The sequence below is a fragment of the Saccostrea echinata genome, unplaced genomic scaffold (genome assembly GCF_033153115.1).
Source record: "Saccostrea echinata isolate AGI-Se365-2 ecotype Australia unplaced genomic scaffold, CSIRO_AGI_Sech_v1 ptg000009l, whole genome shotgun sequence".
In the NCBI taxonomy this organism is placed as follows: Eukaryota; Metazoa; Mollusca; class Bivalvia; order Ostreida; family Ostreidae; genus Saccostrea; species Saccostrea echinata.
This window is the reverse complement of record NW_026889758.1, coordinates 41,494,822-41,566,910: the sequence shown is the minus strand read 5'-3', so window position 1 is coordinate 41,566,910 and position 72,089 is coordinate 41,494,822. Positions and strand designations below refer to the sequence as shown.

Below are 72,089 nucleotides of genomic sequence, written 5' to 3'. Positions count from 1 at the left end.
AATAGTCGTCCTATTATGGGCGCCCATGATATATTAGACAGGATGTTTAATTAAAATATAATTCAGATATCGACATCCAAGAGAACAACACATTCTTTTTTTCAGTGGCGAATAAAGGAATCTAGAAAAGGGGGCCCGACCAGTTTTGGGTCGGGGTAGGGGCCCAAAGCCACATAAAAATTGATTTATTAAATCTTGTGTATATTTTGGATACAAAAAGGGGGCTTGCAGGCCCCCTGAACCTCTTCTAAATCTGCCAGTGTTTTTTTTTTTTTTAATATATTCGATCAGTGCATATTATCTATTCAAGATATATTACTAAAGTCAGGTACTCTTCACACAATTGCTCCGAAGAAAATAGTTCCATTCATGATCAGCAGATACAACATTACACCAAATGTTAAGAATAATGATGTATATTTAATACCTTAAAGTAAACAAAATTAACGTAAAAAGATTTTAAGAAAATCACTTTTTCCCCAGAAAAGCAAATAAAAAGTTTTCATATTCCTACGCTCGCTGCCTCCTCAGTCTTTTTCACGAAAATATATAGGTCATACTTCGATTGATAATGATAACTCTTTTCACCAATTATATTACTGTCATGATTATAGTTCGTTAATTGCCGTATATTTCTTTTGAGTGAGAATGTTAATCATTAACTCTGTTTTTTTTTCTCTTTTTTTTAAATAACGGAATGGTTATTTTGGTTAAACACCTGCAATCGTAACTTCTCTGAACAGCAACGTGATATTCCGAACTCGTCGGAAAGGATCTTCGCACGTGTGTAGACCTAGGCTATTTGGTCTTGCAAGCACAGGTGAGTGCACCGTTCGCTAGTGACGCTAAGATCATATAGATTTTCTACAGACATGAAGAAGTTTAGAACTATACACCAGTTTCATAAAAAGTGCAATTTTTTTTACTCAAGCCCTAGACTGGGCTAGAGGGGCTGAGTTATCTATTTAAACGATGCTAGGTCATCGATCTACTCACTATAAAAAACCGAAATATACTATTTTTGTAAATAAAAACATTTCTAGAAACAAAAATTAAGTTTATCTTCAAAACAGCTGCATATTCAAAATCTAATGTCGGATTCTATTCTATGACGAAGGAATATTCAGTGATGCTCCACAGCCGCAACCGACCTCGCGCTTTCCTTTGCGTTTATAACAAAGGCAGTTCACTGATTACTTTAAAAGGTGACAGGTTGTCCCATCTTTAACATCTGCCTTTACTTTGAGTGATTGTACTTTAATAGCACAAAATTAAAAAATAAATTAAATTTATACTTGATAGATCTATAGTTTTGCTATTTAAAAAATTGGGCTATCTTTGATAATCCATAACGGCTTGGACTTGTTTACAGAAAACTCTATAATTGGAAATTTAGATGGTACATACACATGTAGCACAGGCCCATAGTCTGCGGGATTTTTTCGGAGCCCACCCCCCCACCCCCCCCCTTCACTTTGAAAACGTTGCTACAGGCCTGTAACATGCTGTTTGGATTAAATATTCCTGAAAATGAGTGAAGTGTTAATTAAATAAGTTTTTTGATTTATACTATTAATTATATTTAGTCTATGTTCTATGTGAAATTAAAACTATTTTTTAGGCATGTGCAACTTTGTGATAAAGTCACTACATGCATGTAACGTTATATGTACATGCAGTTTGTTTCCTAGTACATGCATATTTTTATTCAACAAAAGATGTTGAAACTCAGTAGCCTAAATATTATGTCACTTTAGGATATTTATGGCACTTTTATAGTTGACTTTCTACAGCTTGAGTATCAATTTGTCAGTAAATACTTGTTTTTTATTAGAAATCATCTGAGCACAATGAAAATTCGAATAAATTAAAAGTCGAATATCTTGGATATGGGGTAACCCATATCTATTCTTGTTCATTAGTCAGCCCGCGGGCTGACTAGTTACGGTGGAATAAAACTGCAAGTACGCTTGCATAATTTGGAATTCTAAGAAAAAGATGTACACGACTTGTTCTAAAGAAACTCGTGCTATTTGCTCCAACCAAAGGGCGTGATTCTTCACAAACACCTCTAAACAAGAATAGATATGGGTTACCCCATATCCAAGATATTCGGCTTTTAATTTATTCGAATTTTCATTGTGCTCAGATGATTTCTAATTAAAAAAAACTATTTACTGATAAAACGTCAGAGATACTCAAGCTGTAGAAAGTCTACTATACAATGGCCATAAATATCCTAAAATGACATAATATTTAGGCTACTGAGTTTCAACATCTTTTGTTGAATAAAATATGCATGTACTAAGGAAACTGCATGTACATATATAACGTTACATGCGTGTAGTGACTTTTATTATCACAACGTTGCAGATGCCTAAAAAAAATAGTTTTAATTTCACATAGAACATAGACTAAATATAATTAACCGTATAATTTTAAAGATGTATTTAACAGCTCACTCATTTTCAGGAATATTTAATCCAAATAGCATGTTACAGGCCTGTAGCAACGTTTTCAAAGTGAAGGGGTGGGGGGGGGGAGCTCCAAAAAAATCCCGCGTACTATGGGCCTGTGCTACATGTGTACCACCATCTAACTTTACAATGATAGAATCTTCTGTAAAAATTCGAAACAAGTCCAAGCAAAGATCAAAGATAGCCCATTTTTTTAAATAGCAACACTATAGATCTATCAAGGATAGATTTTAATTTATTTTTTAATTTTGTGCTATTAAAGTACTATATCTCAAAGTATAGGCATATGTTAAAGATGGGTCAACAAGAGTAATCAATGAACTCGTCTAGAGATGCATTGACGGCCCTTGTTAAACGCAAAGGAAAGCGCAAGATCGGTTGGGGCTGTGAACATTCCTTCGTCATGGAATAAAATCCGACATTTAACACTTTATATAGATTTTGAATATAGAGACGTTTTGAAGATAAACTTCATTTTGTTTCTAGAAATGTTTTTAATTACAAAAATAGTATATTTTCGTGTTTTTAAACTGAGTAGATCAATGACCTAGCATCGTTTTAGATAACTCAGTCCCTCTAGCCCAGTCTAGGGCTTGAGTAAAAAACCTGCACTTGTTATGAAACTGGTGTATAGCTCCTCTTGATGTCCGTAGCAAATACTGATACCCAGTCTACATGATCTAAGCGTCACTAGCGAACGGTGCACATACCTGTGCTTGCAAGATCAAATAGACTAGGTTTACACACGTGCGAAGATCCTTTCCGACGAGCTCGGCAAATCACGTTGCTTTGCCGAGAAGTTACGATTGCAGGTGTTTAACCATAATAACCATTCCATTATTTAAAAAAAGAGAAGAAAAAAACACACACAGTTAATGATTAACATTCTCACTCAAAAGAAAATATACGGCAATTAACGAACAATAATCATGACAGTTATATAATTGGTGAAAAGATTTATCACTATCAATCGAAGGATGACCTATATATTTTCGTGAAAAAGACTGAGGAGGCAGAGAGCGTAGGAATATGAAAACTTTTTATTTCCTTTTCTGGGGAAAAGTGATTTTCTTAAAATCTTTTTACGTTAATTTTATTTTCTTTAACGTATTAAATATACATCATTATTCTTAACATTTGTTGTAATGTTGTATCTACTGATCATGAATGGAACTATTTTCTTCGGAGCAATTGTGTGAAGAGTACCTGACTTTAGTAATATATCTTGAATAGATAATATGCACTGATCGAATATATTAACAAAGACGCGACCTCGATCTATTTATAGACTGCATTGTTCTTCGTCGTTCTCGACGAAAAATTAAAGAAGAGATCGTTCTGAGTGGGAAATATGATACTATGAAAATATTTCAGTGCTTCTTATAGAAGATGAGAAGTTTATATGCAGAGCACATTTAACACTTGATATATACCCTCAATCGCCGTTGCAAGTTCAAGGATTTGTGTGTATTCCTCTGAATGCCTGATGCAAGACTCCCTCGATCAATACCTTGCATAAGACAGGTACGGGTCGGAATTCACACAATAATCCACTTGCACAAAGGTCCCAAGACAGTGAAAAAAAAAAGAATCTCTTTACTTTAATGATGAAAGTTATGAAAACGTCAGAATATCACTTAAGATGTGTAAATTCTTATAATTTACACGATGATAGACATGTACATGTAAGTGCCGCTTGTGCACGTGAACCGCGCCCACAGGTGAGAAACTGACCACAGTAGAACTGCGATAGTTGAGAGAAACTGCGCGGATTTATAGACAGCCCCCCCCCCCCAATTAGAGAGAGTGTGCGAGATGGAATCCAGTATCATTTTAGGGTATACGTACTGTATGTATAAAATATTTTGAATCTCCAGTTTATTACTTTATTTTGGAAGCAATTCTTTTCTTTCCTAATAACACTAAAATGGATGCTTAAATTTAGAAATTGAATTAAATATACATACAGTATGCACCCTCCCCCTTCCCCTATCATGCATTGCCTCGAACCTGCACGATTAAAAAACTTTTATCTAATAATAATTAACACAATCTAACCCAAGGTCTACCTTCCTTTTCAGCATCATAATCTATATCATTTATAGAATTTAACAGTAAAAATGAAAATGTATACATTCTTACACGTTCAATGATTGGGATCATAGTGGCTTTGTTCATTTCTGAGACGAACTTTATCTGATGTCCGCGCCTAAGAGAAATTAATTGGAGGTCATCATAATGATCATGCACGATGTAGTTTAACTAAAATTTATTCTATGCTTTATTATTTATTATGTACAGAATTATGTTACAAATAAGAAAACGACTGGGCGAATTTTAACTTAGACGACAATGACTTTTAATGAACACAACATGATGGATAAAACAAATCATATACCGTCACAAACCAAGAAAGAAACTTTCTGTATTCCAGTGGCTGACTCTCAGCTTTTTTTAAAAAAGCTAATCTTGTTATAAAGACTTGCAGAATAAGCGAAATACTCCAGATATTTAATAAAAATCTCGAAGCCGATCTAAAACGCGTTGACAAATTTTTGTCAAACCAGACGGTTTTAGTTTTTAGGGCATTTTTACAGTGATATGAGAAAAGTCTGATAATTGCTGTTAATTTTAAGAAATAAAGTTCGTCATTTTTCAACCTCGTTCGGTATAATATAATTTACTGATAATTTTTTCCGTTAAGGAGGAACACATGGGCGAAGGATAAAAAAGAGGTATTCTGCATGTACATGTACACAACATTGTTATTATGTACTCGGATTAAACCGAAAATCCTTCGTTACCTTGTATTTGGGTATAATTTTCACATGTTCTCAGGCGAATATTCATTTATTTTTATCTGTCTAAAGACAATAATTTCAGTTGATAGAGAAATGTTTTTATTTCATCATTTTCCCCCATCCTTTTGATTTACACGTTTGCTTTGTACACAAAAGCGTGTGTTCATATACCGCTGTTTCTACGCGCTATCGATATGATCAGGGAGAACATGATATTCTCCAGCAATTTATTTTTATGAAAACACTCAATGAAAACATATTAGGTGAAAATATATATACCGATAGTATCTTTATATCTTATTAGTATATACCTGTTTAATTGCAATGTAACCAAGCGTAACGATCGCTGGCCAGGACTTTTTTGAATATAATTTATAACCGTTATTAAAACAACTCGTCAGCTGAGCGGACCTATGATTTAAACAGTAAAATAGGGAAATTCCAGAGTTCGAAGTGTATTTATTTTGGACGCTCTTCCACATAAACAAATAAGACCGCATTTACGCGTACTTAAATGCATGTACCAGTAATTCGTATCATGGGAAAATTCAGTTTATTAGATGAAATAAAACAAATGCATAAGGTTAATCTTCCTAAACAACACGTTTTTAAAACAATCTCTAATATAACTGACGGTATAAAATAACAAAGAAATAACGGGATTGTGTAAACTTGTATTTAATTTGGAATGAGAACAAATCTTAACCTGTCAAATCATTTATAAAACATATTTCGTTTTCCAGACACTAATTGTCGTGCGTAATCTTCACATGCACTGACCAAGAGGTCACAAGTTTGAAATGTATGGCTTCTCATTGCGTGAGTTTTGTCAACACATGTCGGAGTAGACTATCTAAGCCAATTGCTTCCCAAAGAAAACTGCATAGGAAGGTTTTTTTGTACACTTTTTAACGGGTAAAATTCATTCGACGCTCGATAGAATTTTCAAATACAAGTGAAATATTTAGGTTACTTGCGTCCGACCTAGTATTTTGTATGCAATAATATTGTAAGTTAGGAAGAAAATAATACAAACTCAAAAGTAGTTAATTTTATTTTCGATTTTCCTGACAATTAAAAATGTGACCTCTACGTACAATTATCGTGATAATTATATACATGCTGTTTAATGTTCATGAAAGAAATAGCAACTCGTTAAATAATAACATTAGAGAGATAAATAAACTGTTTCTTTAATACGCAAACAAAGTGGTCTTTTCGGCATTCAAAATGCATTGAATTTGAAGTCAGTTAAGACTAGTTGATTAAAACGAGCGAGTGATAAACAGTAAGACGAAATAATATGAAAGATTCTGAATGATTTTAAAGTAATTTTTCACAAAGCGCAATTATCTCGATATCGAGAAATACAATGTTTATAAAAATATAATTAATATGCAACTTTCTTGTAATTCAGCGAATAAAATATAAATTGAAATGTACTAGCGACTTAATCAAAGATATTATAAAATAATCTAAAAGATTCAACATATTTATCCACTCATCACTTAGTTTACAAAATGTATTTGGAAAGGCCATTCTATGGTTTGTTTTGTGTATGACCTTAGGTCGCTGGATCACACGCCGATTGATCCCCGGTGACCTCCTTTGCCACGCGCTATCGAGGGAGGGGTTACATAATTATAAACACACAAGGTGAATGTAAAGGCGTGTACTTAATGGCTGCGAATGGTCTATGTTTAAAGTTTTGTTTTATTTTCTAACTTTATTGTTTGTTTTTATATGATAAGAAGAAAAGGTTATCTTTTTTCCCTGTTAAGTAGACTGGTTTATCCAAATTTGAAAACAAACGAAATAAAAGGGAAAGTTATCAGTAAATAATTTAGAAATAAAGCTCAGAACACTTCAAGAACCCGATTCTAAAGAATATTAGCATCTAATGTAGCTAGGTTTATTATTTATTATAGTAAGTTTATTTTAATTACACGCATGAAGAGCTCTTGTTTACTTGCTGAATGAAAACGCTTACCTGTATATGTGTTATGCTTCTAGCTCATTTAGAACACAAGACTCAAACAAAATAACGTTTTCTTGAGATCAGTAAGATGTTAACTAACAACTTTAATTACGGCAGCTTTTTCGAAATATTTCGATGTAAATGTATTGTTGCGTGAACAGACAAAAACAGCGATTAAAATTCAAAATGATTTTTATGCACCAGTGTTTGGAATTAAGATTATAAAAGATCGGTAAAGTAATCTTACTGATTCGATGTAATTAAAAACATAACTTTCCATTAATTAATAGCTCTTTGTACAAAATTGACATTATACGCGATCACAAATACTAGCTTTGTTTATGGCCACAGGTGGCTAGTACACTGGTGACCTCGATCAAAGGCGTGGGATTCGCGCGTTGGGTTACATAACTAAACATCGAGCTGAACATGGAGACCGTAATATGCATACAGCTAATGATCGTGAATTATTCAATGCATACAGTTTAAAATCACTTACAAAGTTTGTTGTAATGATAAACGTAGAAAGATAGATTTAATATTCTCCGCTTTTGAACACTATTAATCTAATTTAAAACAGAAGAAAAGAAAGACTAGTTGTAATAAATAATTTAATAGTGAACCATAAACCACGTTTTAAACCTTATTAAAAAGAAAATTAACATTAAATACCGCAGGGTATATTATTGATAGCAAGTCTGTTTAAGTTATACACATGAAGAGGTCTGATTTCCTTGCCGAATGAAAAACGTTACCTTTTTACCTGGTCAGCTTTCTAATACGTATTACGCAATACCCATGGTATACTCGAACAAAACAACATTTTCATTAGATCAAAAAGGTGTAAAAGAACAATTTTGTTCCCAAGATCCAGATCGAAATATTTACCGTTTTTGAGTTATAAAGCAAAAACTTTTAAGGGCCCAAGATCCCTAATCATAGGGGCTAGCCCCTTTTAAATAGTATAATATGAAAGCCCTTGCAATTATGCACAACTTTTGTTCTACATGTCTTCACAAAATATTTCTAGTTTTCAAGATTTAAAGGAAAATATGTCAAATTTTTTGCTGTTTTCCGCGTTCTAACTTTTGACCCCTCTCTAGCGCCATTTTTAATGCAAAAATCAAAAAACAAAAACCGATGTGCACAACTTCAATGCTTCCTCTTTTCAATTTCAAAGGGTTTTGTGCTCCAATTATAACCATTTCTGAGCCTTTGTCTGGAAATCGGAGGCATGCAAAATTCAATCAAAGGGGAATAACTCGTGAACAGAAGGTAATTTCCGAATTGTATTACGGTATTCTGACAGTGTTTTGTAAAGTCTAAAAGATCTGAAAATTTGAACAAAATCTGTTTAAAAATGAGGAAGATATGAAGCGTCAAAGTTGGCGTCTAGGAAAAAAAAAAAAAGAATAATCTTAATCATCACAATCAGTAGAAGGTCTTCCGTTGGAAACGGAAGACCTTAAATATATTTTATCTTCTAAATATACATTTAAGCTAGTTTTTGGCATAAATAGGGAATAATTCCAGATAAAATGCGAATTTCAAATACTTTCATCAGTTTTAATTATGAAGTATTGGACTATAAATATTGCACAATTTCATTACCACTTGATGTTGCCAACACTTTATGAATTTTTGTGTTCTACGGTTTTAATTTTAAATTTTACTGCAGTCAGGAGTGCAACAAAACTGCTTTATAATTATCAATGCTTTTTAACTATCTTTACTAAAAAATAAGTTGAAAAAAAATGTTTGATACTATTTGATGTTCAAAACACTATGTCTTTCAACAAATTACAGAAATTTTCTTGTCAATACAGGGAATAGTTTTCATCATTTCACATATAGTTTTATATACAATTTATATATATTACACTTTGCAAATAATCATGTGTTAAGGTCTTCAAAATATGAAAAACCTGCCGTAAACGATCAAAAATATCAAAACGACAAATTAATTTACAAAGTAAGAGTAGGTTATTGTGTGTTATAATTTTTAAAACAATGTTAAATAAAATACATATCAGATGTCAGGAGTGCAACACAATAATGTAACATAGGGTCACTTCAAAATCTAGTATCTTTTGTAAGAGAACTCGTATATAAAAATTCTTTTTTGGCTTAGATTTAAAGAATTGGCTTGAACAGAAAAAAAGTGAAATTTGGGGAATTTTATTGCTTCATATTTTTTTCATATTAAAACTTTTCAAACCAGAATTGAAAAAATAATGTAAAATAACAATCAGAAAGCCAATTTTTTTTCACATATACAAGAGAAGATACTCAATCAAGGTCTAGATTTAATCATTTATACCCCTTTTACCATTTTGAAGCATATAAAACTATAATTTCTTGTGATTATGTATTTTAGAAAGCTTTTAAGGTGTAATGATACTTTCTTTTTCAAAAGAAATTTTAATAATAAAAATTCTGATATTTTTCAATCCAATTGTCTATTCTATTGCCACTTCAGGATTTTAAACTAGAATGCATGTGCAATATGATGATATAAGTGAAAAATATGTTACAAGTAGTTGAATTTTTCCAAAAAATTTCAGTTTGGTGGTCATTTTTTTTTAATTCACCCACAGAGGAAAAAGAAAGAATTTACTCTAATTCAGAGAATTTCTAAACTTTTCGCAGGTGAACAAAGTTTTCTGGTAGGTCCTGTTAGAGAAATTTGGAAATGTTTGGATCTTGCAGTAGGTACATCAGATGATATTGAAATTCGACGGGATATCTACGATCTGTACCCCAAGATGAAATTCGTTTGGACACAATTTCATGAATATATTTCTGGAAGTCTAAGCGATGTAAAATGTGCTTTATGAATAAAAATTAATTTCATTACAACGTGTATTGGTAACGATCCTCTAGTAAAACTAATGTCCAAATAACTGTATCTCACTTCCATTCTCAATGACCGTGTAGTGTAGGACAGCGCCGCGAGAATTCCATCGGCATCGAAAGCAAGTTTTTTAACTTGCCTAGATGGCCAAGCGGTCTAGCGCGCTGTTCCTGTACTGCTAGGAGACAGATTCCGTAGGTCGAGAGTTCAACCCCGGGCTGGGGCGGAAGTGGGTATCCTTATAAAAGTGAATTTCTTTGTGCTTTCTGTATTAATATTTCTTCACTTAGGGCAGTTATGTTAGTTTAAGAGTTGTTGTAAAATGTGCTTATATATATATATATATATATATATATATATATATATATATATATATATATATATATATATATATATATATATATATAAGCTTTTGCATACGCGGATTGCATATAACATGGCGTATGAACCTTTTTGGTCTCTATTATTTGTTTATTCATTCATGATGATTTTTTTTGTTGAATAATAATTTGCTTATTTGTGTAGTCAATTTAACAAAACTATTGTCTACTCACTGTCGTTATGTACAGTTTTCTGTGATGAAGCTTTTTTTTTGTTATAATAAATGTCCAAAATAATACTTTTCTTGTTCTTTTTACTGAGATTGTGAAAGGCCAGAAAAAGATCCTATTTCAGCTCAACATTTTTAAAGTAGTATCTAATACTGTAATTTACATCATAGATCCCCCTTCCAATATCCCTTTCTGAATATATAGGATAAATTTGACCAATTCTGTTGAAATTCAATCAAAGCTTAAGACTTTTTAATAATTTTATTGCATTTTAAAATTTTAATGCTAGAGTAATGACATTTGGGAGTAAGTAACCATTAAATATTTGGTTACGCAAAGTAAATTAAAAAATTATAATGTCATAATTTTTAATGTCCATTCTAGATAGAGGAAAACTGTATTTGTTACCATGATTTATTTGATTAAAAAAAATGGAGTTAATACCTCTTTAAAGCTAATTATCTGTTAGATGCAATTACAGTGCAAAAGGTCAGTTTAAATGCATCGTAGCGTCAAAAGAAGAATATTAACACACAGTTTTTTTTTAAAATGAAGCTGTTTTTGAAGACACTAAAAAATATATTTTACAAAAAAAAAAAAAAGATTGTATGTTGTTTTACGTCCCGTTCGAGAATTTTTCACTCATATAGAGACGTCACCAGGTACCGGTTAAGGGCTTCAAATTTTGACCTCGGCACTTAGGGCCATTGAGCAGTGAGGGTTCTAAATCGTGCCAACGCCTACCGTGACATGGGGCCGAAAGACCCGCAACTTTCACTTCAAAATGACGAGTGCTTGGCAAAGGAACAGATGCTGCCTATTTTTCAACAGGTCAGTCGCGGCCGTGATTTGAACACACGACCTTCCGATCACGGAGCGAGCGCTAAATCCACAGAGCTACAGTGACGGTAAATTGAGAACTAAACAGTCTTTTATCTTAACAAACCTATAGGATAGTATTTCTTTTAAAAAATGATTTTTAGTATTTTTTCGAAATTAAATGATATGTTTTACATTGTAAACATAATAGGGTAAAATATAATGCATTTTAAAAATACAATGTATATATATATATATATATATATATATATATACATTTTTTTGTATATCACTTGTTTAATTGATCAACTGAAAATTTAAAATGATTTAATATTTTATGTGATTAACCATGTCCTGCTTTTGAGAAATTTAAGATGTTTTATCTGCTGTTGAAAAAAAAGTAGAGGAGTAGTAATGTACTTAATTTCATTCTTATTAAATTTTGTCTCCCTTGTATAACAAGTTGACAAAATTGAACAGTCCAAAAAAAACAACGTAAAATTATTCATCTGTCATCTAGACGTGGTAATCAGCAGTAATGAAGTATGTACATATAAAATATTAGTTCCTCAAGTTTATTATTCTATTGTAAATGTAGTTTTCGTTAAAAAGACAGAAGTATAATGATTTTTCGGTCACCTGAGTCACACATGTGAACTATTGCTATCTGTTTTTGTCCGTCGTCGTGCGTCGTCTGTCGTGTGCTTGAACATTTTCACTAGTATGAGTGAATGGGATCAAAATTTCATGATCTCCGGCCCATCCATACCCCTGGGGGCCTGAGGGGTGGGGCTAAAACCAACAAAATTATATAAATACAATCTTTAAAAAATCTTCGTCTTTAGACAACAAGCATGTAAATCATATACGGTACCAATTTTGATGCACCAGATGCGCATTTCGACAAATTATGTCTCTTCAGTGATGCTCAAGCCAAAAGGTTGGGAATCCAAAATATTTAAATAAAAAGAATTGGAAGAGCTGAAAAAAGGTGCCAAAGACTGGGGCCAAATACGTCAAAGGATTAAAGCTATGCATGAGGGAGATAATCCTTAATTTTGAAATTAATTTCTAAATATTATCACAGCGATTAAATATATATCCGTATTTTCAAGCTAGTATCGAAGTACTAAGTTACTGGGCATATAAGCATATAAACTGTTGGAATGATTGTAATAAGCATTGAATCCTTTACCAAAATTGTGAAATTCATGGCCCCTGGATCAGGGATTCAGACGAAAGGGTGTGGATCTATTGATAATATAATGCAAGTGTATTTTGTCTTTGAAAATAACCCCCCCCCCTTTATGTTAAGCAAACAAATGTAATACATGGTTATAATAAGCAAGGATGTTTCTTCTTAAATTGTGAAATTCATGGCCCTAGGGTCAGGGGTCCTGGTGTAATGGAGCTCTATTGATAATATAGTGAAAATGCATTTATTCTTTGAATTTCTTCTCTACCCCTGGGTATATAACAGATAAACTAAATGCATGGCTATAATAAACAAGGATGCCTCTTCAAAAATTGTGAAATTCATGTCCCCTAGGTCAGGGGTATTATTGTTAGTGCGGGGCTCTATTAATTACATAGTGAAAATGCATAAATTCTTTAAAATCTTCTCTTCTCTACAAATGCATATCCCAAGATGGAAGCCTTATTATTAAATTCATTGTTACAGCTCAAAACATTCGACTTGTAAGTGGATATACATCTGCAATGGGCCGGGTGGAGATTATGCACAACGGTACGTGGGGAACTGTTTGTGATGACGAGTGGGATAACAATGATGCTGCTGTACTGTGCTCAATGCTCGGATTTTCAAGGTTAGTTTATCCAGAGATGATGAACATATGAATTATTGTTATTTTTGATAACAATAACTTTAAACGCACAGTCTTGGTCTTCTGAGGGTAACTGATACACGAAAACGTGAAAATACAGTAAATTAAAAGAAGGTGTATTCGATATCGAATGAATAACTTGATACAGTCCATTAATAATTATGTTTTCCTTGGGCGATCCAATTTCATCGTTATTTTTTAACATATCTCCTTATATGATTATCGTTAAATAATGAAGGATACCTATAGTATTAGCTTCTTAAACATTCTCTAACTGATTAAATTGAGAGGTGAAGTCACTCACTGTCAGACTATACTTGTTTTCTGACAGAAATATGCGTAAAACTTCTGTCTGTATATAAATTCAAAGTAAAAATTAGGATTTTCCGATTCAGAACTATTGAGTAATTTTATCCACATTTATATTAAGGAGGCTCAGTACGTACACCAACAGTTTATTTCATATCTCATTACAGCACACTTATTACATATGTATGTAGATTTCAACTATCCAAATAATAATTACTATATCAGAAGTTTTTTTAAATGATTTTTTAAAATTATTTTCTGATTTTGGTTTAATGTTTCATTTCAAGTTCTAATGAATATAATTAGAGAAATCTCAGTGTCTAGTGATAGAAATCTTCTCCAGGCAAATAAAGAAAATGAGACAACTCTTCATTATGGGTGCACTTGATTCAAGTACAGAACGTTCCGGATACAATTTTATCGAACCAAGTCGTACCGAACTTTGTTCGGGACAGAGTTCTGTCTGCACCAGGTCTCGAGGTGGTGCACGCGGAACAGTAACATTTCCAAGATGGCGAATAACGAAAGATTCTATGACCCGGCCTGGCAAAGAAAAACGTGTTTTCAATGCATTGATTGCGAATTAATGTTTGATGATATAAAAGAGTTTATTCGACATCCCTGTCGATTGGGTAAGCTACTTTTTAATTGATGAAATCGAGTTAAATTTTGTTCTAGCAAAGTTTCATGACGTTTAATATATCTGTCGTGTCAACTGGTGACTGTAATGACTGATGGCTGACGAAAACGTTTGTTAATGTAGTAGAATCTTGTTAATGTATGGTGAGTTTGCCTAATTTAGATACTGAACATGCATGTAAGGATTACTTTTTTTTCCTCTTTCATAATGTAAATGGTAATAAATCAGTTTGCATATGAGTATATTTGCACTATAAAGGCCTTGGCGTTGATGCACACACCATGTGATCAATGCAATTTACAAGTATGGCCGTCTTACCTACCCTCCTCCCCCCAACCCCCCCCCCCCCAAAATAAAACAAAAATGAAAAAAGAATGAAAGAAAAGAAACAAAACAATAAAAATAATTTTAGTTAATACATGACTATAGCATGTATATGTAATATGTACAGAGCAAATGATTGTGGTCGGGCGGGGGGTAATGAAAAAAAAAAGGAATAGTACAGTGATAAAGCTCCTTTCTTTTTGTAGCTTTTATTTACGTCTTGATAGACAAAATTTTAGAAAATTTTTACTTAAATTTCTCTTCTTTTTTTCTTTCTTTCTTTTTACTTCTTAATAAGCTGCTAATTTATGTTTTTTGAATATTATTGTTTGTGTCTATTTATTTTATTATTCTGTGGATTTTAAAATGAAATAATAAATAGCATAAACTAAAAGAAGTACTTATAAATCACTTATGTTTATCTGCCACTTTTGCTTCAAATGTGTCAAACAATAGAAATTTGGTACAAGTATTATATTTCATTTTTTCATTAGTAGAGAACCAGACGGAGGGCAATGTCACTGACAATAATCTACCTGGACCTTCCTGTTCTGAGAGAGAGACTCCGGCTGAGAGTCAGACCAACACAGCATCAGCTGATGGCATTTTTTGGACAAGGTCTTCAACTCTTTTACTTATCCAAGAAATTGGAAGGAAGTTACCTGCAGTTAACTCGGGTAAAATGAAAAAGAAAGACATGTTTAATCAAGCTTTCACTGAAATGAACAATATGAATGTGTTATGACCCTTAGGTAATGTTGGGAATAAGTGGAAAACATTACTCCGAGGGTTTAAGGCAGTAAAGGACCACAACAGGAAAACAGGCGTCCAGAAAAAACAACAACACCCATTTGAAAATGAACTATTCTAACAAAGGGTCCTAATGTTTCGCCCACACATACCTCCAGCAGTAGCTCTAAGCCCCCCCGAAATAGAAGAATGTATGCCTTCTTGTAGTTCTACCAAAAAGTGCAAAATTGAAACATCTGGTATTAAATTGGTTGAAAATACAAATGAAAATTCAATTGGGAATCTACAGATAATAGTCAAAATGGTTGCAAGAAAATGCAAAAATCAAAGCAATCCTCATCTTCACAGTTAGTTTCCATGCTTAGGAATTATATGGGAAAAAAACAAGAGGAGAGGAATGAAAATATTGCACGACAAATGCAAACAATGTATAATGAAAAAATGGATCTGTTAAAAAGTTTCATTGACCTTATGAAAAAATAAATACTTCAGTGGTTTTACTACAACATTGCTTTATTTATACATGAGTTTTCTTACCAGCAATATGTTAGTTGTTGAATATTATTTATTTATGCAGATAAACTTTTGTTGATTATTTGAGCCGAATTGAAGTTCAGTGCCATGTTTTTAGGTGATTGTGTGGTGTGCTTTGAAGAAAAAAGAGAAATGGCAATTGATCCATGTGTCACTTTGGTCTATGTAAGAAGTGTTTTCAGATTTTGAGGAAATGTCCACTTTGTCGGTGTAAGGTAAATAAAGGATTGACTGTCTTCACCATGTAGGTAGCATACTTTTGCTGAAGTTTTTCTTGATGTAAGGCTCAGGGAAATGCTTTCAAGTAGAAAGTTTTTACATGTTTATATTTTTTTCTCTTCTATCAAATGCAAGTTTTTCATGTAACCAGTTACTTTCATTAATTACAATCTTACATGGAAGTGTATATAAAGGACTGTGTGATGAATGTTTTTATGTCACTTTTTTAAGTCTTCAGAAAGAATGATATTGTTTATATTTGTGCCCAATCAAAGAGATGGGGTTAATGTAGAACATAGTGTGTATCATTTTTATGTGAATTTGCAAACACCCAACCGCCTAAGTTGTAACAAAATCTCAAGTTTCTGAAGACAGAGAACGATTGTTGTTTGAATGATCTTTTATTACATTTTTATTTTTATTGGTTTACCATGTACTTTAATACAGTGTTAAATTCTCACAAATCTTCCGTATTCTTTCAAAATGTAGCAACTCATGCTAATAGTAGTATATTTAATTATTTGTAGTCCAGCCTACCCAGAGGGTCATGATTTAAACAAATTTGAATCCACACTACTTGGGGATGGATCGGTATAAATATGACTGATCATGGCTTTCATGTTCTTGAGGAGAGAGAAAAGATATTTTTCTATGCCTAACCATGTTAAAATTTCGATCGCCCATTGTGGCCCGACCCTTCCACCAGGGGTCATGATTTGAAGAAATATTGTTGAACTTGTAAACTACTTCGGGCTTCACAGGATTTGATCACGTGACCAACCAAGTTCATTTCCCAGTGAACTTTTTAACATTGTTGTTTATTTCTTAATTGAACTTGTAAACTACTTGTGGATGCTTCCTAATAAATATGACTTATAAGGGCAGTCTTGTTCTTGAGAAGAAGAATTTTAAAGATTTTTTCCTATGTACGTATTCCAATGTAATATTTTGATTGCCCAATGTGGTCCCACCCTACTTCTGAGGATCTTGATTTGAACAATTTGAATGTACACTACCTGTGGATCATTCCTTATAATTATGACTGGTAATGACTTTCTGTTATTGATAAGACTTTTAAAGATTTTCTCTTTGTGTTAATATGTAAAACTTTGATTGCATGCTGAGGCCCCACCCTACCCCAGGGGGTCATGATTTGAACAGATTTGAATCTACACAACTGAGGATGCCTTTAATTTAAACAAACTTAAATTCTATTTATCCAAGGATACTCAGTACAAAGTTTGGTTGAAATTAGCCCAGTGGTTCTGGAGAATAAGATGAAATCGTATAAAGTTAAAGGCGCCCACGACGACGACAACGACAGTCAAGGGACAAATTTTGATTAAAAATTAGGTTAATTAGGTTCAGGTGAGCTAAAAATGAAAAAAAAAGTTCTAGTGATATCACTAACGATCGAGTATTATCAAAATGATTAACAGTGTCTTGAACAAGAAAATTCACCCGAAATGCTTTTAAATTAGTGACATGAAAATATGTTTATGCTCCATTTAAAAATAAACTATTTTTAAATTGATTGACTGTATCGATGTGGAAAGATTTAAGTTGTATCACGCTGCCTTAATTTAATTACTTTATTTCGCCCTTTGAATAACATAATTTCAAAAATTTTGAAGCATGTTTCAATCAGCAATTTTTATTTTGTTTATTTAAAAAAAATCAGACATTATTAAAACTTATAATTTATTTTTTTTCTAACAATTTTTCATATTTGTACTAAACATGGAAATATGTAGATGTTTGTCTGAACGAGTGTGAGAAACAAATGCATTCATAATGAGAGCAGTTGCGTTCAAAGTAATGTGAGCGGAACTGGCGAGAATAAATTCAGATACGGACTAAAACAGCACAAGGAAAGATACAGATATCATTTTACCCCAGGGCCAGGATATGGAGCAATATGGTTGGACAAGGTTGAATGTACAGGAAAAGAGATGAACTTATTTCAGTGTTCTAAATCCGTTTTTGGTGAACATAACTGTAGTCATAGCGAAAATTCGGCAGTTATTTGTTCATTAGAGACGGAATAATGACCACAGTGTTTATACTGAAATTTACAGCTTACAGCTATCTTCATGTATACTTGTCGCTGTACCTGTGGAATATTTTGTAATACAAGATCAGATAATATCATAAGTGTGGAATGGTTGGATTTGGACTGTTGTTCCTCGTTTTTAAACAGTATTTGTTTTTTTATTTACATATCTTCGTGGTCGGGAGGCCCGGGTTCGATTCTCCTTCGCCGCGCCTCGTCAAACCTAAGACGTAAACATAGGTAGGTAGTGTCTGTTCCTTCACCAAGCACCCGGCAACTAGAGGTAAAAGTCATGGGTCTTTCGGATGAGACCTTAAAAGCGAGTCCCCGTTTCACGGTAGGCGTTGGCACTAAAAAGAACCCTCAATGCTCAATGGCCATGAGTGCGAAGCATAGATCTATATTAGAAGCCCTTCACCGACATACGATGACGTCTCTATATGAGTGAAAAAATTAAACAATAAATAAGCAATCAAACAATCATTTACATAATCTATATGTATTTACTTGATTTAAAAACTGAAAATTATGATGCAGATAAAGAATATGAAATGAAAATTCTGTTGTTTTATACATGTAATAGATATTGTTAGGGTTGTCAATGGATCGCTGCCGTATGAGGGACGGATACAGATTATACATAACGGTATTTGGGGTACGGTATGTGATGACGAATGGGACAAAAAGGATGCTGTTATCTGCTCAATGCTTGGCTTTTCAAGGTAATTGTGTTTACCAATAACTGTGCATGTATATATTTGCAGTATGAGATGTCTATTTGACTGTCTTGAAGATACAACTACTTTCATCTACTATTTTACGTGTAGAAATAATGCAACTGCCAAATCAAGTGCATTTTATGGACAAGGAAGTGGCAATATTTGGATTGACGGAGTGTTATGTGGTGGTCATGAAAATAATATCTTTGAATGTAATTAAAATTGGGCGTACATGATTGTTCCCACAGCAAAGGTGCAGGAGTACTTTGTTTGCCTGGTATGCATGCATGTTTATACGTTACAAATCATAGAACATGTTTAAGAACTAACATTTCAACGAGTGGATTCAATTTCAGAAATAAGTTCTAACGTTAGAAGTGGTAAATTTAGTTAAATGTTTTCTAAATTAAAGTAAAATGCATTTGTTAGGTATAGACATGGGTTAATCCCTGGGGTGAAGGGATTTGATTGACCCTATGTTTGCATCAATTCGTCGTTTTTTCCCCTACTTTCTTTCTTGAAATTATTGCAAAATATATTTAATGATGGTACATTATGATATATATTTCATGATTTTAAGTGTAAGTGGTGAAATATATACTTATCATGGAGGAATGTGCATGCAGGTTGGAACCAGATATTGGTCTTTCTACCCCCTCCCCCCCCCCCAAAAAAAAAAGCTACCATGTAGAACCCGCTTTTTGTTTCAATATCATCAGCCAGGTATGGTTCAGGAAAAGGTAAAATATGGATTGATAACGTTGGTTGTAGAGGAAATGAAACCGATATATTACAATGTAAGAAATCAAGTTTTGGGGAGACATGATTGTTTGCATGCCGAGGATGCAAGAGTAGCTTGGTTTTTTTGGTACTATTAAATATTTTCAGACATCATTGAAGCAAATCCCTTATGGCACTTAAATCACACAATTGTAAGAATTTATCCGTTTTTATATTTGCAGTCAGATTAATAACAATACCATTATAACTATGAAAGATTTTCTCCCATATATGAACTGTGTTTCATCACTGCCGCGAAGTTGTTCTTGTTTTCGTGTTCATAACTTTACGAAACACCTAAGACGATCCTGATTGGCTACTTATACTTATTACGATTCTAAATGCTGCTTTTCCAGGGTGTATTCTCCAAGTTCATGCTGATGATTGCATAAAATGCAGGTAGAGTATATGCTTGTGAACATTTACAATTAAGTTTTTATTCATTGAACTTTTCCCTAGTATGTTTCATTTCGACAGATCATTGAGATATATTACCAAGGCTGTACATACGAATAGGATAGGTAACTTCTTCATCTTCGTTTGATTTTACCAAAACACGTCAGTCTATGTTTGAATAATGGTAGAAACAGGTCCCATAACCAATGCTCGTTAGTAAACTCTCGTTTTTTTTTTAAGAAACACACACCAAGCCTCGTGTCTCTTGAAATTTAAAAAAAATTAAGGAACGAGTTTGAGACAAACCGGTTGCCAACTTGCACTGGTTATGGAAACCTATATATCACAAGAGTCATGTTTTACGATATTAGAAATGTGTACAGTTTTATTTTCCAGCATTTGATATTCACTGCTTTTGAGAAGGATTAGCTTCTTTTTGCAAGATAGCAGAAAATAAACAATAAAAACCCCTTTCATTTTATTCATTGGGACAGATGGTTATCCGGTCATGTTGTTTTAAATCATTTCTATCAACTCGTTTAGCATCATTAATTCAACTTATAACAGAGGCTTTGAAGTATAGAAAAAGTTGCCAATTTTTGCATATTAAATCAATGTATCAAACTGCAGAAGAAAAGTAAGTCAAAGCTCCAATAAATCAAATTTATTGGAAATAAAAATATCTACTACACTTACTCAAATTTTTCCAAAGTAGAATATGGTATTAGATTAAACGTTAGTGAAATATATGTATCGCTTTATATCTGTTCAAGTAGGAAATTCTTGGGAGAAACTTAAAATTTATCGGAAAATTCCATTTCCAAAGTTGAAGATGAAATGCAGGTAATATATATCGCAGTCTCTGTGGCGGGAGTTGTGGTTTTCGTTGTGTGTTTGGTCATAGTGGCATACAAAAGAAAGGTGAACAAAGGGTGAACAGACGGATGAACAGACAAGGAGGAAACATGCATTCTTCTCTGGTTTCAATGGTAGGGGTCTAATAATCATCAGTTGATATATGTGCAGCAGCTAATGATATGAAGACAGAGCTACATGTAAGTAATGGGTAACGTGTGTGGTTGATGGTTGTGTGTACTAAAGGAACACTTCGTTATAAATGGGGCGCCGACCTATAGGACCGGGATTGGTTTTAGTCTTCACATAAAGCTTGTCGATTTCTGTTCCGGTCAATAACTTTAGGCTTCATGCATGTACTAATTCGCTTCTCAAACATTTTATTTCAGTATGTAGGAGGAACCTTTTTATAGACATTTTCAATGTAGCAAGATATTGCCTTTTTGAGTTTGTTATCTCGAAATGTTATTTGATATTTTTCTTTACCTTTCATTGTACATAGTGGTAATGTCTATAGTCTTAATTCACTTCTTAATGTGTGTTCATTTTACAACACATTTCCGTGGATATAATAAAACATGCCATAAATGTATTTAAATTATATAAATGAAATCCAAACGAGTGCAGATATGATACATGTATGTAGCCCAACTGTTTCAAAACTTGAGATGTGAATTTAGAAATGAATCAGTACAAGAGTGCATGTATGTAATTCAAAACATTTAGCTCAAATAGTACAAACAATACGTACACTTTCCAGCGCAATAACCAAGTACATAGAGGTACAGACGGAATAAAAGCAATGTAATACCTGTACTGATTAATTCCTAAGTAATATATATAGAAAAAAAAATCATTGCAGCTCATTGCAGGCGAGAATACCAGTATAAACGTGAACCAGGTTGTCAAAAATAGGGTTCCTTATTATTTTTTTTTTTACTTTTTTGTGGATTTCGACCCTAGGGCAGGGGAATTCCATAATTTTTTTAAATTATTTCTTACATCACAACCTATCAAAATATCATAATTTAATGGAGGGGCAGGCCTGCCCCGAGTGACTTCTAGAAAAAATCCATGCAAAAATTGGTGCTTTATCGGACAAATTGCTGTTTTGTTCAACTTCAGAGGTTAATTTTAAAGTTGCAAATAATAAATTTTAAGTTGATTTTTTCCGGGAAATTGTTCTCTCCTATAGGTCAATTCTTTTAAATTTCTGAATTTATCCTTTAGACAAAGAGGAAAAAAGGAAATAATAATGAACCCCACAGGCCCTTTTTGTTGGTTTTGTATCGATTTGTGCATAAACATTTTTTTTAACATTTATTTTTCAAATGTTGTACTGACGTTGAGTGATGCTGAATAATTCTAGTATGTCATCCGATTATGGTTGGCGAGATTCTAGAATTTAGTTTAGGATGAAACAGGAACGTTATGCGTTCAATAGATGCAAAAGGTCAATAAAAACTTTTAAAAAATAATGATAATAATGATAATAAACACACACACACACACACACACACACACACCCTCACACACACACACGAAAATTATATAAATAGAAATCTTATATTTTTAAATTCCTCACAGTATTATAAACCTTAACAAACGTTTCAAGTCTCATGTTGAGGATATGGAAAAGACACTGATGAGTGACATTCCCAAAAGAAATTGTATCTTCTCGCAAGGATTTTATTGACATTTTGAAATAATAATAAGTCAAGGGGACTTAGATATACCAAATACAGCGTTCGGCTAGGATCTTTTAACGTTTCATTTTTTTTTCCAAATATCCTTTACATCTCTATGCTTGTTTGCAGCAGTGTTGTCATATACAAGAACAAAAATCTAGGAAAATGGTTTCTGGACGTTACTTACATTTAACCTGCTTTTTCCTAAATACATGTTTTAAACATGAACGTTACCAGTGATGGTCCTTCTTTTGGGTGTTTATATCTATGTTACTGAAGTCATTTGAGTCAAAGAAAATACTGTATAACACCGCCCAAATATTTCCTCTCCGACTCAACGGAATTAATTCCTAAATATATTAATTTTTTTTTCAATGGAAAAGACAAACATTACATTGTTTAATTTTGCTGTTGACGTCTTTATATAGTGAAAAATTCTCGAATGGGACGTAAAACAACATACAATCAATCAATTTTGCTGTTATGGCGCCAGTTAAAATAACAATAAAAATCAAAGTACTGTAAGTACTGATAGACGGTGGCATGAATGTTTTTGGTTTGTTTAACGTCCCTCTCGAGAATTTTTCACTCATTTTGAGACATCATTATTGCCGTTGGTGGACTGCGAATTTAGGTCTACATGTATATTCAGCACTCCAGGCCATTGAGTAGTGAGGGATCTTTTTCTGACCAGCACTTACTGCGACACGGCACCTCGGTTTAACTGTCTCCACGTCCCGCAGTGGGATTCGAACCCGATACGTAAGGATTGACTCCTCTAGAGCAAATGCTAACCACTGCGCCACACGGCGACTGGCATTGAATGAGATAAAATATTATAAGAATCTGTAAAATGATATGAGGGAAATTATGAAAGTTTATTGCAATTTTTCACGATACATGTTTTTTAATAAGCAAATTTAATAAGTAAATTTATATTTCCGTAGTATAATGAGGACATGTATTAATTGGAGTTGTAAATGTATTGCATGAAATTTTCTACATCAGGGCCCAAGACCATAAACTGAGAACAGACTTAAGTCAAAATTTCAAATCAATATAACTTTCGAAATAATTTTGATACGGAAACAAAATTTTCATCACACGTTAAAACTGGAATATTATACAAACCTGCAAATTTTTAAGCACACATGTTAAATAAAACTCAGGATATTCAAAATCAAAATTTTGACTGAAGTCCGTTCTCAGTTTTTGGTCTTGGGGCCAGGTTTATTATAAAATAAGAATTGAATTAAAAAAAACTATCCTGAAATGCCAGAAACGAAACTTCGATCATTTCAGGGTTTTTTCCCCCTATATGTACTATTGTGGTGTACAGTCATAACTACAAATTTAAAAATAAAAACATATTTTAGGATGATGGACAGATTGAAATTATATATTCAAATAATGGATTTTGGGAAGTTTTAGTATTTTTCCCCATAAATTAATGCTTAAAAGGTGTCAAAACCAGTTTACCCTAAATGTTAAATCATAACGGAATCAAGGTCCCTAATATACTCATGTAGTGACCGAACATTTTTATTCTAAGATGCATGTTTTACAAAAATGTTTAAGGAAATCGTGGTGTTTTGAAGTTAGAAATTTTGACTTTATAATTTCAAATCTTTACTCAGTAATCAATAATCAAATTTTGCACACCCCCCCCCCCCCCCGAAAAAAAAAGAAAATATGAAAAATTTTTCGAAACTTATTGGAAAAGTTTTTGAAATTTTGAGTAGAATTGAACCCACAATATTTTTTAATAAAAACTTACTTTTCATAAAGTATATGGTAAAAATGGGAAATGGTGAATCACTTTCGGCCGTGAACTGTAGATTGTGCGACATAAATCATAAGCTGAAAGATAATGAAATAGACTTTATCCTTGGATTCCCATCTTTGCCAAATTCCCTGGCTGTAATTAACTTATTTCTAAAAGCTTGAAAGACTTCAGGAATTGTACAGAAGTCTTACTCCTTTGTTTGATATATACTGTTCGAAAAGAAAAAAAAAGAAGAACAGAAAAACAAAATATTTGTTAGCCTCTATTTCTCCATCGTCTCAAGCCACGGTTCGGGAGTCCGCATATAGCTCTCTTCAGAATGGGAGAAGATCGTATATTTTGGCCGTGGTTTATGACGATGCTATTTCTCATACGTAATCTTAATATGCACTGACCCTGATTATTGCTGCTAGTCATTGCGCAATACGAAATTTAATTTGTGAACACACGCAGGAGAAGACTGACCTAAATTAAGCCCACTGAATTTACAAGAAAATCCTAATATTTCATGCACGTGCATTTTAGTACCTTTTTTCTTACACTTTTTAAAGGGTAAATTTTATTCGAGGCACGATAGAATTTTCAAATCCAAATGAAATATATTGTTAACTTTTGTCCGTCACAGTCTTTTTAATTATAACTTTGATAAATTAGCATTCGTTCAGTAGTTTTTGTGTCCGAGATAATTAGGCAATGGCTTATTATTATTATTATTATTATTTTTAGATAGAATCGTAATAAACTTTGCAAATTTTATGGCATCGTATCTGCCTCCAACAACTATGACTTCTGTAGTTTGCATACGAATGTACAAGTCAGTCTGTGTACGAATTAGTTGTAGGTCGGCGTAATTTAATGAATATTCATGAAGCGAGATATATCGATAACGGCAAATATCAGGAATTAAACTTTGTGCCCATCAACAAAATGTCATTGAAATAAATTGAGAGTATTTGTTAACTATGTGCATTTTATTTTCGAACATTGAATCAACGCTATTTTGACTCTGCAAAAGTCGCCGCTAGGGTCCCCGTTATTTTACATTGTTGTTATTTATAGCCCAAAAGCCTAAAAAGAGTTCAATCTGTGTATAAGTAATCTTTAATTACAAGAGACACAATAATACTTCATCAAATAAATGCAGTTTTTTTTGTTCAAAGAAGGTTTCTATTTTACTCCATGAAATCAATATCTGAATTTCTGTTGCCAGGGCGGTACCTTTCAATACAGATGCATTTTAATTTCCAATAAAAAAGAAGGGCATGGTTTCGCCTTTTTAAAGAAATTGTAGTGACGTATTCTGTCGAATCGTTTGCATTCTTCCTTGTACATTGGTTCTCAAAATAATTGTTTGGCTATAAAACATACACAGAAATAAAGGTGCTTTTGATATATCAATTATAACTTACCTCAAAAAGTATATTGACTGATGAAAAAATTATTAGCAAATTTTAAAAGTCCTTTGAATCAATTCTATTTATAAATACCTAGTAAGCATAATCGATTTAATTTCTTACCGAATCAAGTGCTGTATGACTATGAATATGAATTGAGAAAAAAAAGAGAAGTCAGGAAAATGTCATTAAGATAACGGGAAGAGGGCGCATTATGTTTTTTGGAACATTTGCCCAGTCGGATTGTACATATTTATTCCACCATAGATATGTTCAAATCACACAATCGTCGTTCAAATTAATCACTTTTGTTGAAAAAGTCCTTTGAAAAATTCACATTTACCACATGCAAAGTATACTTATAGCATTAGCCAGCGATAAACTAGACACACTTTATTGAAAATAAACATGAAAAGGATTGAATTTAGTTATGTTAAAAACAATCGAATAAAGTATATAACAACTTTTTGCTTAATCATTCAGCAGACTCTGCTTTCAAGACTATAACAATTAAAACTTTTATATTTTTTCTGATTTTAGTCTTCAAGAAGCAAAAACGATTTTAAGACATTTACCACTTTGAACCTCCAATATAAAGGTAAACTTTGCTATAATGCTTAATTGTGTTTGAGTTCATTTGTATATCGATAAATTTTTCACGCCATTTAAAGGGTTTGCTCAATTTTCTTCATTGCTTGACTATGAATTTCTGCGCTTGCGTTGATATTTCGTAGCATGTAAATGGAAATGTTTGAACGAAATTGGCAGTGCTAAGAACTGCATCTGAGCTATTAGTAGACAAATGGAAGATCGAAATAATACACGCTTTACTGACATGGCTTTATACAGATTATTCCAGTGGATTTATAACAAGAATAGATATGGGTTACCCCATATCCAAGATATTCGACTTTTAATTTATTCGAATTTTCATTGTGCTCAGATGATTTCTAATTTAAAAAAAAAAACTATTTACTGATAAAACGTCAGAGATACTCAAGCTGTAGAAAGTCAACTATACAATGGCCATAAATAACCTAAAATGACATAATATTTAGGCTACTGAGTTTCAACATCTTTTGTTGAATAAAATATGCATGTACTAAGGAAACTGCATGTACATACATGTATATAATATAACGATACATGCGATTTGTGACTTTTATTATCACAACGTTGCAGATGCTTATAGAAATAGTTTTAATTTCACATAGAATATAGACTAAATATAATTAACCATATAATTTTAAAGATGTATTTAACAGCTCACTCATTTTCAGGAATATTTAATCCAAATAGCATGTTACAGGCAACGTTTTCAAAGTGAAGGGGGGGGGCTCCGAAAAAATCCCGCGTACTATGGGCCTGTGCTACATGTGTACCATCTAACTTTCCAATGATAGAATCTTCTGTAAAAATTCGAAACAAGTCCAAGCAAAGATCAAAGATAGCCCAATTTTTTATATAGCAAAACTATAGATCTATCAAGGATAGATTTTAATTTATTTTTTAATTTTGTGCTATTAAAGTACTATCACTCAAAGTATAGGCAGATGTTAAAGATGGGTCAACAAGAGTAATCAATGAACTTGTTTAGAGATACATTGACGGCCATTGTTAAACGCAAAGGAAAGCGCGAGATCGGTTGCGGCGGTGGAGCATCACTCCTTCGTCAAAGAATAAAATCCGACATTTAACACTTTATATAGATTTTGAATATAGAGACGTTTTGAAGATAGACTTCATTTTTGTTTCTAGAAATGTTTTTATTTACAAAAATAGTATATTTTCGTGTTTTTAAACTGAATAGACCAATGACCTAGCATCGTTTTAGGTAACTCAGCCCCTCTAGCCCAGTCTAGGGCTTGAGTAAAAAACCTGCACTTGTTATGAAACTGATGGATAGTTCTTCTTCATGTCCGTAGCAAATACTGATACCCAGTCTACATGATCTAAGCGTCACTAGCGAACGGTGCACATACCTGTGCTTGCAAGACCAAATAGACTAGGTTTACACACGTGCGAAGATCCTTTCAGACGAGCTCGGCAAATCACGGCAAATCACGTTGCTTTGCCGAGAAGTTACGATTGCAGGTGTTTAACCACATAATAACCATTCCGTTATTTAAAAAAAGAGAAAATACACACACACAGTTAATGATTAATATTCTCACTCAAAAGAAAATATACGGCAATTAACGAACAATAATCATGACAGTTATATAATTGGTGAAAAAATTTATCACTATCAATCGAAGGATGACCTATATATTTTCGTGAAAAAGACTGAGGAGGCAGCGAGCGTAGGAATATGAAAACTTTTTATTTCCTTTTCTGGGGAAAAGTGATTTTCTTAAAATCTTTTTACGTTAATTTTGTTTTCTTTAACGTATTGAATACACATCATTATTCTTAACATTTGTTGTAATGTTGTATCTACTGATCATGAATGGAACTATTTTCTTCGGAGCAATTGTGTGAAGAGTACCTGACTTTAGTAATATATCTTGAATAGATAATATGCACTGATCGAATATATTAAAAAGGCAAGAGAAAGTAAGTTTATGATAAAGATTTTGAATAATAACCATTAAAAAGAGTAACTTAATATCCTGAGTTTTTGGTCGTTAACCAAAGAAAGAAAAAATAAATTTATAAAAAAAAACTCAATAGTGCACTTACCTTCCTTTATTATCAGTTTATTGATTTCATGACTTACAAAATAAGGAGTAGAAAATTGAGAGTTATTGTAGTTATTGGATTAACATAAGAGAAAAAGTGAAAACGTGTTTCAATGCTGGGTATTCTATATTATGGTGACATATTTCTGCCCCTGTGGCCCTATATATTGTTGTTTTGTATATATTGTCATCGGGACAACATGTACCTACCCTCACTGCACATACTGTCGTCCAGCGGTACCTATTTTCGCCGAGTGAAAAGTTATAAATGTACATATTGTGGCTGGTTACTTTGCCTACCCTCACTGCACATATTGTCGTCAGACAGAAATTAATTTAAAGATTACTTGAAGTTTTTTTCTGTAGTTTTGTGAATGTAATCGATGTGTAAATCACACTTACGTGTCTCGTATACTATTTCATGCAGTGCCATTGTGACGGTAAATATCGTCGTCCTGACTGTATTGTTGCCTGCGGCAATGTGTACCTACGCTCACTGCACATATTGTCGTTCAACGGAACATGTCGCTTTACAATACATAACATAATTCCCTATAATTAGGACTAATCATTGCTTCTGTTCTTGAGAAGAAGTTTTTAAAGAATTTTCCTACATATTCCTCATAGTAGCCCACCCTAGCCCAGGGGTCATGATTTGAAGAAACTTGAATCTACACTACCTTAGGATGCTTTAATATAAACATAACTAATCACAGGCTTGATTTTCTTTAGAAGATTTTTTATAGATTTTCTGCATATATTCCTATGTAAAACTTTGATCGCCCATTAAGGCCCCATCCTAAACGGGGGTCATGATTTGAACTAACTTGAAAGTACACTATGTAATGAAGCTTTCACATAAGTATCAACTCTTCTAGCCCTAAAGTTCTTGAGAAGAAGATTTGAAAGATTTTTTTCCCCATATGTAAAACTGTGATCACTTATTGTAGCCCCACCCTTCCCCCGTGGGTCATGGTCTAAACAAAATTGAATGTACACATTATAATGATGCTTTCACATAAGTTTCAACTTTCTGGCGCAGTTTTTTTTAAAGATGTCAAAAATGTTCACCAATTCTTAATTATCTTCCCTTGATAGAGGGCATGGTCCTTCATTTGAAGAAACTTTAATCCCCTTTTTTCACGAATGCTTTAAGGTAAGTATGGTTGAAAATGGCCCAGTAGTTCTTGAGAAGAATCTGAAAATGTGAAGGTTTACAGACGGACGATCAAACGGACGACAGACAAGATGTGATCAGAAAAGCTCACTTGAGTTTTCAACTCAGGTGAGCAAAAAATGTCAACCCCGACCCCAATTATATCGGCACATGTATAAGAATAACGCAAAAATATTTTCCAGATAATCGTTAATACTGAACAAAAAAAAAAATAACATTCAATCTCCAAGTATATATATCAAGAAAAAAAGAAAAGGTTGGTTTATCAGCTATATCAGGAATTACGGTATCTTGCCATATCATAGTGGTGTACACCAATCCTTAACACAATTTTCTGACCAAAACCTTTTCTCCCTAAAGTATTACGAGTAATGCTATATAAATTAATACAAATTGTTTACTTATTTATTTGCCAGACATTTTGTTTATCCTTTTGTCTGTCTTTCTGTCTGTCTGTCTCTCCCTGTGTGTATCAATCTCTCTCTCTCTCTCCTCACAACCATATTCAATATTCTTCAACACAATATATTGGCGACAAAATGTGTAAATGTTCACTGTACATAAAGTCATCGACGAAAATATGTGCCGATGCATGACTGAACATTTTGTCGTCCATTATACAGGAGGGAAAAAAGGGCACGTCTCGGCACATATTGTCGCCGGCGACTATATGTACCGATAGACGACAATATGTGCAGTGAGGGTAGGTATTATCATGGTCGCCGACGACATTCTGCACAGAACATGTACCGTAACAGCCCCCTTCATGCAAAAAAAGAAGAAAAGTATGTAAACATGCAAGATAACTATGTCTACATGCAAGATAATTATATCTACATGCAAGATAATTATGTCTACATGCAAGATAATTTATGTCGACATCCAAATTATTTATGTTGACATGCGAGTTAATCAAGTTGACATGCAACATACTAATGTTGACAAGCGAGTTATATGTTAACATGCAAGATATTTATGTCAACATGCAAGATAATTATGTTTATATGCAACTTATTAATTTCAACATGCAAGATAGTAAGTCGCATTTCAACATAAATATCTGGCATGTTGACATAATTAACTCGCATCTCAACATATTGTCTCGGATGTTGACCTAAATAAGTCGCAGGTCTATATTTTTATCTCGCATATTGACATAAATAAGTCACATGTCTGTATAATTATCTCGCATATTGGCATAAATAAGTTGCATTTCTATATTTAATTATCTTGCATGCTGACTTAATTCGCATGTTAACGTAATTTTGTTGCATCATGGATGTATAATGTCAGATACTGGCGTAAGTATGTAAATTTACCTATATTTAAATCAGAGTCTCTAATATGATTGGTAACTTGCATGTCGACATAATTATCTTGCATGTTGACATACTTTTCTTGCATGTTGATATTATTTATCTTGCATATAGGGGCAGAAATATGCCAGCGTAATATCTCTAAACTTTTTACAGGTCCACAAAATTTCCCGGAAAATCCTATTCGGGAAATGTGGGAATGTATAGATCTTGCAGTGGGTACACCAGATGATATTCAAATACGACGAGTCATCTACGATCTATACCCCAAGATGAAATGTGTTTCGCCACTACATCATGAATATATTACTGGAGGTCGATGCGAAGGTTTTCTGTTTTATTGGAATGACCTTGATGTAATGATTTCAGAGTTAACAATGAATGTTGTTCTTGACGTGAAAGATGTTGTTAACCAACTGTGTAAATATATTGCTATTGATAACGGCTGTCGACCAGGCTTTAACAAGCTATTACCGTATCATTAAGTTAATTTACGTGCTACAAACTTGAATGTTGATACATTTTGTCTTTCTAGAATCAAAATTTTACAAGATAGATTAAATTACTGTATCAATAAAAATTTCGATAGCAGAAGTCATGGACCATGTATTAGTACAAATTTTCCACAAGGACACGATATGTGTTATGGTTTACCTATCAGTCCTATTTCTTCAAATCGGATTTTGAGGAACTTCAAGACGAACTTCTGGAACAATGTAAAAGAGGAAATCCTGAAGCAAAACAAAATTACTGTCGTGCATTTTGTCCCTAAAGGTCCTATGAAAGATGATAAAGGTATTCATTGGCTGAAATCCTTTTCAATTCTCGAAAAGCATATCGTCCGATCATTAAATCACGTTCAGTTTTGTTGTTATGGTCTTCTGAAAATTGTTATTCATCACGAGATTAAGTTGTGCATAGAAACATATGACACACTGTGTTCATACCATTTGAAGACAGTTCTGTTTCATGTATTAGAAGATATCCATGCCGATTTTTGGATTCCTAGTAATATATTCCGGTGCTTTATGATATGCATATCACGACTTTTGTTATACGTAAAAAAAGGCGCGTGTCCAAATTATTTCATACCAGACAGTAATCTCTTTTTGAAATCTGGATTTATGGAAAAAAGGCACCGAATTGAGGAGAGGCTTCTCAAAGTTCTAAAATATAAACCCCTTGATCTGGTATGTATGATAAAACCGTTGTCCATGGGAAATATTTTAAGTTTGGTACCAAATGCTTCGCGAAAATTTAAAAAGCTAATGACATTATCTCGCGTATTAATTACTGTAAAAGGACATCAGACAACATATCATGAATGCATGTTATCCATTTTGAATATCATCAATGCTTTACAAAATGAGAAAAGTGATATAAAAAAAGCAATCCTAATTTATCTTTTTTTAATCGTTATGAGAAGAGCCGGAGTCATTTTGTATGAAAAATTTGTACTTACTAGAATATACGAATACCTTTTGTCATCGGAGGCGGCTTTCTCTTTAGCAAGATATTCCAACGCATCCGGAGCGCTCTATTTAGCTACTTTATATTACTGTCAAAGGAAATGTAGACATGCAATAAAGGTTATATCTGGTGTTCTCGCGAAAATACCCGACAGTATTCTGTTTTGTATCTCATACAGCAATGCTCTGTTAAAAGATTTAGCCAAGAGTTCAGTTAGCTTTTCTGATTTATTAAAAAATTACTATTCACATTCAGTGGATCTCTATAGAAATAGTTGCTTCCTTCCAAGTCTTCTTGAAAATGAGGTCAATGGATGCATCATAGCTGAATTTGTAATGTATGATAAATCATACGCTTATTTCCTAAAGTTCCTTTGTTATCTAGAGTTCGAAAATAAAATGAAATGCATGACAACTCTTTCAAAATTGTATAAATCTTATGCTGACGCCCGCTTTCGCCTACTTAGTCCTCAAATTCAGAAGAATTCTAGAATACTAGGAGAAAAAGCAGATAGTAAAATGAAGCTATTGATTTGATCATATAATATTTTAGAACTATCCATTGGAAGGTGGAAAATTGTACTTTATTTTATTTTTCGATTTTGATGTGCATAAATGAAGAATAAAACTGGATATATAATTTAAAGGTTTGTATAAGTAGAATACAAATGAAATGGATATGGACCTTGTTGACCTATTACATGTATTTATTAATTCATTCATGGTGTTTTTTGTAATGATAATTGGCTTATTATTGTAGTTGACAGTAACTTAATAAAGCTATTGTTTACTATGTACTATTTTCTGTGACTAAACTTACATGTAATAAGTGTCTAAAATAAATAGTAAGTTCATTTTTATTTTTTTTTTTTTATATTTTCATACAGTTATTCAAGATTATTATCTAATATTAGCAAAGAATTGTCACAAGCCACATGATTTTTGTTTCCATTCTAGCCGTCGCTGTCTCTCGGTATTGAAATATCGAATATTTATGAATTGTCGCCAGATTTAACTTGGCTTATGAGTATATTCATTTTATTGTTTTCTTTGTGGCACCCATATTGAAAAATAGTTTGCGAAATTATTGTATACTATGATCTCAAATAAGAGAGTCGAGTAAAATTTATTTATATATACATGTACATGTAGCATAACATCAAAGACAGGGTTTTGTATTTAAAAAAAATGAAAAGGGTGACTCGTTAGAATGAAAAAAATGAACAAAAGTTAATGATTTCAAATTAAAACGCAAAACGCAAGTTGCCATTGCATCAAAACATAGGATAGGCCGTTCGTTTTCAAAAGTAGAAGGTTTCTTACGGAATACATTATATAAATATTGCATGTAGTTGAGTGTAACGTTGAAAATTTTCACCCCAAGAAAACCATTGCCAACCTAGGCGCAGCCGAGGTTGACTATGGTTTTCGAGGGTGAAAATTTTCAATGCTACACTCAACTACATGCAATATTTATTATACTGTACTAAATGTTTTATACAAATACATATACCAGTGAACCTAGCGCGTATAAATTCTGCGCAGTCACTATTTTTTGGAATATAATATCACCTGTCGTCAAGCAATGCTGACTGTTGCTACCTTGGAGAGCGTGGCTTCATCATTCAGCGGGAAATAGTGTTTTTTAACAAATGTTTCTCGACAAATCAGATTCAACTAAGTTACATGAAAGTATAATATTATATATTATTACTTGCCTGAATGTTTGTTATGAATATTGATGGTAACGAGCGAAGTGTCCTTCTTGATATATTTTATTTGAGCAAATAAAATATACAACATGAAAGATAGATAGCCATGTTGTATATTTTATTTCCGAGAATAAAGTATATCAGGAAGAATAGAAATTTGAACACACCGGTATTACTTTCACTTAATGAGTAATTCTTTTCATACTTTTTAAAAATGTACTGTGGAGTGGAAGAACCCAAAATATCATCTATTTTGAATTCTGAGATTCAATATGTTAACGAGATACAGTGTATGACTTATCTTTAAAGTTTGGAATACATCTTTAATTAAGTATTCTAAAAGTCTGCCGCTACATAATATAACCACTTCTTTCTTCTCTATTCATCGTTTGTAAAGTTACCGGGACAAGCATCCCCCATGTTTGTCTATTAGAACTTGGTTCTACATTGTATATTAATGTTTTAGTGATGAAATGAATTATCATCTTGATGACATTTTATCAGGCCCTCTGCAACTCTTCAAACATCTAAAATGGATTTTAATATAAAGGATTCTTAAAGGACTTATCTCATGTTTGTGAATCCTGAAGAAATGGGTGTTGATTTCTTCGGCAGCAGATGATAGTCTCGGATACTTTCGATGGTACCGTCTCAAATTAAACAAAATGGGAAAACCTAAGGTTTGAATGTATATTTCAGGTGCTTTTAATTTATTTCTAGAATACTTTATGTGTGCATATGGAGGGAAATTATGGCCGTGTGAATTTTATTATATATGACACTTTAGTGTCACACTACTGTTGATGGGATATGGAATGAAAATACGAAACTAAAGTCAAGAATCCGGGATTTCCTCAGAAAAGCGGGACGGGTTTATAGAATGAATTGTATTTTGGAAGGAAGGTAGTTGACCCAATATCCTTAGCTCTTCTCTTGCTGTTTAGTGGTATGTACAGGCGTTGACTTGCATTCTTTGTGGTAGCACTACCACTGGCCAGCTGGAAGCTGTTGCGGATCTTGTGAAATAGTAAAAATAGGCTAAATTTTCATGAATTTTTGTGACTATCCCTATGCCATCATTTGGGCTCAATATATAAATAAAATGTACATGTTTTATACCTTAAAGCTTCAAATTCCTCAAGTGAGTAGAACATGCTATTGTTACATGTAGAGAGAATTTAAAATTAAAAAAAAATACCAAGGAAAACTTCAGACAAAAATTTTGTTTTCATTAAAAAAAACTGTCTTCTGGCTCCTTCAGAATATGTTTGAAATTAATTTGTGCGTAGACACTGAGCATTCTCAATTTTCACAGTAAATTAACATTTTTATCCACTCAAATCAACTTTCTGGCCTTATTGCCGTAAAACTGAGAATTCTCCAAAATTATTCTTAAGTCTTGAGAAGTATACTCATCTGAGAATATTTTCAAAACCAATCTCTGAACTGATCAAATCTATAGGGTAAGATTCTTTTAATATAGAATGTTTAAGTATTTTTTCGAATCTTAATAATGTGGATTACGCAAATATATCATAAAAAGGTTCCTATCCATACTCTGGTATAGCTGTCTGAATTTGAATTATTGATCTGTAGCTACATTGACCTATGAACTTCTTATATAGCAATTGAACCATTATTATTCTAACATCAAATTGATCGAGCTAGTTCCACCAATTACACAACATTTCTTTTACCTTATTTCATTGTATTATCTTTCCAGTAAAACAGCTTATTAAAGAGCACTTGAGAGCTCGGGAAAAAAACTCAGTTGCAAGACAGAAATCCTGAAGGAATGCGTTTAAAATGTTGAATTTAATTCGCCAGAGAATTGTTTATATATCTCTACTTATTTAAAAGTCTTAATAAATGCTACAAAAACTAATTAAAGATCCGTAGAATTGTACTGACTCGTGAAGGTAGGCATGTGCTACTGAAATAATTATGCTTGATCACAAAATACAATATTGTGGAATCATTATCGTTCGTGGAGGACCAATTTTTGTGGGATTTCATAGGTCACTCTTACCCACAAATTCACACATTCCAACGAACAATTCTTTGTCTATGTATTGGTTGAATCTCCTTTATATACGTGTACAGATTACCCACGATATTATGTCCACACAATTTGGTTGCCCACGAACATCGGCTCCCGTGATTTAAATTGATTCCAAAGTAATCCTAATCACTACTAATGAATTCTGTTATTAAAAGCTTTGTTATTGTATGAGCATAGAATTGCAAACATGAATGTAACAGGATTTAGAGAAAGAATTTTTTTTACTTCAAGTCACACGAGAAGGCTTTTTTTACAGTGAGAAATTCAGAGTATATTTTGTGCTTTTAAACATGTTAAATGAAAATATAAGGAATGTTTTAAAATTTAGTGTGAATTATTGATGTGTAAATCACACAGATTTGCAGAAATATACCTACAGTGTAAGTGACATCTCTGTGTGATTTTCACATCAATAACTCACAGAAGACTTTAAAACATTCCTTAGTTAATTCAAGCAGCATTAATTAATTCCGAATACTTTGCAAGGACTTGTCACGACCAACATCTTTTTTACTTTTTGATCTATCCTTCACTATTTAGAAAACTTTTGTAAGTAAGAAGACAACAATTCGGGCCGGCTACTGTGAAAATAAACAGAACTGAATATATTGGATAGAAACTTTTATATTAAATGAATATACACTACAAATCAATATATCTTTATACATTCAGCAATCATGACACAAATCAAAATAACATACACTTGGATATTTAAACACATTGCTTGAATAAAACAATGCTAATCTAAATAAAATAACTTTGTTGTAATACAAAACAAAAATGTGTAAAACTGAATTGGACGGAATTTTAAATCAATAACTTTAAGATCTGTACATTGCCTACATCTTTCCAAAATATACGAAAAACATCATAAATCACTAAGAGCACAAATGTTACTTCCTATTCATGAACCCTAAGTTTTGTTTCTTTTAAATTAATCAGATTATCCTAATTATCGTTATAGAACCATTGTTTGGGATGTGAACCATTCATAAAAAAAAACTATATACATATATAGATATTTAAAGCATAAAACCAAGACTGATGAACCATGTATGTAACTGAATTCGAAATTATTACACATTTAAAATTAACACATTGACCAAATATCTTTTAAGATCACTGGATAAAATTTAAGAGCAATTTCGAACGTAATGAATCATAGTATGAAATTAGTATAGAATTTTATCAAATGTTTCATTATATGCAAAGCCTTTTTAATTCATTTTGTGGCATACGCCATGTGATAAATCTGCGATTCTCCTGTTGGACTAATACCCCTTACATTAATATAGATAACAGACACAGTGTCTGTGTTCACAGATATCGAATGCTGCAGTGTGTAAGTTGGGGACTGTAAATCCGAATATCCTCTGTTAGTTCCGACGGAGACGATAAATGCAGTTGAACCTTTCGCAGTGTCCTCAAAGACGTTCGACCAATCGAGTATGTATTTGCCTGTTGATATTTTCCTCACTACCAAGCTCTCACCTACATGAAGAAGTGAAAATGCAATAAGATCTAGTAACTTAGTTAACCTACTAGTTAATTTACTGATACTCCTTGTTTTGTCTTTTGAGTCTGTTGAGTCTTTTATCAAAAGATTAAAGAAAAGATATGATAAATATAGAAATTATAAAAGTTTTTATTTGTTTAAAAATACCTTCATATACACTAATATATAAAATTTAGCACAATCAAAGGTAAGCCATTGTTTGGTATAATTGTTCAGTATTTTTATGCCTTATATTTAGCTAAAAATAATATTTAGATGTTATTGATGCATTAGGCGTAACAAAAAAATATGTTTGTTTACGGTTACCCGACCGACCCTATATTTAATCGCCGACCCAATTTTTTTTTTTGGTCGTAAAAATCCAGAAGTCACTCACTGGTCAGTTTAACTTTTACATGCATCTTATTCGGTCAACGGTTTGAAATCGAAAGTACTAGAAATAGACTATTCCTAGTATTTTCGATTAAATTATTATAATTTTTTCCCAAGGCCGTTTTTGCATGGCGATACCGACATTCATTCAAGATCTCCCGCCATGCATCAAACATTGCCGCTATGCTTCCCGCTATGCATGAATTATTAATGGTATACAATTATTTAAGAAGATTTAAAGGTGCTTAGACACAGATTTGAAGTTAATATTTTCTCAAAATTTCTGTATAATATCACGACTTATACATTGCAATAGCATTTCACACGAAAATATAATTAAAAACTTATTTTATCTGGAAATTATTGGAACTACGAATTCCTGGACGCGTTTGCACTTTCACAAATTTTATCTTTATCCTTAATATTTAAGAAAAGAAGCGATTTTGTTTTGTATTAATGAAAAACATTACATCTATAATCCAGAAAATTCAGAGTAGAAATGTGCGAAAGCAAACCCCCTCACTAACATCGTCAGCCCGTGCTCAGTGTTGTGTACAGAGTTTAAGAAATTGAATACACCCGTGAAACGTAAACTGTTTCTGTAAACAAGGCACGAGCTCTGTTATTGTTAATGTTTACGATTCACCGGGTGTGTTCAATTGTTAAAGTCTGCACACACCACTGAGCACGGACTGACAATACTGTGAATGGGTTTTGCTTTCGAACATTTCTACTCTGAATTTTCCGGATTATAGTTTTAATACTTTTCGTTAATACACAACAAAACTGCCACTTTTCTTAAGTATTAAGAATAAAATTGAAAATTGTGAAAGTGCAAGGATGTGTCAATCAAACGCGTCCAGAAATTTGAAGTTTCAACAACTTCGAGATGAAATAAGATTTTTATTACATTTTAGTATGAAATGCTAAAGCAACATATAAGTCATGAAATTATACAGAAAATCTGAGAAAATATTAACTTCAAATCTGTGTCCAAGCACCTTTAAAGAAGAAATACAAAACAGTTTTACCATTGTGTGGTAGCTGTAAGTCAGTTGGCAAGAAAGATATTGTCTATTGCCAATATGGCAAGCCCAAACAAAAGTAAAGCATCACACAATGGTAAAACTGTTTTGTATTTCATAGTGGTGTTCCGATCATCGATTATAATCGAAAATCAGTTGATTGCTGGTATAATCCAAGCGCTTGATTACAAAATTTTTATTCTGATTAATCGGTTTATTATTTTTTTAACAAGCGTAATAGTTTTTGAACCAAATATCCCAGCCAAAACTTATCTATGAACTTGTTTGTGTATCACAGTTCACAATGGTGCAGACGAACAGACAATTGTATCCATACCCGGGAAACAAAACATGTTCCCGGGTATGGACGTAAGTTTTATATCTGTACAGCATATGACGAAAAATTAAAGAAAAACAGATACACACTCAATATAACACTCAGATGATATCCTTTTATTCTTTTTCAGCAAAATGAGCAACAAATACATATGCAGAAAGTAGTCATTTACCCATTCTTACCATTTAATTAACTAAATTGATAGCCTTTGTTAATGTCCGATTATAATCGATACTTAGTTAGTTACAGTTACCCGATCATCGATTATGAAATTCTTACCGATTCCCATCACTAGTATTTCAACCAATTCATGTGAATTTGTAAATAAAAAAATTCAATAAAATAAAAAAAAATCCCTACCTACCGACCCTATTTTTTTTCAGCATGTAACAGTAAACAAACATATTTTTTTGTTTGGCCTTAGCGCAAAAATGCACCAATGGCTCCAAAATATGAATCTGTATACACACGTACAGAATAAATCATTAAAGGGCGTATTGCATGCATGTAGAGTTTAAAAATTTTGTGAAAATGACTTCTATGTATGTTAAATAATAAAGTCAAAATAATTTAAAATTAAAACAAAGCTTATTTTGCAAGATTATGGACAACGAAATTCAAATTCCGCGATATGCATATTTTTCTTACGATTTTCCGCGCCATTGCTTGTGACGTCAGAGGAGCCCCTTTCGATCGAGAAGGTGAAAATAGCCAATGGCCATCTTGTTATCTTATCCGCAAACAACCGTTTAAAAACCAATTATCAGATTAGTGAAAGCAATCGGTAATAGTGTGATAATGCATTTTTTGTGTCGCCTTTGGGTGTAACAGTAGACAGAGGAAGGAATCCGGCCTGAGCTTTTTCAGATTTCCATTTCTTACCCCCCCCCTCCCCGATTTGAGGGGGAGCAAAATAGCTGGCAAATTTGATATGATCTTATGTATTTATCAAAAATAAATCGGACATTGTTTTTATATTGTTTTAAATGTTTAAAAATAAGTAAGAATATGTGTTGAATTGAAAACAAGCGATAAGACATGTTATGCGCAAGTTTTACAACAGTTCTTAGATATCGGATCATTTACTGTTGAATTAAGCGATATATAAACCAAGTTCGTTGTGTTAAATAAGATAAAATATTTGCAGATATTAACTAAACAATGCAAAATTGTAACGAAAACTATAAAATGAATTAACGATGCTACTTAAATACTGAACAAAAAGTGTTTAGTCGGCGATCTCCATGATCATCTCCATGATCATGCTCATCGCCATAATCGCTTTCCTCGCTGCTTTCCTGAACATTCGGACGTGGAGGTGGCTCAAACATATACGGTTGAATGTTAATATTACCAGGAATATCATCAATATTGGCATACTCGTTGTCCATTGCAATAAAGTTTGACAGTATCAATCGCTTACTGTATGGAATCAGCTGATCGAAGCGCCTTCTATGACGCCACAGTACCACATGACATCCCTACCTAATTCACTGGAGATCGAGCGAGCGGAGAGGTATAATTAAAACTACTATATTGCTAAATATTCGTTAATTATCGGCACTAAAATGAGCCGATTTAATTATTATTGATACAGAGAAGTTAAAATTAATATAATTTGAAAGATTTGAAAGTATGCGATAAGTCCTTTAACATTTACACTCTTTCAAAGCATACCTACCTGTCAAGTGTGGACTTCTTGCATCTACTGTAATGCTTTTGTTTTTTGCGTAACTCGATAGTCCGCCATGATTTATTGCTTTCACTTCAGCATTATATATATCGCCATCAACTGCATGAATATCAAATGAAGTGTAAGTTTTAAGTCCAACCGATCTCCATGATGAGATAACTTTAGATTCCTTCCAAAGTCTTGTTTCATACTCACGGATACCAGAGATATCTGAAAACCCATTCCATGAAAACGTTATGCGATTCTTATTGGATTGAGTTGAGATCACTGGCTCAGCATGTTTTACTGATATTGCATTATTGGGTATAAAACTTAATTCTGTTGCCTGATCGTCTGGATAATTGATAGATATTATTATGGGACCGTGTGTTTTTGTTTCTCGAAGTCCAACACCATTAGTACATTCTGTAGTGATGAACAATCGTGTTCCATGTCGAATCTCAAGATTTGAAAAGACACAACCCGTGGCCGTGTCGCTCTTTCTTAAAGATACTGTGGATGCTGAGAACGGAAAAAATCCTGAAAGAAAAGAACAAGATTTAGCTACTGAACGTGAATCTTATACGGTACAATTTTGATGCACCAGATGCGCATTTCGACAAATTATGTTTCTTCAGTGATGCTGATGCCGAAACGTTGGAAATCCGAAATATTAAAATTAAAAAAAGAACTTTGAAGAGCTGAAAAAGGGGGTGCCGAAGACTGGAGCCAAATATGTCGAAGGATCAGAGCTATGCATGAGGGAGATAATCCTTAATTTTTGAATAAATTTCCAAATTTTACCACAGCAATTAAATATATATATCTTACCAGCCCCACACTCACAACGACGAATTCCACTCTCTTTATCCACGACATGCCATGTAACATTAACGGTAGCCTTTGTTCTTCTTTCTCTCAATCTTACTGGTGTGTTGTTAAATTCAACAGTATTATTTTCATTGGACACGGAAATTTCTTGGTACGTTACATTGCTTTTTATATTATGGATCTCCGGCTTCGAATGATCAATTAAAAGAGGCTTTGAATGAAATGTTGATTTAAGGCCAGCATTATTTTCAACCACGGCGATAAAATAAAGACTGCTGTTATGTTGAACATCAGTTCTTACAATTTCTTGAAATCCTGTCGAAAATGGAAGTAATGGCCTTACTTGATATCCCATTCTTGTTGTTCCAATCCCAAGGTATATGGATTTTATTCCACTTTCTATGTCTTGAATATGTAGTGAAACACTTACATAGTTTGGTAGTACCTGTGCAAGAGAAAACGGCTTCAACGTTGGCTCATACGAGAGACACTGATGCAAGTTTGTGACGATCATACTCTTCGTATTCTTGGAAGTGAGAAAAACTGAAATATAAGTGATGTCAGTATATTTGGATATAAACGTATGCTCTGCATATAAAACTTCATCAGTACTATGAAACAAATTTAACATCTCCATCTCTCCTCCAATAAGTACATGAATACTTTTTGACGACATTGAAGCATCAGCTTTGACGGACAATTGATAAATCTCTCCAGCCTTTAAATTAGCAGACATCTGATATCGATATCTGTAAAACATCTTTGTCTGAAACACAGATTTCGTTGTGCTTACTTTGGTCATAGATATAGCCTGCATCTGAGTGCAATAAAAACCCTTCGGTGGTGTGGTATCGATTTTTAAGTCTTGTGCATACCTTGAACGAGTAAAATGCCCCACTGCATCAAATGCAACCAAAGCAACTTTGTATATCCGATTATGCTCTAACGATAATCCGTGGAATATATAGCTATTGTGAATTTTAGCATCGACGACGGTACTAAATGTTTCATTTGCATCTTTTTCAGTCAGAGCTACATGATATTTTTTAATGAAAGAGTTGTGATCATCAAATCCATGCCATGATAAACCTATTTCACTTGTTGATGATTGATATGCAATGTTCTTGTGGAACTTTGTATTATAAACAACTCCTCCCGTTGGATTATCTAAATCTATCAGAACTCCATCTGAGGTAAATGATGTTTTCATTCCAAGCTCGTTTGTCGATGTTATTGTAAAGTAAAATGTAACACCTGGTCTCAGCAGCTTGCCTTCAACTAGAAAGGATGTTCTAAGTCCTACATTCTGATCATCGATTAGGTCATTTCCTGAAATAACAATAAAATCATTTTATCTTTTCTATACAATTGAAGAAAGAATATATTATTTCAAGTGAAAGGCAAGAAATAAATAAAAAATACCCGTGCATACCAAAGGGTGATGATCCTGATGATACAGAATATTTCGTAATCTGAGCTCCGTTTTCTATAAACACGCCCTCCCAACATACAAGAAAATTTGATGTCGAGTTCAAAAAGTCAACATCATTTTCAATGCAAGAGATGAGAGTTTCTTTAATTGATTTTCCTCGTCGAATTATTGGAGGCGTTCTATCAACAAGAAGAGGATTTGATTGTTTTTCAAAATAGGTATCTTCCGAAATCCAACTTCGAACATGAAAGACATATGATTCCCCATGCTTAAAATGTTTTCCGTTTTCAATGCAATACGTCATGTTCGTGAGTTGTCCGTTTTCGTGCCAGACACTTTCCGTCCTACTATCAAAGACACCTGCACCTGGATCTTCATGCTGAATTCCAATGCTCCATTCAAAGCGTTGAATCATTGTTATGTTTCTTACTTTCCAGTGTGCAAAAACACATTTTGACGACAGAGTCAAGTTTGTCAAGGACATTGTATTTCCAAACAAAACCGAAAACATTCCTGCGTGATTATCATTTCTTTTACAGGTACTGGGCTTTTGAGACTCATCTTGGCATCTGGATCCTACTACGGAACAGGTACAATCGTTATTACAGGTATGTGATCGACATAAATAACGTTGAAGTTCTAGAAACCCACTTGCATATGAAACATCATCTGCAACTAATGTGACAGTTGTTTTAGCAATTTTACTTCTAAGACCCACTTTATTCAGAGCGTAAACTGACAAAATAATTTCATCAGTTTCTGACAATTGACGTGTTAAGTTAAGCGATACCATTTGGATTTCAGTGTCTAAGTGGTCTGCATATAAAAGTCCATTGGATAATTCTGAACCTGTATAGGATTCGCTGACAAATACACCGTATTTCTCTATTCCACTATGGATATCTGAAAAACCATGCCACAAAAGCAGAAGCTCAGTTGTCTTATTTTCATGATTTTTCCACTTCATGAGATTCTTAAAACCACCGAGTTGTGGGGGAGACGAATCAATGAGAAGAGGATCGGATGACGCATGTGTGCACAGTCCAGCTGCATTACAACTAGATATAAATACGTAATACGTGTCTCCACTTTTTAAAGCAATTTCGTCTTCAAGTTTAATTGTGATATTATTTTCATTTCCATTCGTTTTGATGTCCCTTATGGTCTTTCCGTTTTTGTGCGATTTTAATACAACTTCGTTGGATGCAATAAAACTCTCCTCTTCCATGAACTTCCAATTGGCAACTAAGACGGAATCGTCATATTGTGTTCCAGATTTATGTGAAAACTGAGCAGAATCAAAAACAGGTTTTGCCACTTCTATCGGTGGTGTAGTATCCACACGGAACTTCTCAGATGACTGTTGGCTGTACAACCCCACTCGATTGTATGCTTTCACTATTGCATATAAATTTGTGTTTTGTGGTAGATTGATTGACGTTTTTGTTATACGTTCGCTAAGAAGTACATTTTCAAAAGCGGTAATATCACAATCATTTCTTGACTTGCTTATACAAAATTCAAAATGTTCGATGTCCGAATGTGGGTCTTGAAACCCTATCCACTGCGCGGATACAACATGCCTATAAAGTAGAAGTAGAAATTAATTTCACAACCTTGAAATTGAAATTGAGCAATTTATTTATTCTCAGAAAATGTAAATTTTACAAACTTTTGACTGATATAATGTTGATGACGGTCACTCATGCCCACATGAACAAGTCCTGGTATGGGTGGTGAATTATCTAGAGTTACCCCATTGGAGGATTTTGATGTGCATAATCCTGCCTTATTGCATGCCCTTATAATGGTGAAATACTTTTCTCCCGGAATAAACTCATTTGCCCAGCAATATTCTGTGTATTAAAGATCTAAATATTATATTCATGAATTGAAACCATAGATAATATTATAATTTTCAATCGATTCTATAAGTACATGACACCTTTTAATAGTCCAATAGATGTAGCTGGGAAAACATCATTTGTGTCTCTTGTAGTACCTATGCCTATTTCATAATATGCTAGCTCTGTATGAGGATCATGAAATCCATCCCATCTAGAACATATGTGTGTGATATTCCGTTGAAAATCTATATCAATCTACAATTATAATGATGTGTAAGTAAATTTCGATCCATTCGGAAAAGCCCTAACACATAATAACTTTCTACAGAAGACTTACGCCTGTTTCATTTCCATCTACGACAAACCCTTCATGTGGGGGACTACTGTCAATAACAAATGCCAATGAACTGACCAAGGTGGATAATCCAGCGTTGTTAGTTATCTACAATGAATGAAATATGTTGAAAGACGTAAGTTAAAAATAAAAGAAAAACTATACATGTGGGTTTGAAAATTTTGTTTTGCCTTGTACGTACCATTAACAAAATAAAGTATTCATATCCATCTATAAATTTCCCCTCGGTCTTCATTGGTTTCCAGAAAGTATCCATAGCTTCTGTCAATGGAAAAATATCTGCTGAGAGATTTGATGAGCCAATTCCTATTTGAAATGACTTAATCCCACTTTCTGGATCGCTGAATCCCTCCCACGTGACGGTTATGTCTCTGTAGTTTGTTATGTATCCATGCAATCCTGATCCGTCGACAAATACCCTTCCATGTACTGGTGGAGTGTCGTCATACATGACTCCTTCTGATGATACTTCAGTGATGTGTCCAACACGATCAATTGCTTTAATGAAAGAAGGTTAAAAAAAACTTTAAAAATTGATGTGACCCCGAGTTCAATATTTTAATTCTCTGAATAGATTGCAAAGATATATTTTCACACACCTCTAACCGTTGCATAGTATGTAATATGGTTTCTGAATGAAATATTGTGCACATTAGCAGATGTCAGTAATCCAGTGTCAGTAAATGATACCACATCCTCACCACCAGGGTATGTTCCTATTAAAATATATAAGTAGGGATTTCCATTTTAAATTATTAATATATCAAATTCTTTGAAATTTAAGCAACAATTTTGAATCAATGTATTTTATAAACAATGATTACCAATGCTATATGTGTACTTTTCTATTCCAGAGGTGTATTTCATTATCAAATCTCGCTCTATGTCTGAAAAACCTTCCCATATAAGTGATAAAGATTTGTTGAAATTCAAAAAGTTCCCAAAATCTGTTTGGATCTGTACTTTTCCCGGAACTGGTGATGTATCATCTATGATGAACCCATTACCACAAACAGATATCTGGCTTTTTTGTTCTAAAGATTTTTCATATTTGACTATTGTTTTGTTTGCAAAAGCACATACAAAATATCTCTTGTTCTTCTCAAATGGTATTTGTTTAAAATAACCAATACAATCTTCTGAGACGATCTCTTGAATACAAGCGACATCATCCGTACAAGAATGTAAGGGAAGGCGATTCTCTGTCATAATATACCAGCTGATCTTACGATTAAATGTACCAAGGAGGACGCCGTTAATTCTCCAGTCTGATTTGATAAAATCAACTTCATTATCATGTAAAACCCTCATTTTATCCCCCAGGTAACGACTGTGAGCAAATGATTTTATTTCCTCCATGTCTGGAGAGTTTGCATTGATTTCGTAAACGTTGTTTAAATCATTACCACCCATATTTTCCTTTTCCTTTATCGGTTGACATGACATTGCAGACTTTCCTGACAAACAGAACCCTCTTACGCATACTGAAAGTGAGTGTTGCGTGTACACTGGGAGGGAAATGTTTTCAAGGCTTGTCTAGAAGGAAAAGAAATGCCTCAATCATTTTTGTACTAACAAAAGCTTTAAAAACGAATTTTTAGCATTTCAATGATACTTCAACAGTATGATTTAAACAAAAAGTCCTTGGACCACAACGCTCACCTGAGTTACTATGGCCATTCTTGTTATTCATCAGTAGATTCTTTTTCTTATATCAAATTCCCATGTAAAACTTGATCACCCATTGTAGCCCCATTCTACCCCCCGGGGTCATGATTTGAACAAACACTACCTGTGGATGTATGGATGTTTCCACATAAATATGACTGGTCATGGTTTTGCTGTCCTTGAGAAGATTTTACAAATTTTTCCTATATATACTCCTGTAAAAATTTGATTGCCCATAGTGGCTTCACCCTGCCCCCTGGGTCATGATTTTAATAAACCTGAACATACACTACCTGTTGATGCTTACATATAAATGTGACTGATCATGGCTTTCCTGTTATTCATAAGATTTTTAAAAAAAATATTTTCTATGCATTCTTATGGAAGACTTTGATCCCCACTGTAGCCCCACCTTACCCCCAGGGGTCATAATATGAATTGAACAAACTTAAATCTACACTAACTGAGGATGCTTCCATATAAATATGATAAATGCTAGATTTCCTTTTCTTGAGAGGATTTTTAAAGATCTTTAATATCTATATCATTTTAAAACTTTGATCACCTGTAGTGGCCCCACCCAATCCCTCTTCGAGGGGGGGGGGGGGGTCATGATTTGAACAAACTTGAATCTATATTAACTATGATTGATTGTATGTTGTTTAACGTCCCTCTCGAGAATTTTTCACTCATATGGAGACGCCACCACTTGCCGGTGGAGAGCTGCAAATTTTGTCCTATACTCGGCACTTACGGCCATATTTTTTTTTTTTTTTAAATCTGATGAATAACAGGAAAGCCATGATCAGCAGTGAGGGATCTTTTTCGTGCCAGCACCTACTGCGACACGGGACCTCGGTTTATACGGTCTCATCCGAAGGACAAGTCTCCACGTCCCAGAGTGGGATTCGAACCCGCGACGTAAGGATCAACTCCTTACTTCGCGACTCTAGAGCAGACGCTCTAACCACTGCGCTATATTAACTATGAAAGCTTCCTTATACATATGACTGATCAAGGCCTTAAAGATTTTTCCTATATACACTCATGTTAAACTTTGATTGCCCATTGTGGCCCCACCTTATCCCCGAGGGTCATGATTTGAACAAACTTGAATCTATACTTTATCAGGAAGTTTACAAGTACGTTTCATCTTTTATAGCATATTGCTTCTTGAGAAGAGGATTTTTAAATGAACACACACAATTTTTACTTTTTTAATTATCTCCCCTTAAAAGATGCTGTGGCCCTTCATTTGAAAACACTCGAATCCCTTTTACCTAAGAATACTCAGTGCCAAGTTTAATTGGCCCAGTGGTTCTTGAGAAAAAGATGTAAAAAGTTAATAACGACAACTACGACAACGACGACGACAGACATAGGACAAATTTTGATCAGAAAAACTCACTTGAGCCTTCGGCTCAGGTGAGCTTAAAAATTAAAAAAAATGTTACAAGCTATGGAAATACTCACAGAAATGTTCTTCATATTTGTTTCAATTTTTATTGGCTCCCATTTTGATATTTCAGCTCCTCTCTTGTCAACTATAGCTACTGCATAACCAGCTGAATAGGATTTGTCACTGCATTGATATCCATCAAAATGTAATATTAATTCAAATAAGTCATCATTGGATTTTTTTAGCAACGAATGAATTTTGCTCAGCGCTTTAGTTTCATGCTGCATTCTCGATCCATTTGATTTTAGAGGCTCGATACAGAGTCTTTCAAAGCATGCTTCTATGATAGCCCTGTAGGTCAGTCCATTCTCTAGAAATACATCGCTAAACCTTGCTCTTTCGCGACTAATTGTTGTTTGCAGTGGAAAAATAAAGTTCTCTGTAGTACCTCTTTGTACAAGTAATCCAGTTCTAAAGTGGGTTATTAAGTCTTTGTACGGACTTTTGGTGGACCAGTACGCCATGTACGCTTTCGAATTGATTTGAAATTTCGCATCTTCATGACAGTCAATTATCTTAAAAAGTAAGGTGGTGTTAAGAATTTTCCGAAACGTGACTAAAAATCTTGGATGTTCAATCATAGGCACAAACGATTTTGTCAGCATATTTTCTGAAAAATGTGAATTTCCAGTCCAAATTACATCTTCTGAACTTATTTCATACAAGTTTGGTTCAGTTCCAGATATCTGAAGTGTGAATGATTTTCCAGTCAGTAAGCTTTTTTTCTTCACTGAAATCTCTGTCATTTGGCCATGTAGACTAGCTGTTAACTGAAAGTCAGGTACGACAGAATTGCATGATATCCCATCATGTACAATAATTGAGTGTGCAGCTTTTGATTTATTGATAAGGAAAAATCCATCGGAAGATGAGATAGTACTGCCACCAGAAGATGTTGCTTTAATTAGTGTGTAAATTTTTGTGTTTTCGGGCAAACTGATGTTATAAAAACATTTGGTACTTGGCAGAGTTTGAAATGGCATTAAATCATCGGTTAAATTAGTGCTAAAAGCCACTTCAAATGAAACAGTTTCAATGTGTTTAAACCCAGAGAGAGCTATACAGATTGAGTCATCGCTTGCTATATAATCAGTATCTCCTAGTCCAGGAAAATGATTACTAATTTCAAGAACCGTTCCTGTTGTCGGGGGATACTGCGAGGGGACACTGAATTCATCTGTTCTGACTATTGTTACATGACCAACAGAATTGTAAACGTACAGTTCAAAAAAGAATACCGTGTTGTTTTCATCTAATTGCTGGATTCTTCTTACTGGATACTTTATGCAAAAGTGATTATTATCAAAATTTGGACAGCTGTTGAAAAGGTAACCTTGTAATAGTGGGGATTTAAAAGTGGATCCTTGACCTAAAATTTAAGATAAAAATAAAAATAGTTAAAAAAGCATAAATAAAGGTTAGTAAAGTTTATAGCCATGCAACTTAGTAAAAAACAAACCTATTTTGAATAAGACAGTTGATAATGGCTCGTCCTGTTCTTCGTCAACGAATGTCTCATTGGTCCATACTACAAATGCAAACTTGTCATTCAAAACAATGTTGACATTGCCTCTGTACAAGGGCGGTGTGTCGTCAATTACCACAGGACCTATTGTTGCAGATGTTTCCAAGCCAGCTTTACTTGTCGCTTTTATTGTAATAAAAAAGGGAATCCCTGAGTCAAGAGCAGAATGCAATCGTTTATCGCTCTGCAAACGCTTAGTGGGTGTAAATGATAGAATGTCTGGTGTTGCAGATTGCGATCTAGTAGAAGCAAAACCGATCTTGGTGTCAAGTATTTGTGATTCCAAGTCAGTGACATTCCAAGACACAGAAATTGTGTCAGAGGGAATATACGTTTTCATGTTTTTGTCATATGCACCTAATTTCTTACATATTGAATCCGCATAGGATGTACCTTGGGAATGTTCTTGCTTTACGTAGAGCATATTTTCCAAAAGCGGAAATTCGTTACTGCTGTCGTTGCATATTTTCCGGCAAGCTTGCGTCATATCTAATTTGACGGCGGTGAAATTTTGGAGTATTAACCAAGCAGTTCTGTTGTAGCATGCAATACCTTCTGTTGTTTTGGCTTCCTCTAAAATTATATTATACAACTTTGGTGGAGAGATGTCGTATGTAATACCGTTTGAGCATACCACCTCTGAAGCTTCTAGAGCATAATTGTAAGCAATTACACTTGTAAAATACAGACCCGGGTATGGAGCAAGTACTTTGATTTGCTCCTTATTGGTTTCGTAAATAAATCCTGGAAGGGTAGTATGATTATTATGTAGTAACCCTTCTCTTGACAGACACTTGTCATCGAATCCCACTCGATATTTTTTGATACCGCTCTCATGATCAATAAAACCACTCCATCTTACGATTATTTCTCTATTACAAGTATAATCCATTTCTTGGGATCCAGTTTCTCCTTCCATTGCAATTCCACTTGCGGGAGGGGAATCGTCCGCTAAGATATCCGTCCTAGAAATACTTACCAACATAGCATTGTTAGTTACTTTCACTGTAAAGAAGTACCCCCGGTTGTGGTGTCCCTTCTGTTTATTATTCTTGATCAAGCTATTGAATTTGACGCTGTACATGGCTTTCTCACAGACTCCTACTTTTGGACAATAGCAATTATCCACATGATTACAGGTTTCCTAGAAAACATTACAAGGATTTTAATAAAGCATCATACAAGAACCATTGCAATTAGTCATAAGTCCTACTACTTCACACATCAAACTTACCCCGGGTTCAAGACGATTTACTGCCATGGAACCCCTGCCTAACTCCCCGCCATCAGGAGATGTACCCAGCATCCACTCAATAGAATATAGTCCACTATGTTCATCTAAAGCTTTAAAGGATATCGTCATTCTCGAAAGATCCGAGGAATTGTGAACGAACAGATGACGCATCCCATCTTTTATCAAGTACATCTCGACAATGTCAGGTACGCTTGCATCGATATGAACCGCTATGGTTTCCCTAACTGTATTGTTCATTACATCTCTCGGAATGATGGTGACATCATATGTTTCCCCATCCCTTAGGCTGTATTTTTCACAAACCGACTGGTTGAGGAAATTTGGAGCAGTTTTATTATCCAACACTCTACTGTTAATTGCAAAAACGTAACGAAATTCAAGAATTCCATGAAGATTTGGCGTCCCTTTCACTGGAAGCTGGCCATTGTACTGTTCATAAACTCCATTATAAAGATTGTGGTAATCAGCTTTTATTTGTCTTAGCAAATTATGGTGAACATGAAAAGAATTGTAATATCGCTCAGCCCAGTGTACACAGATTTTTCCATGATTTGTCTGCCATGTAAAGTTTGTCGCTTTATTCCCGGTATATACTTTAAGTTTGTTCCCCGCATTGATAAGAATCTTTGATGAATTATCAAACAAAACAAATCGTCTTGCTTGTTTGAAGTTACCAGCATTGTCAAGAATATTCAGTGAAACGCCGTACAGTGCAGGTTGCTTATCAGGCAGCTGAATAGAATCAACGTCACTTGAAATATTCAATGTTGATATACTGCTTTCGTCCATCGAAAGTGTTGATTCATCCACTTCTTTCATATCATGTATTGTAATTGAGTAACTTTGAATTCCAGAGGCTTCTTCAGGAGCGTTGAGATAAGGATCAAACCAGCCTTTTAGTGTTATATCTATGTCTGCCGATTTTGTAATTCGGTTTTCAAAGAGAATAAGTTCATTATTTGTGCAAGAATTATCTTCTAAACAGTGTTTCGGAGCCGAAGAGTCTCGTCTCATACACACTTCATATGACGACTGTGAAGTACGATAGATATGTGGAGGTGAGGGATTTCCATAGAAATCCTTTGTGATTAGGTAGCCACCACCATATGCTATGAACTCCATACAAAGCCTGTTTAAAACAGAATATATATTTACTCATGTGTTCTTTAAAATATTGAGAGATTCTTAAATTTATTTTATCGAATTTAATTTGAATTAACGAATTTCAAAATTCATTATTTTAAATTCATTCAATTTCTTTTTACGAATTGATAAAAAAAAATGGTCATATTTCTACGGAAACCCATTTAAGACCTATCAAAAATATTTTCGACTTCGATAAAACGATCTTTCAAATTTGTCAAGGAAGCTCTAAACACTGCACACTAAAGAGTTCTACTTGTATGGTAGTTTTAGGCATTCAGAGGGATCTGCCCTTAAAAGTACGATAGAAAAAATGGTTATTTACTGTTAATTACACAATTTATTATAGATTAAGATATTCTTAGCATTATATTAGAACAAGAATAAGTAATTAAAGTCATTATTTCCATTGATTTTCCCACTATAAGTAAACAACAGTGATTTCTGTTCATGAATAGTCCATTGTCTTTGAACATTTTTCCTGCAGAAATAAGGCAGGTACCCTATGTTGAAAATGAACTAAATAGTCTCAATATGCACACCTTTATATGATATATTTATCTCCAAGCCCAAAAAGCACTTTTTGTTAGTGTTTAGAGCTTCCTTAAGGGGAAGAAGGACCTTGAGCTGAAAAAAAAATATCATTCAATTTTTTTTTTATATTTTGTATATTACTTATTTAATATATCCCTCCCACATATCTTAAAGCAGTTCTATCATTTGTTTTTTATTTAATTTTAGAGATACTGATTCACAAATACTACAGTGTCTGTGTGGAGTTTTGATTCTTCCTGTTTATGGGCCTAATATTCTGTTCATAATGGGAATGTTTAACTAAAGATAAAGTAAAATCAGTAACAATATCCCCCCCCCCCGAAAAAAAAAATATATTGATATTGAAATAATTCTATATTTTTTTTTTACATATTGACTTTATCACGTTGTTATGATTAAATCTCTTCCTTTGACCAATATTTTCAAATCAATGTTTTTTAAGTCGATAACTTATAGCAATAGAATCAATCGAATAATAGAAGGTACCTGAAAATATGTTCAAAAATCTAGATAAAATTTAAAATATGTGTATAAATAGGGAGTTATAACACTTTATAAGTTTTAATAAGACAATGTACAAGTTGTAACACAGTGTAGAGACCTACACGCTTCCGTAATGGGCTTCCATAAATTTACATGAAAACAAGAAGTCTCCTTCTGTGGCCTTCAATTCGACATGTCAAAAAATCGACGTTTTATCAAAACAATATTGCTTTTCATTCCTACGTGTATGTTGATTTGATATATCCCACTAAACTCGAAATAAAAGCCACCTTAGAGTTTGACATATCTGTTTCATATTTGGAAGTTTTTCTGTAGAATGATATTAAATGATGGCAAATTAATAACTAAATTTCATGATAAACGTGATGACTTCATGTTTTCTATCGTTAACTTTCCTTTTCTAAGTAACAATATATCTGCTTAAAGAGTCCATTCGATATGTAAGAACTATTGTAGTTGATTGTATTGTAGTGTTTCAGTGGGGGAAGTGGGGTGGGGGGAGAACTGAGCATAACGGTCTTAAAAACTTTCCTAGTTAAGATCAATGTAAAAAGTAACAATGAAATCATGACAATTCTACAAGGAATTTTCGGCCGAGTCCACGAAATATAAAAAGCGGTCAGATTACGACTCGGTTACCTTTTAATGCCAGGGCAAAATTTAGATTAAATTAAATTTAGACCAGTCCATTTGATGATAGTCAGATTTTATAATATGCCTTTCATTTGGCAATAAGAATTGTAATTCTCTCTCTCTCTCTAAATATATAACGATATATCCATATTGATTTGATGTGACTACAAGCTCAATTACTTACTGTTCCCCATCCTGTATTATCCATGGTGTTTCAATAGTCATTTTACAGGTATTTATGGTTGATATGGGATTTGTGTCGGTAAAATTATTTCTGGAGCAACTGTTAGTCTGCTTGAGATTTAAATACTTATGGTTGTGTTGATGTCCTTTTGAGAAATAAATAATATGTTACCTCATACATGTATTATTCAATATGAATTTTCATAACTTTTTAGCTCACCTGAGCTTTTCTGATCACCCGTTGTCCGTCGTCCGTCCGTCCGTCTGTCTGTCCGTCCGTCTGTAAACTTTTCACATTTTTAACTTCTTCTCAAGAACCACTGGGCCGATTTTAACCAAACTTGGTACAAAGTATTCTTTGGTGAAGGGGAGTTTAAATTGTTAAAATAGAGGGCCAAGTCCCTTTACAAGGGGAGATAATCAGGAAAAGACAAAAATAGGGTGGGGTCATTAAAAAAAATCTTCTTCTCAGGAACAAATTAGCTGAAACTTATGTGGAAGCATCCTGGGGTAGTGTAGATTCTAAATTGTTTAAATCATGACCCCCGGGGGTAGGATGGGGCCACGATAGGGAATCCAAGTTTTACATTGAAATATATAGGGAAAATCTTTAAAAATCTTCTCCTCAAGAACCACTGGGCCAGAAAAGCTGAAACTTATGTGGAAGCATCCTGAGGTAGTGTAGATTCTAAATTGTTCAAATCATGACCCCCGGGGGTAGGGCTGGGCCACAATAGGGTATCCAAGTTTTACATTGAAATATATAGGAAAAATCTTTAAAAATCTTCTCAAGAACCACTGGACCAGAATAGCTGAAACTTATGTGGAAGCATCCTGGGGTAGTGTAGATTCTAAATTTTCAAATCATGACCCCCGGGGGTAGGGCGGGGCCACAATAGGTATTACAAAGGGGAAATCTGGTAAAGAACAGCATGGCCAAAGTTACTCAGGTGAGCGATGTGGCCCATGGGCCTCTTGTTTCATCTTGACATTACATGTATAACAGAATTTTTTGTAAAGAATTCATAGAGACATAAATGTATCAATTTAAAAAAAAAATTAATTTAAGGAAAGACAGCAATGTTTACCATTGATATTTCTTGTTGAAACTAAAATCGTTGAGTTAACGATACCGAATTGGTATTCTGAAATATGGTCTGGAATATTTGCTGAAACATTTATTGTGCTTCCGAATGTAAACTCAACAGATGAATACTTCGGTTGAAACTTCATATAGTTGTATTTCTCCTGGAGGCATGGTCCTTTTGATGTTGAATTACGTGCTTCACCTCCACTATTTTGTACGCCCAGTCGGCAGGTTTCCAAATCTGGTGCAATATTTACTGGAAAAAATATGATATACGATAATGATGTGAGTTAAAGCAGTAGATATCAATTTTAATAGTATTTGCTTTTATTATACTTTCATGTTAAATACTAAAATCTGATTGGTTTAGACACGTTTAACAATCCGTAATATTACCCTCAGCGTTAGCAACACACTTGACAAAGGGTAACATTACGAAAATATCACATGCGTTCAAATCATGCGCGTACGGTTCACCGTAGAATTCTCAAAACGTCGGTTGTGCGTTTGAAAGAAGCCGAATAAACGACGTCAATAAAAGCTTGCGTCCGATGTGGCTTACTTGAAAAAGACAAACGACAGACGAAACATCCTTGCGAGTGCAAACTTTAGGTGATAAAGGACTTTTTGAGTAGCAAACAAATAATAAAGAGGTTGGTAAATCTTTTACGAAGCTTTCCTATTGAGAAAAATAGAAGTGGGGAGTTTGAAAGCTTTCTAAGCGTGAAGTTAACGACGATCTCCGAATTTTTTAATAACATCCGAAATCAATAAGACATTCAGTATAATAAAATAAATAGTGCACGTTTTTGAGGGTAACAGTTGAAATTGACACCCCTCGGAAAACCATTGTCAACCTCCGCTGACGCGTCGGTTGACAATGGTTTTCCTTGGGGTGTCAATTTCAACTGTTACCCTCAAAAACGTGCACTATTTATATAATGTTACTGATTTGTCAATGCGAAACTTTATATTGTCTGACATTAAGATGTAACTATAATAATGCATTTTGAGAATTTTATAAAATTTTTTATTTCTTTGAATATATAAATATTTATTGATAAAAGGTCATTGTTCCAATACATACGATTACAGACTTTGTGTGAGTCTCTTGATGACAAGTAAAACCCACTACTACAGACACAATTCTTGGCAAGGTTTTCACCACACGTACCGGGCCAACACCAGTTTTGTTTCCAGGAACATGTAGCTATTTTTTCAAAGCATAAGTATTCTTATTTGTTGCAATACAATTTCCGGAAGTTTAAAATAGTAAACATTTTGGAAGATCTTTGATTGTAGCCAGTATGTAATGATGTTCTGTCAATTATTTTATCAAACTCTCATTTTCACAATAATCGTAGATCCTTTATAAAATATGTCTTTTTTCATTTCTTGAAATATTGTTAAAGACATACCTTCACATTTTTTACTGTTTGGGGACACAAAATAGATCGAATGTTTTCGATCTGTTCCCTGATTAATACACTTGGTACAAATGTAGTTATCTCGAGTGCTACATCTCTGATGCTGACAATTCTCTGGCTTTGTACATGCTAATTATATTAATATATAATAAATTAATATTTTAGTTCATTAAAGTAAACAAGAGGACCAAGGGCCTTAACGTTCACCGGAGTAAAATAAACACAGCAAAGGATCTATACAAGTAGAAAATAACACAAAAACAGATAGATGAAGATATATTGCTCAAAATCAAAAGAAATATGATGAACAGGAATCAGCAAAATAGTAAGTTTAGTACTCGGTAACAACTCATTAAGCAGATCTATTTATGCTTGCACTTGCCAGTACTTATACACTAAATGAATCTTCACTGTATAATCAACCACCCTTTTTCTAAGAGTTAATAAAATTTCACTATATAATCATAAGAGCCCCGCCCTAACTCTAGAACCCCCTGCCTACGGGCCATGAAATTCATAATTCACCTTGCTCATCATTACCATACACTTAGTTTATCTTCTAAATATACACCGTCGGTGGTCATGAATTGAGCAAATTTGAATGTGCACTACCTGAGGATGTTTCCGTATGAATACGACTAATCATGGTCTTTAAGTTATTGTTCTTGAGAAATGATTTTCAAAGATTTTTCTTATGTATTCCCTTGTAAAACTTTGATCACACATTGGGTCCCACCCCACCCCATCCCACCCCACCCCCTGCGGTCATGATTTGAACAAACTTGAATCTACACAACTGTGGATTTTTTCTTATCAATATAACAAATCATCGCTTTGCTCTTTTTGAGTAGAAAGATTTGTAAAGATTTCTTCCAATGTACGTTTTTGTAAAACTTTACCCACTGTACCTCCACTACCCCGGGGGTTCTTGATTTGAACAAATTTCAATCTACTCTACTCGAGGATGCGTCCATATAAATGTAACTAATCATGACCTTGCTGTTCTAGAGATAAAGATTTTTAAAATACTTTTCTATGATTTCCTGTGTAAAACTTTGATAGCCCATTGTGGCCCAATCCTAACAACCCTGAGGTTACGATTTGAACAAACTTCAATCTACTCTACCTTAGGATGTTTCCATATCAATATGACTAATCATGGCTTTGCTGTTCTTGAGAAGACGATTTTTGAATATTTTTCTTATGTATCCCCTTGTAAAACTTTGATCGCCCATTGTGATCCCACTCCACCCTCGGGTGATCATGGTTTGAAGGAATTTGAATCTACACTACCTTAGGGTGCTTCCATATTAATATAACTAACTTATTATAGGATTTTCTGTTCTTGAGAAGATTTTTAAAGGTTTTTTTATTCTTTGTATTCCCTTGTAAAACTTTTATTTCCCATTGCGGTCCAATCCTACCCCAAGGGTCTTGATTTAAATAAATGAATCCACATCCACACTATGTAATAAAACTTGCACATAATTCCTTCTTTTCTGGCCTAGTGGTTCCTGCGAAGATTTTTACAAGATGCCATTAATTTTCACTAATTCTCAATAAGATGTATCTCTCCACGAAAGAGGGCTTGGCCCTCCATTTGAAAAAAAAAACCTGAATTCCAATCACCCAAGGATGCTTATGGCAAGTTTGGTTGAATTTGGCCCAGTGGTTCTTGAGAAGAAGTCGAAATATTAATTATGAAATTTTACGACGACACCAACGACGACAATGGACAAATTTTGATCAGCCTCCGGCTCAGGTGAGCTTAAAATATGTTTTGAAAATAAGAAATGAAGTAAAATCTAGGTTTCTCAAGATTCTAAATTCTATGCATCGAAATGAAGAATGTTGTGCAAAATTCTGGATTTCAGGTATTCTATGTGTAAGATAATTCAGTACCACCATTACTAAAATGGTGTTACAGGAACATAATATATATCAATCTTCGATGATCTTAATACCATATTTATATAATATTTACATTAATTTCCATTGTCCTAACATGAATTATCAGCATTTTAATGACGACGTCCTATTAGGTATAACAATGCTAGAAATCAACACACAGATATTTGAATAGAGGATATTCAATGTTTTGTTACATGGAATTTATTTCACAAATGGGACAAGATTTAAAGATATATACATGTATATATATTTAGATATATTCTAAATATTTTCAGGAGTGCAAAGCACGAGAGAAAATGTTGAAATACCCTGCCTCACAAGTAAAATCAATTCCATATCTGCAGAACATTATTTTTTCTATTCATTATATTTTCTTGGGTTAAACTTTTACCCTTGATTGCTGTCTCTTTTGTACTTCATAAAAATACTACGCGGTGAAGATAGGTCCATAAGAATGGGGAGAAAATAAAAAAAAATCTCATGAACAGTAAGTCTGAACAAGTTGAAAACTTTGGGAATTGGAAAAAAGTACTTACGGTTGTTATTTTCACATTGTGAAATTAACACTCTTTTTTAATAGTGTGAAATGACACCTTAAAATATCAGTTAATTCAATAGTAGTTCACTGCTGGAAATGAAATATATTTACATCCACTGAAGATTTTCTCATGTAATGATGGATTGTGAAATTAAGCTTGAGCTTAACAATAGCAAATACCATGGTAAACTATGGTAGGGGCCTAAGCAATAATATATACATGTATGCCGAAACCATGTTACACATGACCCAAGTTTAAGACTGCCAATTGATAACGTCGATTAAAAAAATCAAAGCAGTTATACGTAAAATAATAAACGATGTACAGTTGTAGTTCTTTAAAAAAACGTCCTTTTTCTTTGCTTTTAATATTCTCTTGAAGACATTGAAAAAATATTTCGTACCCCAGATTTCTATTACCTGTATTAATACCAAAATGATTCGAAAAAGAACATGAAATACACTTACTGTTTTCGCATTGTGTTCCATAATACTCATCTGGACAAGAACAAGTAAATCTGTCCCATAAATTGTGGCATGTTCCTTCGTGATGACATGGATTACTGGCACACTCATCTATGTCTATATATATATGCAACTAATAATTTAGTTGTCATATATAATTTACTTGTCAAATTTGAAAAGATTTATGCATTGCATGTCTACAAAATGCCTTAGAATTATATAAAGATAATTCTTATCTTTGATGCGGAAAGGAAATTTAAGTACATGGAAAATTATATATATTTTACCAATAAATAAAAGAAAATTCAGTTTCAATTATTTTGAATTCATTTTCATTACCATGCAATTGTATACCTTCATGTAAATAACATGAATGTTAATTTATATTAAACGTTTTAAAATGTGGGGGTGGAGGGTAAATAAGATTGCGCATAAGGTCATAAGGTCATTTTGGGCTGTAAACAGATTTTCTGAATCGCAATAATTTTGATCTTAAAAGTTGAATTAAAAACAACTCTTTTAGCATGATTAGCACAAAGTGCTTCTAGCTAGTGTCATTCTTACATGAGTAAAATACAGAAACATTCAATTGAAATTGTGTTTTATTGAACATAAGATGCAGAATCGGAGTAATTCGGATTTGCTTCTCAAGAGAACGAAGAGCAGATTTTACTTTTTAATCATATCTCAAACAGACCAAACCCGTATTAAAATTAAACAAAAATTACAAAGATTATTGTTGAGCATTCTGCTTTCCTATCAAAAATATGAACACTTACAGTAAACTATATATTTAAAAAATATATTTCAAAGCATATGTCTCTATTTAAAAAAAATATCTCCCCCTCCCTCCCCAGACATCAAACATGATACATTATATCTGTCCTCTTTTCAGGAATTGTTATGGGCCAGCCCATATCCAAGATATATTATATCGTTAAAATAGTTTTTAAAATCGACATTTTTCTCGGTTGCTTTAAATTTCATTGCAAACGTAATGTGTCTGTCCCCCAAATATGCCAATATATCCTTGTTCCTATCTCCTGCATAGGTACAACAAGTTGGAAAAATTGCGACGTAACAATGTTTATTAGACCGTGTTTACCATGACCCTCCAGAAATAATTAGATATTTTTCAGTCGTTACTCCTTAAATGTGTTTTCATGGGTGTAATTCAGCGAAAACGATTTCCGTTGAATTAGTCACCATACTAAAGAATTTCGATTTAAAAGGTTATCATCTAAAGAAACTATCATTTCCTTTTATATATTATACTGACTAAAAGATATTTATCTGAATTTCACTTGGCTCTACCGCAGACACTATTAACCTATCCAAGGCATACCCCCCCCCCCCCCCCCCCACCAACCCCGATCTGATCTGATCGCTGGTCTTACGAAGAAATAATAAACATTGTACACTCAGTATTACATGCAAGATAGTCAGCTTGCAAATGCGGGAATGTTTCATATTAAATATAAGTATCTATAGTTTACTAGCATTGCTATATGTATAATTGTAACTTTAGTTCACTATTTTCTCTTTATTTAAAATATTACTAATACTGACATCATTCGCTGCAAGATACGAGACATTACATGTACCTGTACATCCCACTTTATAATGACTATATCGGCTACAGTCACGAGTAGTCGTTATACAGCGATAGCCTGCTCCACAGCTTCGTTCGTTACATCGCCTGTCTTTCATCCATTGACACTGTAAAGTTACATGGTAAGTTGGTAATCCATAAAATAGCAGCTAAATCGTACATCATATTGATATTTACCCCAAATTTCAACTGAAAGCGGTTAAATATTTTTTTTTTTCAAAAAGCGATCAATGACTTTATAAAAAGAATATTGGTGGTTTTTAAAAAGATTTATTTTTTAGAAGTAATCGGTTAAAATTTAAAGTTACATAGTGAGTCAATATCATGTGTTTCTTTTAATGATAATTGCATCATACAGCTAAAGATTTATGAGAAATATGAATAAGGCCAATCTAAATTAAAATTAGATGTTCCGAATCCGCTACCGTTAGAAGCGGTAGCGGATTCGGAACATCTAATTTTAATTAGATTGGAATAAGGCGAAGTTTTGAGATCTCAACTGCACGGTAAAAGCAAGAAAAGACTGCAAAATGTAAGTGCCGGAAAAAGAAAAGTCATATCTATGGCGTGGTTGTTATCGTCAATGTCAAGGTCATGTGTCTTTTATTTTTAGCGTGAAACTAGTAAACAACATTGAATTGGAGCAATCAAAAGTGTGGAATAAGTTCTGATCATCTTTTTTGAAGATTATATCAAAATTCTCGGTCATCCGACATTTATATCTATGGAATTGACACCATGGTAACTTCTTCAACTTTTCTGCGCATGCGTACCTTGTAGAGGAAGATTGATTGATTGATTGTATGTTGTTTTACGTCCCATTCGAGAATTTTTCACTCATTTAGAGACATCACCATATACCGGTGAAGGTCTTCAAATTTTGACCTTTACTCTGCACTCAGGGCCATTGAGCAGTGAGGGTTCTTTATCTTGCCAACGTCTGCCGTGACACGGGGCCTCGGTCTCTAAGGTCTCATCCGAAGGACCCGCAACTTCCACTTCAAAGCGCCGAGCGCATGGCGAAGGAATAGTTGCTACCCATTTTTTATCGACTTAGGTCAGTCGCGGCCGAGTTGAAGAGGAAGAAGTGGAGCAATATTTTCGTGTTTGGGCAAACTAAAATTATTTTTACTCCTCAAAAGTAGATTTTTTAGGTTCTGAAACCTGTAATTTTCTGAAACCTAATACATGTACTTTCAAGAATTGAATAAAATGTGCCTGTTCTCGCAAAAATTCTGCTTTTGTCAATTTTCCCGTTTGTCCGTCACGGTGTCTCTTTAATAAAATAAGGTATGTCTTATTTGACCGAAACATATTGAAACATATTATTGAAATAAAAACTTACCACGTCTCTATAGTCACGGGTATAACTGATCCACTCTTTGACTTCTTCGTGATCACAGGACCCAGATTCACTGCACTCCTCGTCAATATGGTCATCTCTCTTGGATCGTATCCCAATTTCTCGAAGAAATGAAGATGCTTTCTCTTTTGATGTAAAAAGTTTTTCCAAAGAGGAAAATTCTGGATTTTGTAAATGAAAACTATAAGACTCAAAGGTCTTGTATTTTACAAAACACGAGGTCTTTATATCAATGCATGACGAAATAGCTTTTAAATATAATTATACTTTAATGCAAAATTTTCTTTACAGTAGCCTGACGATTCTTCAAGAGAAGTCAAAAGAATTATTTTGCTTGAATTCATATTAAAATAAACATGTACAAGGGCACAATAAAGCGGAGCATCCCCTCTCAAAATAGCATTTATTGATCCGATATGAATTATCACTTGCGAAACTTCCGTTACGTACGCACTCACTCATTCACCCACCCACCCACACAGAAGCGCGTTGCTATATCCTTCACTTCTTTGCGGGGGGATACATGTAAAAAGTTCTTTTTTTTTGTTTGTTTTTTTTTTGCAAGGGAAACACAATTTTAAATTTTTATATTTTCCCTGGATATACTTTTATAGTTCTAAGTAAATACAAGGCTACCATTAGGTCTTGAATAATAAAAATATAATTGACTATGCTGAAATTTGATATGTTCCATGTCATGAGGTACGTGAACCGCAATTGGAGACACTGCTACAGTTTGATTTGATAATCAGTGTGAAATTATTTGAGCAGTGATCGTTATGAATGATTTCTAAGTTATAAATGAATGCATGTGCCATACTTTGCAGCTCTTATTGTTACTTACAACTTTTTATCAGCCATGCTGAAGTGAACAAAACGAACGAAGTCTGTCATAGAATCGCAAACACTTCTGTCTTCAATATATGTGTGTCATAATTTTGTTTATCGGATGCTCTGTTAATGTTAATTTTCTAAATTTTGGGATAAAATACATGAGTGATCTGAAACTGAGACGATCGACCGTATGTATATTGGCGACTTCACTGTACGTAGGTTTAACTCAAGCCACATAGCTAATTACAGTGTATAGTGATTGTACAAGGGATGTTGATTGTAAATGTTTACATGGTTGAAAGTACCGAGAACAATCGTAAACCTGTAATTGGCGACTTCACTGTAAGTAGGTAATTCAAGCTACGTAGCTAAATAAAGTGATTGTACTGAAGCTGTTTAGAAGTATCGCCAAACCCCCTAACTCCGTCACTTTCGGGAAACTCCGCGCTGTTTGTAAACGAATGCGATTGTGAAGTCATTTTTTACATGCTTAAAATGTAGAAAATTTTCACTTCCTAGCATCGAAATTCACTGAACAACGTGCGACTGCTTGATGTACTTGATGCACTTAATGACCTGTATACCATTCTCAATCATCAAGTTAACACAAAATCTAAGCAAAATATGGGATAACTTTTTGATTGATAGAAAACTATGAGGCGCCGTTTTGGTATTTACTGCCAAAAAGTGATATCACCTATTCGAATAGGTGATATCACCTATTCAATTGGTGATATCACCTATTCGAATAAGTGATATCACCTATTCAGCTTCTGAATAGGTGATATCACCTATTCGAATAGGTGATATCACCTATTCGAATAAGTGATATCACCTATTCGAATAGGTGATATCACCTATTCGATTTGAATTGGTGATATCACCTATTCGAATAGGTGATATCACTTATTCGAATAGGTGATATCACTTATTCGAATAGGTGATATCACTTATTCGAATAGGTGATATCACTTATTCCTTTTGAATAGGTGATATCACTTATTCGAATAGGTGATATCACCTATTCAAATCAAATAGGTGATATCACCTATTCGAATAGGTGATATCACCTATTCGAATAGGTGATATCACTTAATCATTTTGAATAGGTGATATCACTTATTCGAATAGGTGATATCACCTATTCAAATTATTTATGAAATAACAACTGCTCCCAAGACTATAGCTTTAATTCTCATTTACTTTCACTTTCGTTTTATAACTTACCATTCTTGCAGACAATAGATTACAGCTTCGCATTTAGTTTTAAGCACCCCAGTAGAATTTGTTGTTTGTTTTGCTCACAAATTATATTTATTACACTTATCTATCATGTATACTATAGGAAAATTCAAAGGGTCTGTAAGTCTCGTTGACTTTCACTTTCGTTTTATAACTCCCGGGTACCTGAGCGTTCTTGGAGACAATGGATTACTTAAGTTGTAAGCATCGCAGTGGAATTATTAAACTTGCAGTTTGTTTTGATCCCCGATTGTTGCAAAGAAGAGGAGAAAGTGGATTGATAGATGCAGGTAAATAGCGTTTAATTGCTTTATTTTTTCATTACATAACGTAAACACAAGCTATTCCGAGGGGGCCAAGATTAGCCAACATACTTAAGCAAAAAGGGAAAATTAAATCGTTTTTTTTCTAAAATCGTCTGTATTCAAAAGGTACGCTTATCTACAGATTGGTTTCATAAATCTAAAGCATTGACTTAGCTTACAGTGGTATAATTTGGAGTATTGGACAGGTATACATGAGTTTGGGATATTGAATGCGATGTCATTGAAAGCAAATAAAAAAATAGATGTACCCAAATGCATCGACCATGGGAATACAAAGTTGAATACCACGTCTATAACATATGATCTTTGTAGAAAACACATTCTTTTTTTTTTTTTTAATTACAATAAAAATGGTCAGCTCATTCTGTAGGCTATTAAGCTACCCTGTCTATTCGGAAATAAAAATGGTCACAAACACTCAAAAAATAATCATTTTTTATTCTACAAAGAAGAAGGCATTTTTCATTTACACATACAAACTGGATTAACCGCCAAGTTTCATGACCCCCCCCCCCCCCTTGCCAATACTCCTACAATTATGAGACAGACTTTTTTTCTTGAAATAGGCATTTTTCTCCATTTGTCATTATATATTACAGGGCTGCACAAGGTACTGAAAAAGGGACAGTGCTTTGAGTGAATGTGTTATCCATGTATCTGCAAATGAAGCAGATCCCCCAGTTATTATACTGTGTATGAGTGTGACAACTTCCAACTTCCAAGTTGTCAATGACGGAACTCCATTTAAATCAGGTACAAGTTAAAGTTTAGGCTGCACAGTTCTTTTTTACAATATCAAAACTTAATAATTCAGGATCAAGTTCACACAAGCTCACATTCCATGGTTACTTACAGCACCATTATGCTAGATAAATTTGTTATGATACACTTTCATGTTAAATAGTCAAATTTGATTGGTTTAAAAAAATTTGTTAACAAGTATTATTATACTTCTGTTAAAATGTTTCCTATATAAAGTTAAGAAGGTAAAATAACTATCTTTATAGTCTTAAAATTTCCACACATAGCAAAGCTATACCCCGGGGTATAGTTTTTGCTATCCACCCCTCGGAAAATTTTCATGCAATTTTTGTCGCCAATTTTGATTTCCTGTAATCAATCTATAGACTTATGATGTCATCCTGACTTCAGTAGCATTGTGACGTCATCAGGATTTCAGCTCATTCTAGCAGTGGTATCTTATTCCAAATACTTGTTCAAAACTTTTATAATTTTTTTTTTCATGTTTTTACTATCGAACTGTAGTATCAGGTAAGTCCAACCCTCAGAAATTATGATATACATCAGTATAATAAAACGCTTATCCACTGGCTGTGGGTGGGATAGCTCTTTCATCAAACCCTTGACAGGAACTATTCCCCTCGGGCAAGCCCTCGGGGAATAGTTCCTGTCGCGGGTTTGATAAAAGAGCTATCCCACTCACAGCCAGTGGATAAGTGTATACTATTACCATACTGTATGCCAAACATTACATCCCAATGGTTGAAAATGCATGACTACGGGTAACAGTATATACAGTAATAAAAAATGTTAACTGTGCAGAATGTTTGCACATTCATTTCACCTTGATGTTTTCTTTAAAATGCATTTTATGACAAGAAAAATATTACCTGTTTATTTTGGGTGATGTAAAATTCTTACCCCTTAAAAACCATTGCTGACCGAGGCGAGGTCAGCGATGGTTTTTGTGGTATAACAATTTCACGTTATCCTACTAAACATGTAATATTTTTATGTTATGTGTACTTCTATTTGTAAATGTTAATGACTGTGAAAAACATAAATATTTATAAATTAGTAAAATCAATTTAATACACTATAAATACACAAAAGGACAAATTTGTACATAATTCTCTATGATTAGGTTAATTAGTTTATATAAAGGATGTAAATGGGCATGATATATCATTGTTAATATTCAAGAAAGTGTTAACTGTTTTTCTTGTAGATGCTCCTTTCCATCTGATGTTTTCCAGGTTTTTGTGAAAAGTTTTCTTAAAAATGGCACCATTCAACCACAAATACTATGCCAGTGGAACTGTGATATCAATCAACTGCTTATGACACTGTTAATTGGCAGAGAAATTATTTTTTTTTTATTTCAAACATTTTATGCTTGCAAATTGGTACATGTACTTCATGAAATGCTTGAAGGATGCTAAAGGCTACTGAAATTCCAAGCCAGATGAAATTCAAAAGGATTGATACAAAAGTCATTTGAAGTTTTCTATTCTTAGTGATGAGTGTTTTTCAGAATGCCCTCTGATATCATAGCTACAACTGGTCACTGTCCTTTGTTAGTTACACATGCAGACATCTTATTAAGGCAGTGATATAAGTAGCTCGAAGTGGATGCTTTATTGTTTTCCTCAGATTTATAACCTGGATTGATCTCTGATACAGTAATTTAAAGCCATGTCTTTTCACTGTCACAAAGTACTGAAATAAAAATAATTTTGATTAAAATATTTTCTTTAATTCATATCATTAAATTTTTAAGCTACAGAAATTCAAATTAATTACCTATTAGTAAATAGAAATCTTTAATTGATTAGCAAGCCTTTGCATTGTCAGATCCTTTTCTGAAAGGACCATTTACCTTTAACAATGTCAGGACAGGTGAGGCAACTGGCTGGTCTTCATGCTGGAAGTGTGTGTTAACTCTGTAATCTTTTTAAACAAAACCATCCAGTGATGTCCTAAGATTGCCAGATGAGCAGACATATACCTGTATTTAAGAAAGATTCTGTAACATGACATAGAATTTTTGCACAGCTTGACACACAACTGATGGTAACTTAGGTGCCTGCAAAATAATAAATCTGGCACATATTTATTTGATACAAATCAGAACAAAATTTGTCCTTTTACAGAACAAATTATTTTCATTATAAAGAAAAGAGAAATGCATATGTACTGTGTTAATACATATAACCTGTATTATTGGATATTTTCACCCCATTCTAATTTTTAAAATATTCACTCTTTCACCCTTGAAAACAATTTTGCCCTTTTCAAATTTGATCAGACACATTTGTGTTTAAAAGGTATATGCTGCCTTCTTCGAATTTGTCCCGTTTTAAATTCACCTACTTGTAAGGAGGGCAGAATGAGAAAAATAAAACTGGGGCGAAAAATTTCCAGAACAAAGTACCATTACTTGCCTGCCTGTTGTACTATAACTCCTCCAGCCTTACAATATTCTATAATCATTGCTTTCATGCGATACCCCCCAGTGGATTGATGGTCTCTTTTCCAAATTATATGCACTTTCTAAAAAGAATGAATTTGTCAATTTATAAAATTTAGTATTACAAGTTAATAAAGACAGTAAAACAATGTTATCAACATTTATATGCAAATGAACCTCTGTATAAATCACTAATAAATGACTGACAACTTGTATGGAATATATCGAATACCCTTAATTTTGCATTTGGAAACTCAGCATTAAGGCCAAACAAAAAAATATGTGTGGTTCCGGTTACACCTCCAAAAAAAATAGGGTAGGTAGGGATTTTTTTTTTTTTTTTTTTTTTGTACAAAATGATTTTCTAAATTTTTCTAAATAATACCTATTTCTTTTCGTTAGCATAAGTGAACTATTTTATGTGCAGAGTGTTAGATATGTTTTCTCTTAAGCATATGGATTAGATATGTGCTTTAATGTGTGAATAAAATGTCTTGGGTATTTAAACAGTTGTTTGCTGATTCTATTCATTCGAGTTCATACTCATCTAGAAAATACAATGTTTGAAGAAAATCAGCATGAGCAAATTGAATTATTTAACAGTTATTTGGATATTATATTTTCTTTTTTTAGAATGTTAAGTGTTTACGAAGATGATATGTGCTATCCTTGTTTTTAAAGGATGATATTAATTTCAGAATTGTATATTATAAGTAAAATTAATGGATATCTTAAGCATTATACATTAAATCTTAAATATAGATCATGATTTCTCTACCGGAATCTGCTGCGGAAGTCTTTATACAGGTATATAAAATCTAAAATTGTACATTATAGAATGCAAAAAAACAGAAATATTTTGTGAAGAGCTGAGTATATAACTCATAACTAATAAATGTTTTGTTTATTTTGAATTCAGTCTTTTCCAACTATGGTTCAGAAAAGAAATGTTTTATTTGTGGATGAACAGAGTGAAGGAGAAAATAAGTGGCATTTCGATGTGGCGTTAAATATACTAGTCAACATTGGCAGGGGGCACCCTAGTTATGAATATGAAACAAATATTTTTAAATCAAAAATAATGAAAACACAATCTTTTCTTTTTGTAAAAAATAAAGTCCAAAGTGAACATCCTTTTTTTAAAATCAGTGTTTATAAATGAAATTAATTAATTACTTTTATCCAGAACAGTTCTTATTTTACTTAATAATAAATTCTGAACTATAAACTAGAAAACAGACTTGAGAGTTCTGCTAAGAGCTGTCGGAGGAAAAGAATGTGACACCTACACTTTGTACAGTAATGTTTAAAACAAAATAAATCACCTAAGCAAGATGACATAGAATCATTCAAATTTGTCAGAATTACAAATATTTAATATTATTAAAATTTTAAATCCTATCATGAAACCTTTTTGCCTCATTGAAGACTTCATACTTCCAAGCTCATTTCTCATATATATTGGTGTTTTGCAAGTTGACTTTATTCATGTAAAATCAGCAGTCTTCTTTTTCACTTTTCCTCATGAACTGTTTTTTTTTTCTACTTTCGGTTTAAAAGAAATGATCCTGATATAAATTATTTAATAGTTTACAAGTTAATCTATCTTACACATTGGGCTAATTCTTGCGTAATCAATGCAATCAAATAAATGTTTTCTCATGTTATCTTCCCCCTAACTCCAAAAAACATTACCTGGCCAGCTGCCTGTGTGCTTTCAAGCGAGAAGTGATTTCCTATCCTGACTTCACACCTTTGCGTGCATTAAATAATAAAGGGGCTAATCAGCATGCACTTGTTATAAACCAGCTGTAAACAGAGCAACTAACTGAATCTCGCCACTCTTGGGCATATTTATTTAATTTTGGCAACCAAAAAAAAAACAAACAAAAAAACATGGCGCTGGAAAATGGTATACTGCCACGCCATGCTAGCTTGCTTTAGATTTAACACCATCAAACACTTGCACTACGTGTTGAAACCATTTTTGCATGGAGGCCGCCATTGCTGGAACTAAAACTAATACCGAAGTGGATGACGGAAATCGCGGAAAATTCCGGAAAATAAATATGAATATTGCCGAAAAAAAGTTTAGGGTTGGGGATCTAAAATAGGGACGGTCAGGTAATGGGAACCACACATATTTTTTTATTTGGCCTAATAATATTCCATACATGATTGAACTGTCACCTGATGAACCTTTAATTCTTTTCTATTTTTATTTTTATATGCTTTATATGTATATGAATTATAAGAGTAAATGTAAGTCCAAAAACTTATTTTGTGACATCAATTTCATACCTGTATTTGAGTTGCCTTTTTGAGGATATACCGGGTAGATTATTCAAAGTCGATGTACATGTAGTCTTAGATGCTGCAGTTCTCTTGTACTTTAGCTATAAAATAAATCTTAATGTATACAATTGTGTAAGATGAAAGAATATTACAAACACTGCATGAAACAGACCAAAACTTTAACCAAAATATCCTCTATAATATGCTCTCTAAACTGAAGAATATGGTCATATAATTGCAGTCATATGAATTTTGTTCAATGATAAATGCAGAGAGAATTTGCAGAATATATAAAGAAAGTCTTATCGTTGGGATTGGGAAATAAGCAGGTCTAGTACAATCTCTTAATTTAGCTATATAGCTTGAAATAGCTATTTAGCTTTATTAAGCTATTCAAAATAGCTTGATTTAGCTATGTATATGCAGTTTTTCACAAAAATTATTTTGGTAAGAAATACTGACAAAAAGTTGCATGTATTTGACTATTGAAATTCATATATGTGCTATGGGCTATCGAAACAACAAGCAAAATCAAAGATAGCTCCAACTTTGCAACTTTTGATTACTTTTAAGCAAAAGATAAATTTCTATTATTTGAGTAACTGTCCACTACCTTGTGTGCATTGAGGCATGGATAAGTATGATTGCTTCTCATTGAATGTACTGAATTAATCAATTATCTTGTTGACCATAATTGCATGGCCTCCTTTATAAATTCATTGAAGAAGTAACTTATCAATTGCATATGTAGCCCAAAAACTTTTAGAACTTTGAGTACAAAGTCTCTTTTGTTTCTATTTTCCTAATTATCTCCCCTTGTTTAAGGGTCACAACCCTAGTTTTAGTGTAAACGGAAGCTCTTGGCCCAAGGATACCCTGTGACAAATTTGACAATAATTGGCCATTGGAAAGGGTTCTTGAGTTATGGCCCATATTCTAAAAAGTTTACGCACACCGCACAAATGGCCATAGCATTAGCTCTTTGGGCCTTTGGCTCAGAAGAGCTTAAAAAATGAACCTCTTACATTGATTTTTGGTCAATATTTTTTACAGTTTTTTGTATAGTTTTTTGATGAACAATATGTACAGTATTTTCACCCAAATTCCTGTATTTTGAGGACTGCTGTACAGTATTTGGGCCTAAAAATTATCACATGTATGATGTATGCAAGGAGATTTTAATGAGTGAGTTTTAAATGCATCAATTTCAGATGAGTTCAAGGTTGAGTATCATCACTGCACCAAGGTGCGACTTTTTGTGCATGCTGAGAAAAGTAT

General features: G+C 33.4%; 3 protein-coding genes and 3 long non-coding RNA genes across 6 annotated transcripts in view; 1 reads left to right on the top strand and 5 right to left on the bottom strand.

The window, feature by feature from the left end:
- The first annotated feature begins 31,136 nt into the window (after positions 1-31,136).
- LOC133182737 (uncharacterized) lies at positions 31,137-33,189 on the top strand. Its single transcript, XM_061317584.1, has 3 exons — positions 31,137-31,315; positions 31,481-32,627; positions 33,175-33,189. Exons 1-3 carry the CDS (start codon positions 31,137-31,139, stop codon positions 33,187-33,189), a joined length of 1,341 nt encoding a protein of 446 aa, XP_061173568.1.
- Positions 33,190-41,471: 8,282 nt separating this feature from the next.
- Positions 41,472-42,021, bottom strand: LOC133183736 (uncharacterized). Its single transcript, XR_009720715.1, has 2 exons — positions 41,942-42,021; positions 41,472-41,650 (listed from the first exon to the last, which is right to left on the bottom strand). It is a non-coding gene; the product is annotated as an uncharacterized LOC133183736 (long non-coding RNA).
- A 396-nt stretch (positions 42,022-42,417) lies between these two features.
- Positions 42,418-49,765, bottom strand: LOC133182736 (uncharacterized). The gene is made up of 10 exons (XM_061317583.1): positions 48,717-49,765; positions 46,400-47,111; positions 46,175-46,291; positions 45,757-46,073; positions 45,558-45,662; positions 45,319-45,475; positions 45,046-45,229; positions 43,374-44,956; positions 42,817-43,270; positions 42,418-42,484 (listed from the first exon to the last, which is right to left on the bottom strand). Exons 1-10 carry the CDS (start codon positions 49,683-49,685, stop codon positions 42,418-42,420), a joined length of 4,665 nt encoding a protein of 1,554 aa, XP_061173567.1. The 5' UTR covers positions 49,686-49,765.
- Positions 49,766-50,549: 784 nt separating this feature from the next.
- On the bottom strand, positions 50,550-52,604 carry LOC133182735 (uncharacterized; the record flags this gene model as incomplete). Its single annotated transcript, XM_061317582.1, has 2 exons — positions 51,462-52,604; positions 50,550-51,371 (listed from the first exon to the last, which is right to left on the bottom strand). Coding segments are annotated over exons 1-2 (1,965 nt in total), but the record flags the coding sequence as incomplete, so codon positions are not given.
- A 1,886-nt stretch (positions 52,605-54,490) lies between these two features.
- LOC133183735 (uncharacterized) lies at positions 54,491-56,736 on the bottom strand. The gene is made up of 3 exons (XR_009720714.1): positions 56,675-56,736; positions 55,589-55,843; positions 54,491-54,646 (listed from the first exon to the last, which is right to left on the bottom strand). It is a non-coding gene; the product is annotated as an uncharacterized LOC133183735 (long non-coding RNA).
- An 11,757-nt stretch (positions 56,737-68,493) lies between these two features.
- LOC133183734 (uncharacterized) overlaps positions 68,494-72,089 on the bottom strand; it is a 4,405-nt gene continuing 809 nt past the window's right edge. Inside the window, exons 3-4 of the long non-coding RNA XR_009720713.1 lie at positions 70,818-70,912; positions 68,494-68,599 (exon numbers count right to left, since the gene is read on the bottom strand). This is a non-coding gene — a long non-coding RNA (uncharacterized LOC133183734). The remainder of the gene's footprint in view (positions 68,600-70,817; positions 70,913-72,089) is intronic.

Coding starts and splice junctions, on each gene's coding strand:
- LOC133182737 (XM_061317584.1), top strand. CDS start 31,137: ATGTGGGAATGTATAGATCTTGCAGTGGGTACACCAGATGATATTCAA. Junction 31,316..31,480: donor CTTGATGTAATGATTTCAGA/GTTAACAATGAA, acceptor TTGTCTTTCTAG/AATCAAAATTTTACAAGATA.
- LOC133182736 (XM_061317583.1), bottom strand. CDS start 49,685: ATGCCATTTCAAACTCTGCCAAGTACCAAATGTTTTTATAACATCAGT. Junction 46,292..46,399: donor AAAGTACACATATAGCATTG/GTAATCATTGTT, acceptor ATATTTTAATAG/GAACATACCCTGGTGGTGAG. Junction 45,230..45,318: donor ATCTATTGGACTATTAAAAG/GTGTCATGTACT, acceptor TTTAATACACAG/AATATTGCTGGGCAAATGAG.